This window comes from Sprattus sprattus (assembly GCF_963457725.1).
Source record: "Sprattus sprattus genome assembly, chromosome: 1".
In the NCBI taxonomy this organism is placed as follows: domain Eukaryota; kingdom Metazoa; phylum Chordata; class Actinopteri; order Clupeiformes; family Clupeidae; genus Sprattus; species Sprattus sprattus.
In genome coordinates this window covers 65,431,524-65,503,612 of record NC_137920.1, presented here as the reverse complement: position 1 = coordinate 65,503,612, position 72,089 = coordinate 65,431,524, and the positions used below count along the sequence as shown (strand labels likewise).

The window sequence follows — 72,089 nt, the reverse complement described above, 5'->3', positions numbered from 1 at the left end:
AGATTTATATTTCCTTTGGAGGATTTGTTGGAGGAATATTAGAAGTAGTAATTAGTATAAGTAAGCGTAGTTTGTCATTGTGTATTTTAATTGCTTGCTATAACAAAATGCTTTAGATTATCATACTTCTAGACTGTGGGCTGTAGAGGTTTTTAGTGGTCTCAGCATTTCCATAGTCATACACCACAGGAATAGATGGTCCATTGTTGGTGTTGCACACTCCAGCATTATACCTCACTGGGTAGCGCTAAAAGTCATACAGGATTAAAGACACTTTAAGTTAAATACTTGTGTGTGACTAATTGTGTGTCTGTAATCATCTTTGATGTTCCATGTACCTTGAAAAGCTGGTATAGGTTTCCTCCATGGGATGTAAGAAACCCTGTCTTTGTGTGGTATCGTAGGATGGAAGCAGTGGTCCAGTGTTTTAGTGGAACGTTGTTACGTACATGCCAGACAGACACATCTTCGCCGACAATATCATAATAGCCAGGATTCTGTGGAAGAGAATTGAGGACATCATATTCAATCTCCCATGTGAAGGATTCTGTCCAATCAAGGTATATTTACATATTTTTGAATATAATCTCATTAACTCTTAGATATAATCAGTCATTACTTATGTTGTTATTCCCCTCACTCAGTTGCTCGTTAAGCTTGATGTACTGCAAGTTAATAAGATTTTACCTTGTTACAGCACCCTAGTTTTGTTCCTCATGGTCAAATTAGCCAGAAACTGTTGAGAAATGTCATGCCGCTCATACTTCATACTCAACCTATGGGCTGCTACTGGAGTATTATTATGTTGTCATTCCCCTCACTCAGTTCCTCGTTGAGCTTGATGTACTGAAAGTTAATAAGATTTTACCTTGTAGTCATCAGAGGTTGCACCTTCTGGAGTCCCGAAGGTGGCTGTGTTGGCCCATGTCCCCTCTCCATCAGGGCGGTTGGGATTGCTTCCCTGCTCGCTTGACCACCGGTCCCCCACAGTGCATTTCCCATACATGTTGTTCTCATGCACACTGGCTACCAGTGTCCATCCACCACCAGCTGTGGTCATGTCACAGTAGGTCTGGTACACTACCCCATTGGAAGTGGTGAGGTAATACAGACCATCTGAAATTAAATCATGCATGATCAATGACAAAAATGGATTGGATACATATCTAGTTTAGATATCACTTGTAGTCAAACCAGTTCTAAAAGGGTCAATTAAATGTAAATTGTCAGAACAAAAGGGTTCACCTCCATGAGCACCATATTTCTGTTGAATTTCTCTGCAGCTACGTCCAGCAAAACTTAACCTGCCCAGCATTTTCAAAAGGTTGTCCATTTTCTCCTTGTTGCCATTGAGAATATTGAAAAGACGAGTGTCGAGAGCATTAGAAGCACCTTAAAGATATATAAAGAAATATAAACCTTTCAAAAATGGTTTGATTAACATTGTCAATCAGTCACTTCATTGTATGACCACTCAAGACTTTATATATAAATATACTAGTTCTGTCTAGGGAGATATATGTGGCTCTCTTCCATGAAGCTTTAATTGGTGAAGAACCCAGCCAAAAGTTGTTGTATGCAGAGTTTCTCCAATACCAGCTGCTGAAGCTTAAAACTTCTTCAGAGTAGTCATAGGTGTCTTGGTGGCCTCTCTTACTATTCTCCTTCTTGCATGGTCACTCAGTTTGTAAGGACGGCCTGATCTAGGCAGATTTATACATTCCTTCCATTTCTTGATGATGGATTGAACAGAATTTCTGGGGACGTTAAGTGCCTTGGACATTTTTTTGTATCCTTCCCCTGACCTATACTTTTCAATAACCTTTTCTCTGAGTTTCTTAGAGTGATCTTTGGTCTTCATGGCGTAACAGTAGCCAGGAATACTGATTACTGAATACTGACCAGTGAATGGACCTTCCAGACACAGGTGTCGTTATACTACAATCACTTGAGACACATTCACTGCACACTGATCCCCATTTCACTAATTGTGAGACTTCTAGCACCAATTGGCTGGACCTCTGTTTAATTAGGTCAGTCTATTTAAAGGGGGTGAATACTTATGCAATTACTTATTGTCATTACATATGTTTTATTTAATTTACATAACTGTGTAGAAATCTGTTTTCACTTTGACATTAAAGAGGGCTATTTTATGAATGTTTTTGTCCAAAAAGCCAACTTATATTGACCATGACTGATTTATAAAAGCAATAAAAGGGTAAAACATCCAAGGGGGTGAATACTTATGCAAGGCACTGTACATGCATGTGTTTGAATGCACTGTTGTTGATGAAGCATAGCTGAGAATATTTCATCCTATGCCATACTTTGTATTTCAAAACAGTACTTGGTTTCAGAATACAGTGGGGTACTAACTTGTAAACAGAAACAAGGTGCTAAGCATAAATAACTCCATGAATGAATGCAGACAGGCGTTTGACATTGTGTGTGTGTGTGTGTGTGTGTGTGTGTGTTTATCAACACCTGCAAAAAGATTTTGGACACAGCTTTTATGTTGGAGAGTGCACTAAACTGGAGCATAAAAGCACAGCAACTGAAATAAACATGGCAAGACCTTAATCAGCAAGCTGGGTCTGTCATTTGCACCAATAGACCCAGTGAACACGACAGGCCCACCTTCAATTAAATCATTCTTGTTTCTTTGAATTCATTGGACCTCATTCTCGAACATTTTCTCAATCTGCCTAGCAACCCGTGACCAAGTAAAAATGAATCATACATATCGTACTCAGACCAATCTACGCCACTTACATTACTGCTCGTTAGATATCGCTATTTTTCTACTGTTTTGGAACCAGCCTCCGTGTTTCAAGTGTGTGCATTGAAATGTGTTCTTGAACCACCAAAGTGTCGGTAGCTGTGAACTGATTCTTAAATTGAACACACGTTCTCGTGAACCTGATTTTTTCATACAGGAACGCCCCGCCAGCTCCTTAAAAGGGCATGCAACTGAAAAGACTTGTGCACAATCCACAGGCAACTTGAAAAATCTAAATCATGTCAAAGCGGAAAGCGAGAACCGGTGAGTAAACGCAGACCGGTGCAGAGGTGTAGGTACTGTTGCAGAATGGAGATGTGTCCATTCTATTCTACTATGGCTATATCCACGCAATTGAGTTTAGCGCTTATTTATTTATTCACTGCCATTTGCAGTGTTAGCGTAGTACTTTTATTTATTGAAGGACACTACGATGCATCTGTCTCAGAATCATGACTATAAATGTGTAACAAAATTGTTAATGATATAGTTATTTAAATCCAAGGATGTCTGTAGATTTGATGTGAACGTAATCACCAACGATTTCTCACAAATTCAGGCCTTCTGACAATCTGGCCAATTTACGTCTGCTAACTAGCGTTCTTAAATTCTGCTTCAAGTTAAGAACGAATCCAAGATAAAACAAACTTTCATGAATGCCAGAATTGTCCCGGGAACTTTATAAGTGTAGTTAAGTCTTCTTAGCCTTTCTTAAATGTGTTCGAGAATGAGGTCCATTGTGAATGCATGTTAGGGGTATGCTACATGTTAGAACTGATGTTTGTGAAATTAAATATTAATTTCTTCTTTTTTTATAGATTTCAAAATACTTTTACAAACTTTATCTCATACATGTTTTTTTCCTTCTACGTTCTCCATTCTCATTTTATGAATAACGACAGTAGAAAAAATGGTTGTTAATTTTTACGAATCTATACAATTGGCTAGAAAATAGTTGTTCATTTCCACAAGTTTATACAATTGGCCAGAATATTGTTGTTCATGTTTACAAGTCTATAAAGTTGCCCATATTATGGTTGTTCATATTTACAAAGCTATACAAATTGATGTTTTTACCTTGCTCACTAGGTGTGAATTAAGCTCTGGTGCACATATCTTCAAATCAACCATGTGACCTTTTTGAAGAAAGTCATGAATGTGTATTTATCAGAATTATTTGGTAACACCTAGCAGCACCTCATCATTCTGGGTAAGTCTTCAATATGTAAAGCCAGGATGCACTGACTACTCTAGGTCAAGCCTCACTTGTTCTTCACTTATTAGGGTCATCTTAATTTTGCTTTTATAAAGAAGCACTTATGATCTGTGAATCTGCACTTAGCACATGATATCTGTAGGAGCCAGATCATACTATTGGATAATGTAGATCCTTTGCTGCAAATGTGACGTAAGTGATATGAGGATGTAAGACTAGATCAGATTTTTAAGATACAGCTTTTTGACCATCATCCGTCAGCGAATGTTGAAGTTTTGCAATTATTATTTTAGTTTGTGATTGTGTTTATTTACAAATACTGCACGTGAGGAGATTCTTTTCTTTTCATGATTTGCTTCCAGTTTGTATTGTGTTATTTTTAAGGAAAACAAGTCAATCACCACTGAGTTTCATTATGCTCTGATTGTGAGAGAGGTGGTTTAAAGAGAGGTAATGGAATGGTGGGGTGTTTGGGGCGAGTGCGTGGTGCTGGAGGGGTTTTATCTCAAAATGAGTTGATTCTGTTGACAGATTAAAATCATAGTTACATATTTAGAGTTGGGGTATGAGTGGTGAGAGTAGGATAAGCTTCAAGTTAGTTATAGTTTAGTAGACAGTAAGTTGACAGGTAGTTAAGAGTTAGAGCTAGTATTTGATTTTTGACTGTATTTTTGTACAGTTTTCCATTTTCAATCTTGATTAAATATCTCCAGATGTGTGACTTTTTACCTTTAAAGTTAGCCTCCAAAGTCCTTATCATTGCAGTGGCTTTATCATTCTCCTCCTGCAGCATTCCCATCTTCTGTGTAATGTCTTGGGTAAACAAATAAAATAATTGGTGACAGCTATCCATATAAAATGTAAATGTAACTTTCAGCTAAGAATCCGTGACACACGTCTATTGAAATGCAGTGCTTGTGCAATTCTCCCCACCTGACAAATCGCCTCGCAAAGCCAGAGTAACACTGGCGTGCTCCACCCTCAGTACATCTAACTGTTCTTTAACACCTGTTGGAAAGTACATAAATGGATAATGTAGTCTTTACAAGATACGACTGGATTTTTATACAGAAAATGAAACACATGGTTAAGTTTCTGTAGTCATTACATAGACAGAGAAAGTATTACAAATAAGTCTCTCTGTCTTTTATTTTGATTATTTTCTCACAAATTCTCACCCGCATTCTCCACCCTCAGTAAGTCTAATTGGTCTTTAACACCTGTTGGGAAGTAAATAACATGTGGCAGATATTCTATAGTTAAGGACAAACGTCATGAATAAGCAAACAGGACACTTGGTCATTAAAACAGAAATGATAGAAAAGGTTAGATTAGGGGTTAGTGTCATGGTCAGTTGACAGTAAGTTATTTTGATTATTTGCTCACAAATTCTCATTCCTCATGCATACTAACTCACCCGCATTCACCACCTTCATGAAATCTGTAAAGACAATAAGGGTGCTATAATTACCTCCGCCAAGGAGGTTATGTTTTCACCCCTGTATGTTTGTTTGTTTGTTTGTCTGTTTGTTTGTCAGCAGGATTACGCAGAAACGCATGGACCGATTTCCATCGAACTTTGTGGGGAGATTTGGTAATATAATGGCAATAATTGATTAGATTTTCAGATGTCAAGGTCAAAGGTCAAGGTCACAAGGCGGAGGTTTGCATTCTCTGAATGCTCCCATTCTTGTTTAATTATATTTATCCGTAATAATAATTGTCTGAAATGTATCTACGTCTATATAATTAATTAAGTTTTGATTTTTCAATCGATTAATTGAAATATTTCATAACAAGGAATCACAGGAATACTAACATGGTATATGATTGTAATGGTTGTATATTGTTGACACATTCTTGGGTAAGCAAATAAATAATTGGTGACAGCTATCCATATAAAATATAAATGTAACTTTCAGCTAAGAATCCGTGATACACGTCTATTGAAATACAGTGCTTGTGCATTTCTCCCCACCTGACAAATCAGCTTGCAAAGCCAGAGTAACATTGGCGTGCTCCACCCTCAGTAAGTCTAACTGTTCCTTAACACCTGTTGGAGAGTAAATAACATGTGGCCGATCTTCTTTAGTTATATTAGCAAACATGTCACTTGGTCATAAAAACAGAAATGGTAGAAAAGGTAAGATTTGGGGATAGTGTCATGGTCAGTTGACAGTAAGTTATTTTGATTATTTGCTCACAAATTCTCATTCATACAAACATTTTCACTCATTCATTGTCAGATTGACTTATTATTTGATGGTATATCGCGGTCTTTCATCCTCTCACACCATGACTCACTCACTCACTCTCATACATGCTAACCCACCCGCATTGTCCACCTTCATGAAATCTGTAAAGACAATAAGGGTGCTATCATTTTATTATATTTATCAGTAATAATAATTGTCTGAAATGTATCTATGTCTATATAATTAATTACGTTTTGATTTTTCAATCTATTCATTTAAATATTTCATAAAAAGACAATTACATGTTTTTATCCTATCATTTTCAGAATTACATGAAAAATGTTAACACAGAAATACTAACATGGTTAATGATTGTAATGGTTGTATATTGTTGACACATTGTTGAGATTTTAAAACCTAGAATGGACTATAAAATACAAACTTTCTCGCTTGCTAGCACACTAATTAACATGGTGGACCCTCACTTTTTAAAAACACACTCACAAAGAACTTGAAAAGCCACAAGAAAAGATCCAAGGATGACACAGAGGACGGCCAGGATGGCTAACTTCAGTTTCAGGAGACCCATCTCATCCACGGTTAACTGGCAACAATTTGCTTCTTTAGAACTCTGAGCTGGGGAACAATAAAGTTTTTAAATGAGTCTGCAGTTACCCCCGTGGTGCCTAACATATGTATTAAAAATGTTAACATCATCTACGTCAGTTACACTTGATTAACTTTTCTCTATAATCATATAATCAAGGATGGATAGACAAGCATTATAGAGGATTAGGGATTCAATGTGCACTTGAGGTGTATTTCCAAGGTGTGCTGGTAAAACTACTAGAATAGTTCTCCCTCGTCCTCAGAGATGGACTCTGAACTATTTTATAATTGTTATCCATTCGAAGTGGCATTAAAGCAGCACCAAGGAGTTTTGGTGAGATAACCGCCTACAATGAATGCAAAATCCTAGGAAACAATATTAACAGCACAGCTTGATAGAGACATGCTAGCATCCATATTCACAGTGTGGTTTACATAGCGCGGAAGGTTTACACCAGTGGTGGTCCGTCAGGGCCTTCAAGGCCTTCTCTGCTGGCCTAAACATCATCAGAAAATAAATGTAATAAATACATTTCATTTTAATATTTTCTTTTCATAAATATGTATTCAATTATTCCCCATAGTCCATTATCTTCATTTCATAGCTTCCAGCGTTGTTAATTTATGTTAGAGCTTTCATCCAATCATATTTCAGCTATCATGTGTTGCCACGCTCCGAGAAACCTTCCCCGAGAACAGAATTCTTCCCTGAGGCCTTCAGAATTCACATTGAAGGCCCGTGTACATCTGATTGGTTTTCACAACTGGCTGTTTCAGTTCATTTAAGTTGAATGAACTGAAACAGACAGTTGTGACAACCAATCAGATTTCGAGTTGGCGACACTGGGCCTTCTAGAAGGCCCGGAAGATTTCTTTCCTCGCGTTGAACCTGACACGTAAACGTCCTTTGATTGGATACTGAGGCAGACCGGTGCAGTGCTTCAGTGCTCAGTTTAGCTGGCTAATGCGAAAACGACGTACATCGGTTTCAATGCTTATTATGCTAGTTGTTTCAATTGGTAAGACTAAATATAATTACATTAACCAACTCAAATAAACTAGTTTACACCAACTTGATAATTCCAGTTTTTGATACAATTACAACGCCATTTTCAAGACGGAACTTTCAAGAAAAACTGGATATCGTGAGGATGGGAAGTTTAATGAAACTGCTTTGCAGGTGGGACAATGCGATGTTTAGTGGACAAACTTGTTTAAGCTCTCATAGGCTACTTTCGGTGGACTTAATAAAACTTTGTAGACTAATCCCTGAAAATCGCCTTTTATTTTTAAGTTGTGACAGTAATATCCAAGCGATCATATAACTGAGAGTTTACTACTCTGTTGTACTCGACTATGTTAAGGTGATGCAATGCTCACTTATACTGCCTTTCTGTATAAATATAATGGTTCGAGAGCCATGGCGTCATAATGATAGTATTAGGAGGTGGATTCACTCAGTTTAACATCGTGTACATCGTGTACATAGGACATCGCTGAAGGCCCAGTCGTGAAATGCACGGACCGCCACTGGTTTACACAGAACTGCATTGCGCATAACCTGGGCAGCTAGCCAGGACAATAGCTGTGTTTATCTGTCCTTCACAAGACCATATACCTTCAAAATACATTTGAAGATGATACTAGGTAGTTGTTTACAAAAGTATAAAAGTGTTAAATTCTTGCATAGTGTTGTTTTAAAGAGTTTCTGTCATTAAACATTGAGCTGGCATCTCTGTCTGAAGCCTTGAAAACTGGCACTAGTGAAAAAACAACAAATCAATTCTAAAACTATGTGGAACTAACCTTTCCCTTTTGCCTGATCTTCACCGGACATCTTTACTGACATGTTTATACCTGTAGAGGGCAACAGAGAGAGGGTGATTCAGAGTTGACAATTGCAGGAGATAAGCAGAAAGAACAAATACAAAATTTGCAAATAAATGATTAATTGCAAAATAAAATTTTGCCACATGAATGTAAGGACCACAGACTTTTGAAGCTGCCAACTTGACCAAGGCTAACCCAAGGCACCACCACTAGATGGAGCTTCAAAACTGAGCTGTGTTCATTTATGTACAAATATAGGGGGAATTTCTTTACACATGTATGCACAAACCTAGGAAACAACACTAACAGCACAGCAGGCATTGATAGAGACATGCTGGCATCCATATTCACAGGGTGGTTTACATAACAGACGGTTTACACAGAACTGCATAGCGCATAACCTGGGCAGCTAGCTGTGTTTATCTGTCCTTCACAAGACCATATACCTTCAAAATAAATTTGAAGATGATACTTAAGGTAGTTGTTTATAAAAGTATAAAAGTGTTACATTCTTGCAGAGTGTTGTTTTAAAGAGTTTCTGATATTAAATATCGAGCTGGAATCTCTGCCTGAAGCCTTGAAACCTGGCACTAGTGAAAAAACAACAAATCAATTCTAAAACTATGTGGAACTAACCTTTCCCTTTTGCCTGATCTTCACCGGACATCTTTACTGACATGTTTATACCTGTAGAGGGCAGCAGAGAAAGGGGGTGATTCAGAGTTGACAATTGCAGGAGATACAGAAGGATAGCAGAAAGAACAAATACAAATTAGCAAATAAATTATTAATTACAAAATAAAACCAAATTATAATGTTCAATTTCCAGCCTTTAAAATCGGTGTCCTGTATTACTGTATGACTGTACAGGTTCTTTAAGAGCCACATGAGATTCCGGCAGTTTACCATAAGGGCTGATACATGACCCTTTTAGGTTTTGTTCAATTCAAAAACTAGGGTAGGGTTTATTCAAAAACTAGGGTGCTGTCGTTTACTGTAACCCAAGCGAACATCCAAATGCACGTTAAATCTTGATGTTCTCTTCTTCGATCTCGAGATTTTGCCAGGCCCTTTTAACGTGCATTTGGTCTCCTTATGACCGGAATACGCATGTTTATGTATGCTCTATGAAGGTTTCTAAACTCTAAAACCTTAACTTTTCGAGTTAGGCTATTTAAGAAATTCAAGATTTGAAGCTTTTTGTGCCCCACTTGAATTTCAAAAATTACATACAAATTTATAAAAACAAATGTATTCCAGTAATTTTGCGACCAAATTCAAGTCTCTACGACCTTCAGAAGGCCAGATACAGATGCGCAGGATGGACGTGCACACACACTAAAAGGGCACTTCAAAATCTCGATGTTTGCTCGGGTTATGTACAAATTAGCCAGAAACCGTTCAGAAAACTTGTGCCGCTCATAATGCATACTCAACTTGAGCCTGCTAATCCAGTATAGCTAACAAACAATATGATGTGCAATATGAAAAAATCTGTTGCTCACAACATCTTACAGGGCTGTTCAAAACCATTGAATGTACATAAAGTTAAAGCTCACTTGCTTTTCAGTTACCTGTGGTCCTTTGATGTGTGCTTCCGTTGATGTTACATTCAAGTAGTTTTGTCTTCTGACTTGTGACCTCTCAGAATCAGTCAAGAGGTGATTGTGAGCTATAAGACAGACATCTATCTCCTAAAGTTCAGCTGTCAAATAGGGTTATTTGCATTTGTTCCCCTGCAAGTCCTCTTTTATACCCTCACAGGACGTAGGCACTATTCTTGCCAGTTCCTCAAATTGGACCAGGGTTTTGCACTGTGGAGCATGATGTAGTCATATCTAAGGACATTTAATGTAGAAATGACTCACTGTAACTGTTATCCGCTGTTTATATATTGATTTTGAAAAACTTTCTGCAGCCCTGCTCACGTGTGACCTATTGTATAACCTTAATTCAAATAAGTTTGCAGTCAAATCTTTATTCTCACGTCCTTATAGCCACAGCTAAAGCCATAATGGGTGCATATAAAATACAAAAGTGGGGAATTGTGTGTTTCTGTGTTTTGTGCATGTAGTATACTGTCCTAAACTCTCCATGGGAAAGTAAAGATTTGAGTGAAAACTTACACTGCAATTTGAAAAGCAACATATACCCTCCCAGGATGAGGCAGAGAATGGCCATGACAACCAGCTTCATTCTCAGGACAGGAGACTTGTCTCATTCAGTGGTGATCTGAAGCACTTTGCATGCTGGGTACCTCCGGTACAGATACACATTTTTCCATGGTGTGTGTGAGTGTGAGTGTGTGTGTTTTTTTGCTACTTGGGGCTAACCCTCTCACATATACACCTCACCTTGTTGCGGCATCTCCACAGTGTCCTCCTGCAGTTTTGCTGTAGGAGGTGACAGACTGACATCTTTACAAGAGTTAATGACAAACTAGAAAGAAACAACATCAACATCAAACATAAATCAACAAAGATACAGAGAGACAGAGAGTAGAGAGAGATAGCAGAGAGATAGAGAGAGAGCAGAGAGAGAAAGAGAGCAGAGAGAGAGAGCAGAGAGAGATAGAGAGAGAGAGCAGAGAGAGATAGAGAGAGAGAGCAGAGAGAGACATAAAGAGATGCTGATGTATTAACCACATCAGCCACATCCATGTGTGACACATTTTATCACCATCTCTCTTGAGTTTATCATGATGTAGTTAGGCGAAAACATGCATGGACATAAAAATAAAAAAAAGACTGTATTTAATTCCAGTAGCACTAACAACAAAACAACAAAAAGGAAGTATTGTGAGTGAAATACCTGCAATGAAAAACAGTGAATTACCCTTTTATACTTCTCAATATATGAAACAATACATTGACATTTAATCGTGTGTTCCATGTTGGAGATACACCAGCCAAAACGTTCCTTATTTGGCATTAAACTGCAGGATGAGCTAAGAGACGAGGCATATTTGGCTATCAGTGTATTTCTGGGAAACTGAAACCCCTTCGAGGGCCCAGGCAGAGGTTGGGTTACTAGGATGAAAGACTGTATTAACTTCCAGTAGCACTAACCACAAAACAACAAAAAGGAAGTATTGTGTGTGAAATACCTGCAATGAAAAACAATTTGACAGTGAATTAACCTTTTATACTTCTCAATATATGAAACAATACATTGACATTTACAGTTTTTTAGGATTGCTAAAACACTATAACCCATTGGCTGAACAAAGTTCTCAGTTGCCTGAACTCATGAAGCTAATTATGAAGTCTGTTGTCAATACCTTAAACTATTTCATACGGTAAAACACAGTTTGCAGATTGTTTTAGCAAAACTCTTAACACATTCTCAGTCTCAAAACACATTCATATTCATATTCAATAACACAAAAAACCTGAAATGTCAGTCACGCTCTTCACCGTTGGCTTAGATTGGCTGAAATGTCACGCTCTTCACCGTTGTCTTAGAAACCGTCACTCTTTGTTCCAGCCTTCCGGTTTAAATGCCGACCTTGACCTTGGAATTTCATGCACACATACCTATGAAAACTCTTACCTTCTCTATTGAAACGCTCTCACCGTCACTACTGAAATTACTGGTATGAATACATGTGAAACGCTTGCACATCCTCATGTAAGAGCATACATACATATAACTGAAAAACGTATTCATACATTTGAAACATTTATGTGTTTCAGATAGATACATATAAATGTTTCACTTGTATGAATATAAGCATTTCATATGTATGTGTAAGTGTTTCAGACGAGTATGTATGTATGTGTGAGTGTTTCAGTAGTGAGTGTGTGAGCGTTTCAGTAGTGAGTGTAAGAGTGTTTCATAGGTATGTGTGTGAGAGTGTCTCAATTAGTTATGTCCTAAACGGCCCCTCATATCATTCTCAGGACAGGAGACTTGTCTCATTCAGTGGTGATCTCATGGACGATTTATGAAACTATTGGCCCCTGGGCCTGGACATGTAAAAGGCCCCCTCCCATTTGTGCGCGCACGCAGCCGCAAACATTTTGCATGCGCGCGCACACAACCACACACACCATTAGGCGTATATATACATTACCAACAATGTGTTGGATTTTACGGTCAAATTAGTTACTTTGGCTATTGTATTGGGAAAGTGACAGGTCAAAGAGAGAGCTTTCAGAAACATGGATAGCATTCTGCCACACGGTAACGTAAACAGACAGTCATAGTGCTGAAGCGTTCCAAAAAAAACTGATGAAAGGCACGATTTGGTGCGGCGGCACACACAGCAGCTTTAACCACATCTGTAAAACACATACACAATCAACCAGGCGCTCGGCCGCGGCCTGACTCCGAAATGATAACAACCTGTTAAATAGGGGAAGCTTGAATGATAGTAGCTGTGCAGGAGACGTTATTGCTATGTCCCTGTTGTAGTGGTCATCAGCTCGTAGGCGATGATGAGCTATATGACAAAGCAAAACGTCTGTCTGACCACTACAACAGGGACATAGCAATAACGTTTCCTGCACAACTCCTATCATGCAGGGCCTGTTTTAGAGCTGAGTTTGCTCAACAGTCCTTAGTCTCCCGATTTGCCAAGATGCCAAGATTGTTGATTATCACTCAGCAACATCCACCTTCGGTGTGCACTGCCCTGCTATTGTTTCTGACATCTGTGACAGTGGCACAGCCAAGTGATCCTTTTCCAAATTTAAAGTCATTCACGGTAGACCTAACTGAGGGGCAGCATGGAGCAGGAGAGGCTGAATGGGCTGGCTTTCCTGTCCATTGAAAAAGCATATCATGCATCACCACTTTTGTGTTTGAAAGCCATCGTTCGGCTTGCAGGTGTGCTGTGCCTCTGGTTGCGCTCAGGCAACCGGTTGGTCTTGACGTTCAGATTTTGCGCCTAAACTAGGTATATCGTATCGTATTGTCACATGATCAAATAGAGACTCGACATTGGAAAACAAGATTTATATTACCCAACAATCATTATTGCATTATTGCATATACGTAACGTAGGTCTATGACAAACATACCAAATTGATCAACCATCATTTAATAATTTTTATAATTTCCATAGTTAGTGTTATAGATTGCTATTGACTATTTCCCTCACCCAAAAATCTGATAACCATTAGAGAGATAGGTTTGCCATTTCAAGGAAATACATATCATAAGGTACTCTTACAAATGTATTAAGTAATCTTTGATCACAGACATGTTTACATAACCATGTTGGAACCATTATAATACCCAACCCACATAACATCTCTTCCTAATAAGTTTGTAGAACATGTTTTTGTCCTGTTTCAGACTCTTCAAAAAAAGCTATGGGTTATGTGTATGACTCTGCTTTTAGATGTCTCTTTCTTCTGACAACCTCACTGTTCTGGGCATGTCATTTTCTGATTACTGCTTTGCAGGCACCAGTCACACAAAACAAAACAAAAAAATCTTTGGTTTTCTTGCCACCTTTAATGTAAGCTTTGCTGTGTTTGGCGCAACCAAAAATGCAAAAACATTTTCTAAATCTATGTTTACTGTTTTTCTTCGTCATTTCTCTCACAACTGTATACCATAGTGGGCAGGTTCGGGACCAGTGTCCAGCTTTCCCACAAACAAACAAACAAAAAGCAAATGTATCAATTTCATTTTTCTTATTACCACAGCATGTTGCTTTAACTCGCAAAAGCTCTAGTAGCCCATGTTATCAACGTATCCTCTAATCTCTGTTATAAATGTATTATTTATTTTTAACTGCATGGCATACATGGCCATAGGGCTGGTAACTGCATGGCCATAGAGCTGGTTCTAGCAGTTCACTGTGATCCTTGAATACTTTCCTCAGTCATTCTAGGTATTCAAGGACTGTTTCCCCATGTTTTTCTTTTTTACACAGTCTGATATTTTAGAGAAGTCTCTTATGTCTGTATTGTAGACATTTTAAACCACCACTCGTTGCCATTATCATGTACGTCTTCTGATTTGGGCACACTTTTACCAATTCTTAGCAATTTAATTAATATATCTTAATACCTTGAACTGATCTTGAAACATTTTAAATTACCTTTATCTATAACCTTTGTCTGATGACCACACTAGGGTTAGTTGTATGTTTACTTTCAGACTCTCAGAGTTTGTTCTTGAGATCGCAATGCTGAGTCAACCCGAGCCGACCAGAGGTCCCCCGTCTCACTCGTTTTGTGAGGATGTTGGGGCCAGGAAATTTCCCTGGGCTGATCAGTCCCCTACTGGTTACGGGTCAAGGCACCTCAGTAATGCGAGCTCAGTCTTAAAATTAGATAAATTATGATTACAAGTATCTGTGCTTTACCCATTGTAAACCACCTTTCATGACCATTAATTTCACATCCCCATTTAAGTGATGTGTATCTTCAATTAAGATACCTTTTTCCATTTTTAACCCTGTGTTTCTACCAACTAGGGAGTCAGGAATATATCTCTCAACCAATTTGGTAAATTCTTTCAGCACACGAGACAAAACAGAAATAGACCCTTAAGAGACTTCACCAGCACACCAAGGCTAGACAGGCATATTTCTCAAGTATCCTTAAGAGTTTGTCAGCACACCAAGGCTAGACAGGGTATAACTCTCATTTATCCCTAAGAGTTTGTCAGCATACCAAGGCTAGACCAGGGTATATCTCTCATTTATCCCTAAGAGTTTGTCAGCACACCAAGGCTTGATAGGGTGTATCTCTCATTTATCCCTAAGAGTTTGTCAGCACTCCAAGGCTTGATAGGGTATATTTCTCATTTATCCCTAGCGCTATCGACGAACAAACAAAAACCATATACTATCAACCCTTAGTATACACACAAAGACAAACAATATACTTACACACAGCTCGGAGTCCAACTCCCCAGTCCTGTTCGGTTCTTTTACCTGTGCTCTCCTCACTAGCAGGCCCTGGTCTCCTTCTAATTCAAGTTGGAGGTCTTTAGAAAAAGGAGTGTAGTACTCCCCCGTATGGTTCGGATCCAGATGATTAGCCCAGTGCGAAGAGTCGATCAGGTTGTTGAAATCCCAGACACGAGCCCCCAATTATGTTAGGTCAAATTTCACTCAAGTTACCTCAGGATTCCGGAGTTGCATATAAGTATATTTATTAGACAACAACAACAAGCTTGTTGGGCTCACCAATGTCTTGGCAGGTCAGAGAAAAGCACAGGCCCTCTCTTTTACAGAGAGGGAGCCCGGGCTAACTCCCAGCCTGCAGCAGACGAGAAAGAAGCAATATTAAACAAATCACACAAGGTTTATATAGATGGAATTTTTATATATTATCTCCATCAAAGATGTTTAGGCTACATATGCATAGAAGGCAAATCTTCCACTCGTGTTACGTCCAAACGCGCACTCTGCTGTGTGTAGGCAACATTTTGGCGAAACTGTTTTCATAAAATGTTACAAGTAACGACACAAATTGTAGAAATGTAGTGGAGTAGAAAGTATAGATAATAGTTGCAACATGTAATGGAGTAAAACTCAAAAGTATGCAAAAAAAAAAATTACTTTAGGAATGTACACATTTACTTAATTACAGTAACGAGGTACAAAGACTTTATTACCCTCCACCACTGGAACTGAGGAACGGCAAGGTTTTCACTTGCATTCAGAGACACGGTTAATCGCACATCCATGCAAATCCCATATAATCCCTTACACACACTGCCTGTATTAACTTTCAGTAGCACTAACCACAAAACAAGGAAGTTGTGTGAGTGAAATACATGCAATAGAAAAAAAAATTGACAGTGAATTAACCTTTTCAATATATGAAACAATACATTGACATTTAAACGTGTTCCATGTTGGAGGTACACCAGCCTCAAATAAACATCACTTTAGTTCTCGCCTTGCCTCTTTACCTGGTATTGATCAAATAACCCCAAACTAGGCAGTTTCTAAATTATATAGTTAGAAAGTATAAAAATGATATAAACTCTTGTTCCTAACATTCAAAACGTGGCTGAAGACACAACTCTTCCGCGATGTCATGCACTTACAACCAAAAAAAATAATAAAAAACCTCTCTTTCCTTATTTGGCATTAAACTGAAAAACATTCTTTGGGTTTTAATGATCTGTTCTTGGTTTAGCTCTATTTGATAACATTGTACCTCACAATACTGTAACCCACCTCTGAATGAGACAACTGTCAAATAACTAAATGTAAATGGTGCTATCCAGATGGCGCTGTCCTCACACATTCCTGGTGTCAAGCTTCATTAAACTGTTTTGTAGACTTTTATTGACGTCCATGTGTGACACATTTTATCACCATCTCTCTTGAGTTTATTATGATGAAAACGCACATGGACATAAAAATGAGAAACAGATATACATATTCTAATCTAATTCTGATTCATGTGATTTTGAATTATATCAAAATAGGTTGTTAAAACATAATTTGGCTTCCTGTTATCGGTGCTGATCTAAGACAGTATAATTATCCAAAAGCCTGTGCTGAAAGCTACAACATCATGAGCTACAATTAAGAAGTGACAACATTTAACATTTCTCCCGCCCTGCTGTCTCTGCTCTGCATGCCGTTGTATTGGAGTTTGACTTAGCGTGTAATAAAAAAAAGGGGAAACCCTTGACAGAGATAGAACTAAGGAACTGTAAGGTTATCACTTGCATTCAGAGATACCGACAATCATAGCTGCTTCCTCTGTGTTGGATGTGGCCTTAATCTGGTTCAGAAGCAGATAACCATATAGAACAAGATCCTTTTTATAGGAGAAATAAACCATTGCGATTTTCTTTTCCTGTTTTACTCCATTTCAATGCACTTGAATAAAAAAAAATCTATTGATGCAACATTGATACACACACAATGATAAATAAATAAACGATTTAATTAATAAATACATACGTACCTATGTACATATGTTCGACTAGAGTTCTGGTGCTTTTGGCTGACGTGGTACTAGAATACACATACATACATATTATACAATATGTATGTATCCATACATATAATGCTGCAAACTCAGACAACAGCAGCTGAGTGCTTTTCCAACTGGCTTATTCACACAGTTGATTTGGAAATCTGCCATGAGGTTGACCAAATAACTGTACGGTACACTCACAGTTGGGTGAGTATTTAGCTACAAGTAAGCGAGTGCACAGGCAATGGGAAAGCAGGAGCAATGTCTGGTCCAACTATAGAGGAAGTTCATGTTTTAGTTTGTCTCACGACCAGACATTGCTCCTGCTTTCCCATTGCCTGTGCACTCGCTTACTTGTAGCTAAATACTCACCCAACGGTGTAAACAGAAAAACAAATACATGAACTTCCTCTAGGTTGGACCAGACATTGCTCCTGCTTTCCCATTGCCTGTGCACTCGCTTACTTGTTGTGCAGCACACAGCAGTGAAGGATATTTGGACTTTTATGACACTGCAAAATGCTGAGCTGACTAACGCACTGAACTGTACCCTACTGTTAAGTGCAGGATTGAACTTTGAGTCTTTGAACGCCTGTGCAGGTTTCACCCTGAGGTACGCACTGGTACATCTAGGGTCAGCTGCTATGTGAGCAGAGTCTCTTTAGAGGTGATTGTTTATACATGACAGTCTTTGATTTAGCTATATTTGATAGCATTGTACCTCACATTAAGCCAGATGGCGCTGTCCTCACATATTCCTGGTGACAAACTTCATTAAACAGTTGTATGTAAACTTTCATTGACCAGTTCCAACTGCAGGATGAGCTAAGAGACAAAGCATATTTGGCCAAAGTAGGGTTATAAAAGGGGTGAAAAATGTCCGGTAAATTTCCAGAAACTTTCCATGGGAAGTTAAGCTCGGGAATTTTGGAAATTTAGATAATTTTTCTGTTGCGAGAGTTAGCCTTTAACAGGGAACTTAAATGAAGTTGAAAACGAGACTAGGCAAGCCTAGCTCAGCTGGACCCTGGATGCAGCTAGTTGGGAACATTGGACCTCATTCTCGAACGCAGTTAAGAAGACATTTCTTAATTGTATTAAAATAATAATGAAGTAATTTTATAATAATTAAAAAATATGTTTCACATTTATAGTCATGATTCTATGAGGCATCGGGATGTCCTTAAATAAATAAAAGCACTACAAGAACACTGCAAATGGCAGTGGATGAATAAATAAGGACTAAACTCAATTGCCTGTATATAGCCATAGTGGAATAGAACGGCGACATCTATATTCTGCAACAGTACCTCCACCTCTGCGCGGGTGAAGTTAGGTCTGCACTTACTGGACTGTGTGTTGTTATTTGCATGTGATGTGATGGTTACATGTTGAAAGTTGCTCCAGTAAAGTTTACACCACCTCGCTGGGCCCTATCATCCGCTCACATGGTTTTTCCTATCACTGTTATGCCGATGATACTCAACTGTTTCTGTCTTTCCCTCCTGAGGACACCACTGTCTCAGCGCGGATCTCGGACTGTCTTGCTGATATATCTACAGTACATGGATGAAAAATCACCACTTTCAGCTGAACCTGGCCAAAACAGAACTGATGGTCTTTCCAGCCAAACAGGTCATCCACCACAACATCAGTATCAATATTGACTCCTTATCTCTTGTTCCTTCCATCCAAAACAGCAAGAAACATCAGGGTCATTATTGATGACCAACTGACTTTCACGGACCACATTGCCTCTGTCTCTAGATCCTGCCGCTTTGCGCTATTCAACATCCGCAAAATCAGGCCGTACCTATCCCAGTATGCCACCCAGCTGCTGGTGCAAACCTTGGTGAGTTCAGTAGTATTTTAAAATGCACTTCACGGCACGCCATTTTCATCAGTCTCAAGTTGCTTTCGCGTCACACCAAGCAGGTTTAAGCACTATAGAAATGCAGCAGATGAGTTCATCTGTCTTCAACCAAAATGGAAGGAGTCAGAAGAAGAAGAGTGAGGGTGAGAGTGGGAATTCACAGAGGAGAAGAAGGAGGAAGAGGCGGAGGCCATGCCAGAGGCCGAGATGGAGGTAGAGGAAGAGGAAGGTCTGAAGCAGGAGGTAAATTCAATTAAAGAAGAAAAATACCAAATTTATCAAATAAACTTGAAAAGAGGACGGGGGCCCATATTGATGCAAGAACATGAGAGAGAGATCATAAACATGGTTTTGCCCAATAATGCTATCAGGCTAAGAGAAATTCAAGCCAACATTATCAGTGATCGTGCCATTTTCCACAAAGTCTTATTATGATGGTAGAAATACAAAAGAGAAGAACAAGAAAAAAAGATTCCATACATATTTATTTTCATGCATGTAGATTCATTTTATTATAGTTGTTGACTATAGGTGCTACGACAGGATCATTACAGTTGAAGGCAAATCTCTGATGCACAACCCAAAAGCTATACAGAACAACAGGAGAGTTGACAAACCCTTCATCCTCAAGAAGACATTAGCAAGAAAATATACCAGTAATACAAGGTAGGGAGTAAAGGTAGAATATCTATCAACCAACAATATATGTAGTTTTACCCTTTGTGCGACGGCATTTAATTCAGGATAAGCAGAAATCCAAAACAGTAAAAGTCTCCACAGTATGAGCACAAATTAATTCCCAAAATATTGCATCTACCACCATTAATCTTTGGACCCTCATTCTTGACTCAGCGGTAGAAGATCATAACAGCAGCTTCAGTAATCTCTCTGGATGCACTCCAATGCAAATTGATTCCATAACCATTCCAGTCAAAGCTTGTGAAGTCACCACACTGACGAGGATTACCTTCAGGGAAGTATCCCCCACCACCAATGCAATACTGTCAGAAAAAAGGAAGGACATGAAATGCACAAATGTTATAATGTTATACATTCTAGATATGCACAAGACTAAAACTACCATCATGAAGCCAAATGTGTATTACAGATTTAGAGGGTAATTCAGCCTACAAAAGCCAGCAATGTAGAATCAGCTGTCAATGTATTTCAGCACCAGAACTTTGCCATCAATCAGTTTAAAAATAGAAGTCTGTTAGTATGAATAAAAGAGTCATCGGTCCATAAGGTTAAGCAGACAGATAACAGTGTTTTCTTTGACAATTAATTCCCATATCTACGCAACTCAAATATACAGAAGCTCCTCCATAGTATAATATACTATTATACTACACTTATTTTTTTAAGTGTACAATGTGTAGTTTTTTAGTGACATCTAGTGGTTAAGTTCTAAATTGCAACAAGCTGCATACCCTTCCCATTACAAGTGCTAGTCCCTATGGTGGCGGGGAAAAGCAATAAACCCCCGAAAAGCTCTATCTCGAGCAAGTGTTTTGTTTCTCAGTTCTAAAAACTAAATAGCGGACTCCGTGGAAGAGTAGGCATACACGCTCCCTTTAGAAAAAAACCCAACGAATCCTAGTTACAGGTAGTCATACACAAATGAAACATGATTATGAATACTACTATATTTCTTTCTACTTCTAGATGCCACAAAAAACTACACACTGGACCTTTACAAATTATTGAACAAGGCTAACATTATCCAGATATTATTGACATTGTGTTGAGGTCATTCTTACATGTTCAGTGTTGCACCCAGTAGGTCTGACTCCAGAACACATGGCCATGGCTGCTCTCTCATGGTTGAACACTCTGAAGGTGACGAAGCCAGGAATGAATTCGTCTGTGAAAGTAAAACAAATTAACAACTCAATCCAGTGTGTATAGCCTACGTTCATTTGAGTATTTTCTATCGTTACATGGGTACGTCAGATTTATATTTACTTTGGAGGATTTGTTGGAGGAATATTAGAAGTAGTAATTAGTATTAGTAAGCGTAGTTTGTCATTGTGTATTTTAAACTTTTGCTATAACAAAATGCTTTAGATTTTCATACTTCTAGGATTTGGGCCGTAGAGGTTTTTAGTGGTCTCAGCATTTCCATAGTCATACACCACAGGAATAGATGGTCCATGATTGTTGGTGTTGCACACTCCAGCATTATACCTCACTGGGTAGCGCTAAAAGTCATACAGGATGAAAGAGACTAAGTCAAATACTTGTGTGTGACTTATTGTGTGTCTGTAATAATTTTTGATGTTTCATGTACCTTGAAGAGCTGGTAGAGGTTTCCTCCATTGAGTGTTAGAAACCTTGTCTCTGTGTGGTATCGTAGGATGGAAGCAACGGTCCAGTGTTTTAGTTGAACGTTGTTACGTACATGCCAAACAGACACATCTTCCCCTACAATATCATAATAGCCAGGATTCTGTGGAAGAGAAGGATCGTATATTCAAACCTCCATTCGAAGCATTCTGTCTAATCAAGGTATATACAGTATACACATATTCTTGAAACCTCAATGTTCGCTCGGGTGACAGTAAACGACAGAACCCTAGTTTTGTTCCTCAGGGTCAAATTCGCCAGCAATCGTTGATAAACGTTGTGCCCCTCATAATGCATACTCAACTCAAGCTTTCTTCTGGAGTACTTTTTTCGCCCAAATTATTAATTTATTAATTTTCAAGCCAATTTAAAGTGTCTATGACCTTCAGAAGGTGAGCTACAGATGCGCTGGACGCGCCCTAAAAGGGCGTGGCAAAATCTCAATGTTCGCGAGGGTTACAGCACCCTAGTTTTGTTCCTCATGGTCAAATTAGCCAGAAACTGTTGAGAAATGTCATACCGCTCATATTTCATACTCAACCTATGGGCTGCTACTGGAGTATTATTATGTTGTCATTCCCCTCACTCAGTTCCTCGTTGAGCTTGATGTACTGAAAGTTAATAAGATTTTACCTTGTAGTCATCAGAGGTTGCACCTTCTGGAGTCCCGAAGGTGGCTGTGTTGGCCCATGTCCCATCTCCATCAGGGCGGTTGGGATTGTTTCCCTGCTCGCTTGACCACCGGTCCCCCACAGTGCATTTCCCATATAGGTTGTTCTCATGCACACTGGCTACCAGTGTCCATCCACCACCAGCTGTGGTCATGTCACAGTAGGTCTGGTACACTCCCCCATTGGAGGTGGTGATGTAATACAGACCATCTGAAATGAAATCATGCATGATCAATGAAAAAAAAAAATTGAATACATTTCTATCCTAAAAGGGTAAATTAAATCTAAATTGTCGGAACGAAGGGGCTCACCCTCACGAGCACCATATTTCTGCTGAATTTCTTTGCAGCTACGTCCAACAAAACTAAATCTGTCCAGAGTTTTCTCCAGTTCGTAATTGCCATTGGTAGTATTGATACGACGGGTGTCAAGAGCAGGAGAAGCACCTTATGTAGAAATGGAAAGAAAATATGAAAGTTGATGCACACAATTGTAACTTTAGTCACTTCATTGTAAGCATAACTAATCAAGACTGTTGATTTTCTGTTGATTGTTATATATCTGAATGTGATGCATCAGCATAGAAACTGGAGTGGTCCCTTGCCTACCCATACAATCAGTATAATTTATCACAAAGCCATCCTTAAGGCTTCCGGAAAGCTTACCAGGTCGACACTCGATGGGCTGTGATGACAGAGCAAGCCATGTCAGCAGGAGAATACCTCGTAACATGTTTGATTGAAAAAAAGACAGAAACTGGTTGTTACTGCAGTACTGGTGTTTGTAGAGAGCGAAATGATGACTGAGCTAATCCTAACCAGTGGGCAGTATATATAGTGCCTTGGTGATCCAGTTGGTTTGCTTTTAGAAGGACGTCATCTTTTTAAAATGAAGATGGAATCTCAGCACCAAGAAAACTTTTTTCCTCTTCCTTGTTTCATGCAAATTCTCACATTCTTAAATTCTCTCAACTGTTTATTTTTCATTCAAACCAAACCCTCTCTTCCCACATTCCCCAGTCCACCACATTCATTCTCACTGAGCTGAGGTAAAACCTTTCAGCTGCAGATGGGCTTGTTGACTATAGGAAATCTGTAAAGCTGCCATTTAAATGCATGTGTTTGAATGTCCTGTAGAGGATGAAACATCGTTGAGAATATTTCTCCCAATTTCCGTGTCCTGCTATGCCATACTTTGTGTTTCAAAACACAGTACTTGGTTTCAGAATACAGTGGGGTACTAACTTGTAATCAGAAACAAGGTGCTAAGCACCAATACATCTTCTTCATGAATTAATGCAGACAGTCGTTTGACATTGTGTCTGTCTCTGTGTGTGTTTATCAACAGCTGCAATAAGATTTTGGACACAGCTTGAATGTTGGAGAGTGCACTGAACTGGAGCATAAAAGCACAGCAACTGAAATAAACATGGCAAGACCTTAATCAGCAAGCTGGGTCTGTCATTTGCACCAATAGACCCAGTCAACAAGACAGGCCCACCTTCAATTAAATCATTCTTGTTTCTTTGAATACATTGTGAAATTACATTGTGAGTCCTTTTTTCTTCTTCAGAACACTTTTACAAACTAAACCTCATACATGTTTTTTCCCTCCTTCTTTCTCCCTTCTGCTTTTATGAACAAAAACAGTAGAAAAAAACAATAAACCATGAAGATTTATTACACGGAAATATATGTGGCATTTCCTTCTTAGATAAGCTACATTAATAACCCATGATAACTCTCCCCTGTAAATAAAAGCAAAAAACTAACATGCCTTCCGTAGAATTTGGTTGTATCTTATGTCTTACACAAAATAATTGTATCATGATTTAGCCATGTCCTCTAACACACATGTGGTTTAGCCATGTCCTCTAACACACATGTGCTTTAGCCATATCCCCTGACACACATGTGGTTTAGCCATGTCCTCTAACACATGTGGTTTAGCCATGTCCTCCAACACATGTGGTTTAGCCATGTCCTCTCATTTGCCAAACTGCTCCGCTCTGTCTGTATCAGTATCACAGTATTATGTAGGTCTCTTCACAAGGCTTACTATACGTGTCACACAGAACGCTCCTGCTTTGTTGTAATGCTTGCTCATTTGTTCATCTGGATTGACTAATTTGCCAACAGTCAAACAGCGCATTGCCCAAATTGTCTTTCTCTGTCGGACGAGTCAGGCTCACTGGGTCAGGATGCTCTGCTTCACGACTGGACACAGTCCTGTATGCCTTCCCTCCCCTGTTGTGGAGGACGCTGTGCTGCATGAGGGATTGCGGCCAATACTTGTTGCTGATATCCCCTCACTGGCTTGCAAGACCTGCTACCAGCTCTTGCTCTCACTAGTGGAGCTTCCAATTCGAGATTTACACGTGGTTGGAGTTTTCTCAACATTGCAACAGTAGCTTTTGTTCATTCTTTGTTTTGACATTGTGTGTGTGTGTGTGTGTGTGTGTGTGTGTGTGTGTGTGTGTGTGTGTGTGTGTGTGTGTGTCTGTGCGTGTGCTTTACAACTTTAACCTCATACATGTTTTCTCATTTCTTCTTTCAACAACAACAACAACAGTAGAAAAACAGTAATCCAGATTTATTACATGTAGGTCATACTCACCTAAAACCTAGAAGGAAAGATCTGTGGCTCATCTAACATTTCCTTCTCAGATAAGCTTTATGGCACCAGGCCAGTGCTGGTTGTTTTTAAAGATTTCAGTGGCTACATTAATAACCCATGATAACTCTTCCCTGTAAATAAAAGCAAAAAACTTCATTAACATGCCCTCTGTAGAATTTGGTTACATTTCATGTCTAGCACAAAATAATTGTATCATGATAAGCCATATCCCCTAACACACATGTGGTTAAGCCATGTCCTCTAACACACATGTGCTTAAGCCATATCCCCTAACACACATGTGCTTCAGCCATGTCCCCTAACACACATGTAGTTTAACCATGTCCTCTAACACACATATGGTTTAGCCATGTCCTCTCCTTTGCCTAACATGCATAGGTCCAAAACCGATATCATGCTCTGCTCTGTCTGTATCAGTATTCACAGTATTATGTTGGTCTCTTCACAAGGCTTACTATACGTGTCACACAGAACACTCCTGCTTTGTTGTAATGCTTGCTCATTTGTTCATCTGGATTGACCAGTTTGCCAACAGTCGAACAGTGCACTGGCCCAAAGTGTCTTTCTCTGACGGAGGAGTCAGGCTCACTGGGTCAGGATGCTCTGCTTCACGACTGGACACAGTCCTGTATGCCTTCCCTCCCGTGTTGTGGAGGACGCTGTGCTGCATGAGGGATTGCGGCCAATACTTGTTGCTGATATCCCCTCGCTGGCTTGCAAGACCGTGCTACCAGCTCTTGCTCTCACAAGTGGAGCTTCCTATTCGAGATTTACACTGGGTTGGAGTTGTCTCAACATTGCAACAGTAGCTTTTGTTCATTCTTTGTTTGACATTGTGTGTGTGTGTGTCTGTGTGTGTGCTTATCAACAGCTGCAATAAGATTTTGGACACAGCTTTTATGTCGGAGAGCGCACTAAACTAGAGCATAAAAGCACAGCAACTGAAATTCTTTGTGTATATATAAATATATAGGCTATTATTTTTTTTAATACCGTTTTTAGTTCCTTAGTTCCCAGTTTCACTCCATTCTTGCTCATTCTCTCACTTTATGCAGTGGTCATATTACACACTGTTATTATACTTCAGTTCTGTGAGAATGAATGTAGAGAATGTGGGCTGCCTGGTAAGGGAGCTTCCCCAGCTGCAAGTAAAGGCAAAACACTTCCTCCTATTTGTATTGCAATATTTTCCCATTCGTATTCATGTCAAATGATGTACATTCCTAAAGTCCTAACTCTTCACTACAAGACACTTGATTATGATGATAGAAAAACAATAATAAAAGATTCCATACATATTATTCTTCATGCGTTTTAATATAGTTGCTTCTTATCGGTGCTACGACAGGATAATGACAGTTGAAGGCAAAAGCGCTGATGCACAACCCAAAGCTATACAGAAAAACAGGTCAGGGGACAAACACTTCACCCTCAAGCTGACCTCAGCAAGAAAAGTAGGGGGTAAAGGTAGAATATCTTAACAGTGAATGTATGTATTTTCACCCTTTGTGTGATTTGATTGTGCATTTAATTCAGGATAAGCAGAAATCCAAAACAGTAAAAGTCTCCACTGTATTCCGAAATATCATTCATCTGTGGACCCATATTATTTACTTAAGACTGGATTAACTACATTGGCTCCACTGACTACTGTGAACCCTCAAATACATTTTTTATTAAATCAGTTTTTCTCATCCATCATGCATTATTACATTTCAGATGGTCTGTGTGAGAAGGTGAATTCTCCCCATCCTCACCGTGGCAAAAAGGGATGGTGCCCTTTAAGACTCTTGGACTCCTCCCCCATAATGGTTGGGTCCTGGTTCACCTGATTTAAATGTGGTTCCTAATAAAGCCCAAGTGGCTGTGTCCTATTGGAAGGGTGCCTCATTTCTATGGAGAGAGATAGAGAGAGAGAGAGAGAGAGAGAGAGAGATAGAGAGAGAGAGAGTCTGTGAGAGGTATGAGAGCACTGTCAGAGGTATGAAGTTAGAACACTTTGATACTGTGTCTTTGTACCTTGTCTTTGTGTCTTGTATATTGTGCCTGTTTTGTTTGTTTGTTTTGGTTGGTACCGCTTGCTATGTACTTAGTTTCAGGCTGAGTGCCTGGGCCTAGTTTGGGCCTGGCTTGGGCCTTGAGAGGGTGCCGATATTTGGGCCTATTCGACCAAGCAGGTGCCTAAGGTGCCAGGTTACTTCAGTCCCGGGTGAGATCGGACTTTACCTGTTATTTGTTTGATTTCTATGTGTTTATGTGGTGTGCATTGTGTTGGGGTTGACAGTCCCCCCTGTAAATTAATATATATATATGTTTATACCGAAAACCACCATCTCCTGCACTGTATTTCCCCTACACCACTAATTCCAGTCGCCACATCCCTAAAACAACGTGGGGTGACGTCCGGTCACTCACAGTTTGTATTACCCTTAACTCCAATGGGGTAGTGTACCAGACCTACTGTGACATGACCACAGCTGGTGGTGGATGGACACTTGGAGCCAGCGTGCATGAGAACAACATGTATGGGAAATGCACACTTTTACAAACTAAACCTCATACATGTTTTTCCCTCCTTCTTTCTCCCTTCTGCTTTTATGAACAACAACAGTAGAAAAACAATAAACCATGAAGATTCATTACACGGAAATATATGTGGCATTTCCTTCTCAGATAAGCTACATTAATAACCCATGATAACCCAACTGCCCTGATAGAGAGGGGACATGGGTGAACACAGCCACAAGTTTCAGGAAATTCAGCTGTTATCCCCTATTCCTGTAAACATTTATAAAATCATCCTTATCTGAGGAGGAAATGGCCTCTGCTTTTATGTAGGAGAGTCCTAAGCTTGCTGATTTAAGGTCTTGACATGTTTATTTCAGTCACAGTCATTGGCACTAATAGGTCCAGTCAACAAGACAGGCCCAGCTTCTAACACTTTTACAAACTTAACCTCAAACATGTTTTCTCCTTTCTGCTTTCTCCATTCTGCTTTTATGAACAACAACAACAGTAGAAAAACAGTAATCCAGATTTATTACACGTAGGTCATACTCACCTAAAACCTAGAAGGAAACATTTGTGGCTCATCTAACATTTCCTTCTCAGATAAGCTTTATGGCAACAGGCCAGTACTGGTTGTTTTTAAAGATTTCAGTGGCTACATTAATAACCCATGATAACTCTTTCCTGTAAATAAAAGCAAAAAACTTCATTAACATGCCTGCTGTAGAATTTGTTTATATTTAATGTCTAGCACAAAATAATTGTATCATGGTTTAGCCATGTCCTCTAGCACACATATGGTTTAGCCATGTCCTCTTACACACATGTGGTTTAGCCATGTCCTCTAATACAGTGGTCCCCAACCACCGGGCGAGGGATTTGTTACCGGGCCGCACAGAAAGAATAAATAATTCATATAATTTCTGCTGTATTAATTATTGGAGTCTGAAAGGTGTTTTATTTTGAAAAACTACCGGATTTTCCCGGACGTAACATTGGCCTGTGCCTCTAGTCACGTCAAGACGCTTGTCTCGTTCACGTGATATGTCACTCAAAAAAAAGCCCCCAAACTAGCGAAAATTAGAAATAAAACTAACATCTTTGGAGAGCTTCTTTGCAAAGGTGAAAAGGTCAACTAAGGAGTCAGAAGAGGAGCCTACGACCTCAAAAAAAAGAAAGCTTCTTTTAACAGACAATACCAGGATAGGCTACTTAAAATACGGGTTTATCGTAACAGGTGATTCTCACGCACCAAGTCCGCTCTGTTTAATATGTGGCGACAAGCTAACAAACGAGCCAATGAAGCCTTCAAAACTGCTTCGGCACATGGAGACCAAGCACTGATTCAGAGTTATGGTGAGTTGTATTTTTCATGCACTTAACGTTCGTAATACAATGGTGATAGAGAGTATTTCCAAACACTGTTAATGACTTAAGAATATAATAATCAAGTGCCTTCTATTAATATATTCCTGTGAATTATGTGCTTATGAAAGCAGGAGCATGGCTTTTCTCTCTGTGTGTGTAACTAGAATATTAGGTGCCACTAAGTCTGCATATGAACAAGAGCATGTTTAGACCAGAGGAGATAAGAAAGGAACTGTGCTTCTTCCGACCTTGTGCAAAACTGCCATCCTTGCAAGACAGGGGAGCCTCGGACGTGCGAAATCCACCACGTGATCATCCCTGCTCAAAGCTAAACTTCTGACTATATAAACTTTGTGCGAAGAGTTTATCAGGGCTTCACTGTGCCCAATTGCAATTGTTGTTGTTTGTCTGTCTAATAAATATACTTTCATGCAGCTCCGGAGTCCTGAACTAACTAGGGTGATTTTTCACCTATCAAATGGTGTTGGTCAACCTAACGTTAATGTTAGCTTTTGTGTATATGAGCATACCGGGCTTCATTGTATCAAACTCGCGCTTGCCTCACATCAATATGAATGGATGACGTGACTAATAAGTGGTGTAAAATGACACCTTGAAGCCGGTCCGTGAAAAAATTCCCTACATTAAACCGGTCCGTTGTGCAAAAAAGGTTGGGGACCCCTGCTCTAACACACATGTGGTTTAGCCATGTCCTCTAACAGACATGTGGTTTAGCCATGTCCTCTCCTTTGCCCAACATGCATAGGTCCAAAAACCATATCATGCTCTGCTCTGTCTGTATACAGTATTCACAGTATTATGTATGTCTCTTCCCAAGTCTTACTTTATGTGTCACACAGAACACTCCTGTTTGTTGTAATGCTTGAAGAGTGGCATGGTGGCTCAGGAGCTTGCACTGCCGCCTCACAGCAAGAAGGTTATTGGTTTGATTCCCGCATGGGGCGCTGTTGGCTCTGGTGGGCAGGTCCTCCCCAGACGTTCAGTTCTCAGGTGGGCTGTCTCGCTGGCCTTTCTGTGTGGAGTTTGCATGTTCTCCCCGTGTTCACAAGAACCCCAACAGAAAAAAAACATGCAAAAGAACTGAAAACTCTTCGTCCGTCCCTGACCAAGACAGAGGGTTCACCTCACTTGGTCCCCGGGCGCTTAAAAGCTGCCTTATGCTCCTGGGGTCCTGGAGGAAGCACAGTTCGGGATGGGGAAAAAGCATAAACTAAATTCACACACGACCTCAAGCCTGCGTGTATGTGTGTCCTGTATCGCCTCCATGTATCCACGTGTGTGTTGCAGTGTGTCTCTTGTGCAGTAAATAAAGTCGGACAATTGAAGTAGAGACAAATGGACACCCAAGGTCATCCTTGTTTTTCAGCTAGCAGAAAGTCACTGCAACCAAAGACACAACCGAAACACATAAATGTTTATCTTGGTGCCAGTGAGTGTTGTGTTAGTAAAATTCTGCATGTGGAATGAAGTGAAGTTGCCCGAGTCTATGGGGTATTAAACCTGTATCCTGATCGCAGTGTGAAAGAGCTAGGCTTGTTCATCTGGATCTACTGGGGACGCAGCAGGCACACTTTCAATGGCCTGGGCAAGACATCCCACTCCAGACACACATGAGAAAGAGTCAGACTCTCAGAGCTCTGGCGCTCAGAGCACATACTCAACTCTAGTTAGGGCACTCCATCACGTGTACTAAGAATCAAATTTAACAAAGGAGACATGTGCACATGTGCAGCGGTTGCATATGCACATGTGCAAAGGCTTCAATAAGGTAACCTTTGCACATTTATTGATTTGTGTTGTTGTGCACATGTTGTGCTTTTGTTTGTGTGTGTGTGGTGTGTGTGTGTGTGTGTTGTGTTTATTACTTCCTTATGATTACTTAGTTGTTTTGAGTCATTTATGGCTAATCACAGAGTATAAAACCAGCTTTAAGTCAAAATCTTACTTCATAGTTCTTCTTTGTGCTTTTGCTCTGCTAACCTTTGAAACATTTCAGCACACAACACTGCTGTGAATCTTACTGTAGGTAGTTCTTAGTGTCTGAGACCATTTTGAGTGTCGAACATGTTGCGAGGTCTTCTCCTGCTGACATGGCTCACACTGTCATTACAACCCATTGAGTGTCGACCAGGTAAGTTTCCTATAAATCACATTGTAGCAATATTTCCAATAAATGGCAGATGGACAGTTTTTGATATTTCCAATACAAAACAGCTTGTTGGGCTCACTGTATTTGGAACTGGGACATACTATCTATTTTTGTGCCGATGTGTCATTCTGTTTCAAATAACAGCTGGGTTTTGGTTTGTTCCACCTAATTTAAATAATCCTGCACACACATTGGTGAAAATATAACATCATTACTGAACTCAGAATGCTAACTTTCAAGGATCTTGTCCTTTTTTATTTTGGCAGAAGGTGCTTTCCCTGTTCTTCAGAATTCAAATTCCAGTGGTATCAGTGTTAGCAATAGGAACACAAATCAGCGCAAGTGTGGTTTTGTTGGACGTAGCTGCAGAGAAATTCAACAGAAATATGGTGCTCATGAAGGTGAACCCCTTTGTTCTGACAATTTACATTTAAGTGACCCTTTTAGAACTGGTTTAACTACATTTGATATCTAAACTAGATATGTATCCAATCAGTTTTTCTCATCGATCATGCATGATTTAATTTCAGATGGTCTGTATTACCTCACCACCTCCAATGGTCTAGTGTACCAGACCTACTGTGACATGACAACAGCTGGTGGTGGATGGACACTGGTAGCCAGTGTGCATGAGAACAACATGTATGGGAAATGCACTGTGCGGGACAGGTGGTCAAGCGAGCACGGAAACAATCACAACCGTCCTGATGGAGAGGGGACATGGGCCAACCTGAACACCTTTGGGACTCCAGAAGGTGCGACCTCTGATGACTACAAGGTAAAATGAATGGGAACCTCTAGTCACTTGCAGTCAGTATATCTGAGGCTTACTGAGAATTTAAGAGATTAAATAGCAATGATGAGTTTCAATGGGTTTATGAGAAGTTATTGTAAAAACACAGTACACAAGAAGCAATGGTATACAAATGATCTTGACACAGAGTGTGGAGTGGCTTAATAATTCTTAGCATAGATATAATATACATAAACACTTAACATTGAATGTAACATTGCTTTTAAAAGCAATGGTTGACAGCAGGTAGTACGAGTTATCCGCAATATAGAACAATGTCCATGCCATGCAGAAACTTGTCTAAAACAGCTAATTCCAAGATCAAAACAGTTGGTCATGGAGACTGGTGACGTCACAAACCTAATGGCCGCTTAAAAGAGGAGCTCCCGTGTCCCAAATCTATATCCACATAAAATTAACATTCAGTCCCCTTCTTTTCGCTTAACTCGACGATATTACCATCATGTCTCATACTCAACGCAAAGTGAGAACAACAAAAACAACAGACGGTGGAGAAAAATCCAAGTATTTTGAAGAAGAATCCAGTGCCATGAGGGGGCTAGCCACGGCGGATGCTAATGCCAGCGCCTTAGCTGAGCCTACACCTGATGTGACCCCTACCATCATCACCGAATTAAGGAAGTTTCGTCAAGAGGTAAATGAATCACTCGACAAACTCTCTGAAAAAGTGACCAGCATAGACTTGACTGTTCGTGGACTAGTGGGCAGAATATCAGAAGCAGAGGGTCGTGTGAGCTCACTAGAGGATGGGCACAACCAGAATACACAGCTTCTCTCGTATCTACTACACCGCGATCGACAAGTGGAGTCTAGGTGCGAGGCATTGGAAAATGCCCAAAGAAGAGAGAACCTGAGAATATACGGGATTAAAGAACACACAGAAAGTGGAGATACAGTTCAATGGATGGAACAGTTTCTCCGTAGAATTTTAAACCTGCCCACCGATTTTGAGTTAAGGCTTGAACGCGCGCACAGATCCCTTCAACAGAAACCCACTGACCCATCTGCAAGTCCGAGATCGTTTGTTATAAAGTTCCACAGTTTCAAGACCAAGCAGTTTATATTGCAAAAGGCATGGCAGGACAAGAACATAACCTACAATGGAGAGAGAATCACACTGAACCACGATTACTCACCAACGCTGCAGAGGAGGAGAAGGGAGTATGCCGGCATTAAGAAGCAGCTGATGGCCAAGCAGATCAAATTCCAGAGTCCCTATCCTGCGAAGCTGAAAGTTTTTGTCCGCGGAGAAACTCGTCTCTTCCACTCCGCATGGGAAGCAGCCGACGGCCTACGAGACCTGGGCATCGACGCGGTGCTTTCCGAGCAGGAGCGCCTTGAGAGAGATCTACATCGCGTGGGGTGGACATCAGCCAACGGGAAGGTCAACAGACGTGCGGAGGTGAATCGTAACTTGTTTGGCGTCATGAAGGGATTTCTTAATGAACTTGGTGAGACCGTTTCAACAGCAGACTAAGTATAAGGCGAGCCTACACATGAGTTAACGCGATTCGTTTTTGTATGTTTTAATAACCTACTTTACGTTGTTCGGGGACTTGTATATGAATTGTATTGTAGTTGTATTCTTTAATGAACTTGGTGAGACCGTTTCAACAGTAGAGTCAAGTATAAGGCTAGCCTAGTCATGAGTTAACACAAATTGTTTTTGTATGTTTAATAACCTACTTTATGTAGTTCGGGGACTCGTATTTGTATTTGTGTTCGATTTGAATTTCGTAATGAACTTGGTGAGACCTTTTCAACAGTAGATTTAAGTATAAGCCTACTCATGAGTTAACACAATTCGTTCTTGTATGTTTAATAACCTACTTTGCGTAGCTCAGGGACGTGTATGTGTATTCATATTGTTTTCTGGTGGATGTGGATATGGGACAGGGGTCATTTGCACCTCACGCTAGTGGCAAACGCGGGATATCTACCCGTCCAGCGAACGACACCTAACGCTGAAGGCCCAGGTAGTGCTTAGGCTACCTGGAAACTCCTTTCATCTCTTTTGAGATGATATTCGTTTTTTTTGTTATTATTGCTACCTCATTGTTCTTTGAGGTATTTGTGTGTTTTGTCATTGGATTTAAACAATCGAAATATCTAATCGTACAGTCAGACATTTTGTTTTTATCCCCCTCCCTTTTATGTTTTCACTTGCTCTCCAACCATGCCTATAGAGGTTTGCCTAAATCTAATATCTCAATGAGTTTCACCCAGATTTTCATGCATTTTGATGGGGGTTACGTTAATCAGTTATAACGTAAATGGCCTTCATAGCCCAGTAAAGAAAAAGAAAATTCTCTGCCAATTAAAACAGCTTGGCTGTGGCATTGCTTTTTTGCAGGAAACCCATCTTTCAGATGCCGAGCATGATAAACTTGGTAGAACTTGGGCTGACAAAGTTTATTTCTCATCCCACAAATCTGGGGAAAAAAAGAGGTGTAGCAATATTAATACATAGGATTTTAAATTTTACACATATCTCCCACTATAAAGATTCAGAGGGAAGATATATATTGCTAAATGGTGTAATTGATGGTATTCATATTTCTCTGTGTAACATATATGCTCCCAATGATGATGACCCACTTTTTATCAGAAAAGTGTTTAGCTCTATCTTAGACAGATGTACTGGGGTTCTCATTGCGGGGGGTGACATGAACTGTGTAATGTCGCAGCTAAAAGATAAAGCCCCAACACCTAAATCTGCATCAGGTGTCAAAATGAGCAGAGCATTAAACCATAACTGTCAAGAAATGGGATTAGTTGATATTTGGCGATACAAATACCCAAACACACAGGATTATACATTTTACTCCAATAGGCACTCATCATATTCACGGATTGACCTCTTGTTTACACAGAGAGAAGAAACACACAGGATAATAGACTGTAAAATACTTCCAATCACCCTCTCAGACCACTCCCCGGTGTTGGTTGAATGGGATTTAGGCCAAAAAAAAATCCTTTAAAAGCTGGAGACTGAATACATCTCTCCTCAATGACCCCACTTTTGTTCAGTTTGTAAGAACGGAACTAAATTACTATCTGGAATTCAACACCAATCCAGAAACATCACCATTAATACTCTGGGACTGTGCTAAGGCTTACTTGAGGGGCCGCATTATAGCTTTCTCTAGTGCTAAAAGGAAGGAAAAAGAAGCTGAACGTAAAGAGCTAGAAATCAAAATAAAGGCTCTTGAACAACAACACAAAATTACACACTGTCAAGACACACTGAGTTCCCTGATAAAGAAGCGTAGGACACTAGACACCTTACTTTCAGAAAAAGCAGAGGGATGTTTGCGATATACCAGCCAAAGATATTATGAACACGGAGCGAGGGCGAGCCGGTTACTTGCATTTCAGCTAAGGAAACAGCAGTCCTCTCGAGTGGTCATGAAAGTTAAAACTGATGATCCAAGAAAATTTGTGACAGATCCAGAACAAATTTCAAAAGCCTTTGCAGATTTTTACAAGACGCTTTACACCAACGTGGGGGTGTCCACATGTGACGATGAGATAAAAAAATCTTTAGACCAAATCAATTTAAAACAACTATCTGATGATGCAAAAGGAAATTTGGATCTGCCTATAGCACCCACTGAACTTCAGGAAGTAATTTCAAACCTTAAAAATAATTCCAGCCCAGGACCAGATGGCTATATTAATGAGTTTTATAAAACATTTAGTGATGTATTATCCCCTCTACTATTACAAGCTTATAACTGTATGCTAGAAACAAGGAAGCTTGCCCCATCATGGAGAGACGCTACTATCGTTGTAATACCCAAAGAGGGCAGAGACCCCACTGATTGTGGTGGATATAGGCCCATCTCCCTCCTTAATGGGGATTTACGTATACTCACATCTATTCTCTCTCGCAGATTAAATAAATATCTCCCAGACATAATACATCCAGACCAAACAGGGTTCATCCCAGGCCGCTATTCAGGTAACAACATCCGCAGACTTCTGAATGTCATGAGCTATGCAGCCTCCCAGGGCTCAGAAGCTATGCTGCTGTCATTAGACGCTGAAAAAGCTTTTGACCGTGTGTCATGGAAATATTTATTCCAAGCCTTGGCACGATTTGGACTGGGTGATAATTTCATTTCATGGATCCGTATTCTATACTCAGAGCCCAGGGCTGCAATAAGAGTCAACGGTCACTTATCTGCACCTTTTAATCTTGAAAGGGGTACGCGCCAGGGCTGCCCCTTATCACCAGCGCTTTTTGCCATTTGCATTGAGCCACTCGCCCAAATGATCAGAGATAATTTGAACATAGCTGGAGTGACAATAGGAGAAAATGAACACAAAATTTCATTGTATGCAGATGATGTACTCTTGTACTTGTCAAATCCTTCAGGTTCCATACCAGCGTTAAAAACAAGCGTAAAACAATTTGGGTACTACTCAGGCTATAAAATAAATATTAATAAAACAGAGGCACTGGATATTAACAGTCTTATTTCAAAACAAATAAAAGATCACAGTGAATTTCGCTGGCCGTCGGAGGGCATTAAATACCTTGGTATTTTTATAACACCAGTGTTGGATAAATTGTTTAGTGCAAATTATGACAAATTAATTAATAAAATCACACAGGATCTGGCCCGTTGGTCCTCCCTTCCCTTGTCCCTGTTAGGTCGAATAGAATCTATCCGTATGAATGTTCTTCCTAGACTACTGTACCCATTTCAGATGCTCCCTATTCCCATACCAAAAGAAATATTTTGTATGCTGGATCGCTTGATATCCCGGTTTATTTGGCAAGGTAGGAGGCCCAGAATACGACTCAAAACTCTACAGCTCCCTAAATCTGATGGTGGGCTTGCTTTACCTAACCTCAAACTATACTTCTGGGCTTCACAACTTAAGCCTATGGTTGCCTGGATCACTAATGATACCTCAACTAGATGGTTAGATATAGAAAAAACACAATGTGAACATATTCTTGAACAGTTACCATTCTCAAACATATCTCTGAAATCATGTGAGGCAAGCATATGGACAAAAAGTACAGCTAATATTTGGAAAGAAATACAGAAAAGGCACAAACTACCTAACCCCTTATCAACCCTAACTACAATCAATTCCATTCCCAATTTTACACCGCTGCATCTAGATGCTGGCTTTAAAAACTGGGCTAGATATGGTCTTATTTATACTCACCAGCTAGTCCATTCAAATAACATTAAGTCATTCACCCAGATTAAAGAAGAATTTGGACTTCCAAATACTGATTTTTTCAGGTTTCTCCAAATTAGGCATTTCTTTGTTCAGCATGGGGAAATTAATAAAATTAGATCACCATCTCCAATAGAACAGTATTTTATTAGAGTACAACGCGGTATTTTGTGTGAAAAAACTATTTCTTGTCTTTACAATAATCTGATTACTATGGACGCACATAACACACTATATATCAAAACGAAATGGGAAAGTGAGCTTCAACAGGATATCCCACAAGAAACATGGGAGGAAATTTGTTCTGAGGCGCATAGGGTTTCTTCCTCCAACAGTTGGAGAGAATTTAAATGGAAAATGGTAGTTAGATTCTTTAGGACACCACACATAACAGGGAGAAGTGGAACATCAGCCACCAGTGGCTGTTGGAGGAATTGTGGGGAAACAGACTCAAATTTCATACACACCTTCTGGTCCTGTAAGAAACTGAAGAAATATTGGGATGATATCTACCTAGCTCTGTACGATATTTTTAAAGTACGTATACCACAGGATCCATTAACTGCTTTACTGGGTGTTATCCCTGAGGGTTTTGAACGCAGAGACATTATCTACCTTTTGCAAATCCTCCTGGCAGCAGCAACTAAAGAAATCACTGTCAATTGGCTGAAGCCTACCGTCCCAACATGTCAGTCTTGGATAAAGCGTGTATGGCAACTCTATAGAATGGAGGAAATAACATTTAACTTGAGGCTCCAGAGAGATACATTTTTGAAGAGATGGAGCCCTGCCATGTTCATAATGTTTTGAGAGAGAGCAAGTGTTCCCCCCCCCCCCCATCTTGTTTTCCCACTGAATTTGTATTTATTTTAAAGAAACAAATGTTTTGTCTTTCTTTTTCTTTTGTGTCATATGTGTTTTTCTTTTGTGTTATATGTTAGGATATATTTTCTGAGGAGTTTTCCATTTGCTGTGTATGAAATGGATGTTAATGTAACAGTAACTCTTCTCTTTTGATTGTCTTGTGATGACTGTCTTGGATCAATAAACAATAAGTTCAAAAAAAAAAAAAAAAAAAACAGTTGGTCATACAATGGTAAAACTGGACCAACATTTAACTTGATCTCATTATCTTGATTGTATTAACTTGATGTCGGTATGCAACAATTTGGGACTTTTAGAGGAATGTTTTTATAGGCAACTAGATTTGGTCTAGTCAAAGTCAAAGTCATATTAGTAAAGTATATGGTCATGTGAAGGACAGATAGACACACCTGTCGTTCCCAGTCGTGACCCTGTCTAGGCACTTTGTAGTTCTGTTGTACCGCCCCACCTAGAGCCACAAACCTTACGGCATCAGCTATGCCGGGCTTCATCAGCCTAAGTTTCATGTGGATCAGATAAGTTTAAGTATATGAAAACAGGAATAATCTAGACAGGCTGAGTGATTTCGGTGTTGAGCAACAACAGGCACTTTTGTTCATGGAGCTCCGGGGCACATTCACACGCACTGTGTTAATTTTGGGCAGCAGTATTAGGTAGTGAAATATTTTGAGATTAGATACGCAGATGTTGTTGATTATGACATTAGGCAATACTTTCATCATAGGCTAACTTTAAATGCAGTCATCTGTGTTTGTGAGTTTGTGCCCCTTCTCCAGTATTTTTGTACCAGGACAGTTTGTCAACCTTCATCCCTGAAAACCACTAAATTAAAACCACACCACAATTAGCAAATTCAAAAAAAAAATACAATGTCTTCTTTTTTAAACGGTTATTCAGAGCTTTTTTGTTGCTAAGCACGCTAGCTATAGGCCTCCATACATTGATGAGTTTGCAACAATGGCACTCAATGCTGGAAGGTGTACTCATTTCATCACCTTGGATGTTGGGGGTGGGATGAGCAGTGGCTCATTCTCATTTAAAGGAACAGGCAATCACAAGTTTTAGACAGGGTGCGAAGGGTGCGGTGGTAGTTGACCCTTATGGTACCTTGACCAAAAGCATGACAGAAATGTTGTTCAGACCCCAAGGAACCGTGCCCACTTGTGGAAAAGGGGAATAAGGTGTCTCTTTTAAGCCCCACACATTCTTCTAGCTCCCTTTCACCTGCACTCATTGCCAAGCAAAATTCTCAGCGACCTAGAGTAGCAATATGCCAACTTCCTTTTGCAGAAACAGCATACACAGCATACATAAGGTTCAACAGTGGTTGAGTGGAGTCTAAATCCTTATCTCATCTCAGCACTTCTGAGTGTGTGCTCTACCATTTCCAGATATGTGCTATCATGCTGTAGCGTTGCAGCGCTGGTGAGTGAGTTCTGTGTTTGGATGTTGGAGGTAGTTGTTGTCACCCCATAATTTACCACCCTTACCCAAAATGACTTTGAGATACGACTGAGGTATACTGAGATTTGAGCCAGTTTGGACGAAGGATTCTCACCTTCAGCTTCAGTGACTCTAATCCGAAACACTTTTGTAAAATTCATTAATGGAAAAAGCAGGGTGGTGTGTAATTTGATTGGCTGTTGGGTCCAAATATCAACAAACCTTACATCTGAATCACAGACACCACCTTTAATCTTTCAAAAACTGAAATCCTGGTATTTCCATTCTTGTTGCTTCACTCTACAATATTCAGAAGAACTGACTCTCTTACCCAAGTTTTTTTTTTCAAATATATGTTCTGTATGTTGCTTTTGGAAGTGTTAGCTAAATACTTTAAGTTATACTCAAATGTCTGAATGACCCCATTTACTCACAGAATAGAATGATTGATGATTTTCTAACTTATCTTTCGCAGAATCCTGGCTACTATGACATCGTAGCGAAAGATGTGTCTGTTTGGCATGTTCCTAACAACCGTCCACTGCATCACTGGACCATTGCTCCCATCCTGCGATACCACACAGAGACCAGCTTTCTTAGAGTCCATGGAGGAAACCTCTACCACCTCTTCAGGGTACATAAAACTCCAAAGATGATATGTTCACATACAGTCATGTGCTTACAGACAAACAGATGCTTTATCTTAATGCTTAAACTCTCTTTCATCAATTGTGATTAATAGCGTTACCCGGTGAGGTATAACATTGGAGCATGTGGCACTAACAATGGACCATCTTCTCCTGTGGTGTATGATTATGGAAATGCCTATACCACAAGAAACCTTTATGGGCCAAATTCAAGAAGTAAGAAAATGGAAAATATTTGAAGTGATTAAATTCAGAATGGAAAAATATAGTCTCTAGTAGTTTTACAACAAAGTAGAAAATAACTTGAAATACAGTATACTCATGTGTACTTATTTATCTATAAAGACATATACACGGGACCCAAATGGTTTATTTAGATGCTTGTTTTCACAGACGAATTCATTCCTGGCTTCGTCACCTTCCGAGTGTTCAACCATGAGAGAGCAGCCATGGCCATGTGTTCTGGAGTCAGACCCACTGGGTGCAACACTGAACACGTAAGAATGACCACAACACAACCTCCTTGTTGATTTAAAAGCAATTCACGTCTCCTAAAAAAACATTTACTTCCAAGATCATGGTCTCACTTAATCTGACCATTGGAAATCAGACAACCACAAACATTAACATGACATGGTGGCTTCACTTTTACCTTTTACATTCAATTCTCAGTTTTCTTAAACCAGATTAACAGTGGCAGTACTATAAATAGGAATCTGTGTTACATGATGCAAATAATCAACAATGCGAGGGTAGAAGTTCTCAGTTAGAAGACCTCACCTCACTAACGATATATCACAGCTATATTAAGGTGCTTCTTTTTATGTATCTGTATATACAATTGAATATGGCAGCAATCCTGATGCAAAACTTCTGTTGTCTTTGAACCGATTAAGGTCTCTTACAAAGATGTTTACTGACTTTACTCACTCACAAATAAAGACTGCTGAATATCACCAGTGTGAGATGACCAAAGATGCTTACGAGGCTGGCGTCCCCTCTATAACCTGCAACAACCCTAATATGCTTCTGGATTTCTAACCTACCAAGTTTCAGTTTAATATAAGTAGCTTCTGTTTTATTTTACAGTATTGCATTGGTGGTGGGGGACACTTCCCTGAAGGTAATCCTCGCCAGTGTGGTGACTTCACAAGCTTTGACTGGGATGGTTATGGAACACATCGGGGGTGGAGTGCATCCAGAGACATAACTGAAGCTGCTGTTATGATCTTCTACCGCTGAGTCAAGAATGAGGGTCCACAGATGAACTGGCAGGTGCAATATTTGTAAATGCTTATAATGGAAATAGAAATTTTGGTTTCCTAATTGTTCTGCATTAAATGGTATCACACAGATAGTGGAAATACACACATACTCTGCTGAATGTTGATATTTGCTATTTGGTTGATATTTACCCCTTTCCTTCAGAGCATTTTCTTTTTTAGGTCTACTTTACGGTTAAGGGTATTCATCTGCTGTAAAATGTGTAACACTTGCCATTAATTAGGTTAATCTGCTGTCAGTGCTATACTGAAAGGATCAAAAATATGATGTAAGAGAAAATGTAAGAGGAAAACGTCAGGAGCAAGTTATTAATTTGTCTTCATAGAAACACTTATATATTTACATTGACATAAACATACCTTCTACTTTTATGAGAATACCAGCAACTATTACATGTATCAGAAAAGAGGGGATGGTGGTGGGCAGGGCAGGGCACATTACAATGCCGTGGTTGAAGAATGTGGCTTAGAGATTTCATCAGATTCTGTCAGGATTGTACTCTGTCTTTGTTTTGTGCTTCCTGCCATGTGCTTTCCCTTGTTTGTTTGTTTTAAGCCATGTGGTTCTTTGTTGTTATCTTGAGCTCAGCCCCCACGTGCCTTCTGCCACATCCTTTTTTCCCCCTGTCACCTTCTACCACACCTGCTTTGTTAATTACCCTGGTTGTTTGCCTGAATAGTTTATCCTGCGTCTTGTTTATTCCCCGTGTTTAGTTCAACTGTGTCTTATTATCTGTTTCCCCTTTGGTATTTAAGTTATTTTTGTCTTGTGTTTTTTTTTGTTGGTTCGTAAGTCTAAAGTCTGGTGAGAGATTCTGAGTCCTGTTATTCTGTGAATGCCCGTACCCCTTCTCTGCCTTGCTCTGTCCGGGTTTGATTCCTAGTTGGGATCTGATGTGTTTTTGTGTCTTTTTTGGATCTCTTAGTTTTGATCTTCTGTGCTCTACCCTATTGTAAATAAATCCTGAATTGTCTTTGCATCTGGTCTGCGATTGAGTCCTTTCCTCCCATACCCTAACCATATTCTGTATGAGGTAAGTTCTCTTTCTTATTTGTGTTCTTAGGCTGGGTGTCTGTGTCTATCTCATTGCCCATTACTGGAACCCAGTCAACATTGTGTATGTAGGGGAGTTACTAGAATCAGAAGAAATTTGGGTAACACTTTACTTTAGGGAACAGATATTAGCTTTTAACACATAACTAATTGGTGTCTGTATTAGTGCCTAATAAAGTCTGCATTAAGCACCATTAATAATTGATTAGGCCAGTATTCATCAGTTTCTTTTTCTCAATGAGTAGGTAATTTATTCTTGGTACATCCTTAAGAACCAATTAGGTTGGTCTTAACAAATGCTTATTGATATATAGCAAGCCTCAAAATAGAAGGTTTATAGCTGTTTAATATACTGTCTGAATATGCCACTTATAGAGGCAGGATACGTCCAGTCAACAAGACAGGCCCAGTTTCTTACACTTTTACAAACTTAACCTCATACATGTTTTCTCCTTTCTTCTGTCTCCATTCTGCTTTTATGAACAACAACAGTAGAAAAACAGTAATCCAGATTTATTACACGTAGGTCATACTCACCTAAAACCTAAAAGGAAACATTTGTGGCTCATCTAACATTTCCTTCTCAGATAAGCTTTATGGCACCAGGCCAGTGCTGGTTGTTTTTAAAGATTTCAGTGGCTACATTAATAACCCATGATAACCCTCCCCTGTAAATACAAGCAAAAAACTTCATTAACATGCCTTCTGTAGAATTTGGTTATATTTTATGTCAAGCACAAAATAATTGTATCATGATTTAGCCATGTCCTCTAACACACATATGGTTTAGCCATGTCCTCTCCTTTGCCTAACATGCATAGGTCCAAAAACCATATCATGCTCTGCTCTGTCTGTATACAGTATTCACAGTATTATGTATGTCTCTTCCCAAGTCTTACTATACGTGTCACACAGAACAATCCTGTTTGTTGTAATGCTTGAAGAGTGGCATGGTGGCTCAGGAGCTTGCACTGCCGCCTCACAGCAAGAAGGTTATTGGTTTGATTCCTGCATGGGGCGCTGTTGGCTCTGGGGGGCAGGTCCTCCCAAGACGTTCAGTTCTCAGGTGGGCTGTCTCGCTGGCCTTTCTGTGTGGAGTTTGCATGTTCTCCCCGTGTTCACAAGAACCCCAACAGAAAAAACATGCAAAAGAAAAGAACACTCTTCGTCCGTCCCTGACCAAGACAGATGGTTCACCTCACTTGGTCCCCGGGCGCTTAAAAGCTTCCTTATGCTCCTGGGGTCCTGGAGGAAGCACAGTTCGGGATGGGTAAAAGCATAGACTTAATAAACTTCCCAGACCTTAATCCCATTGAGAAATTGTGGTCACTCCTCAATAGGCGGGTGAACAAACAAAAACCCCACAAATTCTGACAAAGTCCAAGCATTGATTATGCAAGAATGGGCTTCCATCAGTCAGGATGTGGCCCAGAAGTTAAATGACAGCATGCCAGGGTTGATTGCAGAGGTCTTGAAAAAAGAAGGGACAACACCGCAAATATTTACTTTTTAGATCCACTTCATGTAATTGTCAATAAAAGCCTTTGACACTTATTAAATGCTTCAGTCTTCAATATTATCATCTGACAAAAATATCTTTGTGAAAATGTATATTTGTGTCATTCTCAAAACTTTTGGCCACGACTGTATGTGTGTCCTGTATCGCCTCCATGTATCCACGTGTGTGTTGCAGTGTGTCGCTTGTGCGGAAAAAAAAGTCGGACAATTGAAGTAGAGGCAAATGGACACCCAAGGTTACCCTTGTTTTTCAGCTAGCAGAAAGTCACTGCAACCAAAGACACAACCGAAACACATTAATGTTTATCTTGGTGCCAGTGAGTGTTGTTTTAGTAAAATTCTGCATGCGGAATGAAGTGAAGTTGCCAGAGTCTATAGGGTAATAAACCTGTATCCTGATCGCAGTGCGAAAGAGCCAGGCTTGTTCATCTGGATCTACCGGGGACGCAGCAGGCACACTTTCAATGGCCTGGGCAAGACATCCCACTCCTGACACACATGACAAAGAGTCAGGCTCTCAGAGCTCTGGCAGTCAGAACACATATTCAACTCTAGTTAGGGCACTCCATCACGTGTACTAAGAATCAAATTTAACAAAGGAGACATGTGCAACGGTTGCATGTGCACATGTGCAAAGGCTGCAATAAGGTAACCTTTGCACATTAATTGATTTGTGTGTTGTGCACATGCTGTGCTTGTGTTTGTGTGTGCGTGGTGTGTGTGTGTGTGGGTGTGTTTATTACTTCCTTATGATTACTTTGTTGTTTTGAGTCATTTATGTCTAACCACAGAGTATAAAACCAGCTTTAAGTCAAAATCTTACTTCATAGTTCTTCTTTGTGCTTTTGCTCTGCTAACCTTTGAAACATTTCAGCACACAACACTGCTGTGAATCTTACAGTAGGTAGTTCTTAGTGTCTGAGACCATTTTGAGTGGCAAACATGTTGCGAGGTCTTCTCCTGCTGATATGGCTTACACTGTCATTACAACCCGTTGAGTGTCGACCAGGTAAGATTCCTATAAATCGTATTGTAGCAATATTTCCAATAAATGGCAGATGGACAGTTTTTGATATTTCCAATAAAAAAACAGCTTGTTGGGCTCACTGAATTAGGAACTGGGACATACTATCTATTTTTGTGCCGATGTGTCATTCTGTTTCAAATAACAGCTGGGTTTTGGTTTGTTCCACCTTATTTAAATAATCCTGCACACAGATTGGTGAAAATATAACATCATTACTGAACTCAGAATGCTAACTCTCAAGGATCTTGTCCTTTCTATTTTGGCAGAAGGTGCTTTCCCTGTTTTTCAGAATTCAAATTCCAGTGGTATCAGTATCAGCAATAGGAACACAAATCACGAACTGCAGAAAATTCAGCGCAAGTTTGGTTTTGTTGGACGTAGCTGCAGAGATATTCAACAGAAATATGATGTTCAAGAAGGTGAGCCCTTGATTAATGTGTTATCAATAAGAAATATCCTTCCTGCATTATTCAGTGACAACCTGCATATGGCATGAGGTATATAGATGTGAAAGGTCATTTGGTGTTTTTTTTATCGAGCATTTGTTTATTTGTTTCAGATGGTCTGTATTACCTCACCACCTCCAATGGGGTTGTGTACCAGACCTACTGTGACATGACCACAGCTGGTGGTGGATGGACACTGGTAGCCAGTGTGCATGAGAACAACATGTATGGGAAATGCACTGTGGGGGACCGGTGGTCAAGCGAGCAGGGAAGCAATCCCAACCGCCCTGATGGAGAGGGGACATGGGCCAACCTGAACACCTTTGGGACTCCAGAAGGTGCAACCTCTGATGACTACAAGGTAAAATGAACGGGAACTTGGAGTCAGTATATCTGAGGCTTACTGAGAATTTAAGAGATTAAATAGCAATGATGAGTTTCAATGGGTTTTTGAGAAGTTTTTGTAAAAACACAGTACACAAGAAGCAATGATATATAAATGATCTTCACCAGGGGGCCTAATTTACTAATATGCGAGCGCTGCTTAATCTGCGTTCGCAAATTAACGCACGGTGTTTTTGCGCATTTTCCGTGGTATTTATCAAACCACATCTGCGCTGGGCACTGTGTGCTTACTCCGCCCTTTGAAGGGCCTGATTTACTAACATTGATTTGCGAACGCAGCTTAATCTGCGCCTTTGCCAGGCCTTTTCCGTGATATTTATCAAGCCAGATCTGTGCTGGGCAATCAATTATTTAGCGCACCGTTAAAAGACGGGAGAAATTGCCTGCAAGTTACTGCCCACCATGGAGATTCGAGGAAGAACAAACTAAGGTTCAGCGGAGAGGAGATAGATATATTTATTCACGTTCGCTCAATCATTGAACCTGATTCAATGGGTTGTATTGTTGTTTTGCCCGCCATCACCTACAGCGAGATGTTTAAAAAAACACGATTATAAATAATATGCTATTGGTGGCATTAATGCATAAACTGTCTATTATAACAATATAGGTGTGTACATGGCGAGATTAATACGTTCTGGGACATGGGTTCACTACAATATATCCCCACTGAAACAAATACATTTACCAAGTAGCCAGGCCTCTCCAAAATCACCTTTGCTCAATCATGAATAGATGGCACTATTCCGGAAGATAAAACTGTCATGGACAGACCACTACCACGTAAGTAATGGTCATGTTGGCATCACATATGACCTGGACATTCATTGAATATGTGTGCTTTCTGTTTCGGTAAACGTGTTCTGGATTGAAGGTGGGACTGTTTGCATGTGGGTGCAAGCAATGGTTCCAATTACGTTCGGAAAGTTTGCGATTTCAAAAAAAGTCCTGTTTGTCTCTAATTCTCTAATTTCAGCTATGGCAGTGGGGAAATGTATTGAGCAGCGCACCGTAGCAATGCGTCGAGTACCTGGGTGAATATTTGGCTGAGTGAAGGCTGAGATATACCAACTGCTGGTGATATAACTGTTTGAAATGATCCGATGCCAATATTTGTAATGTTGTCCTGAGTTTAACAACTGATGGAATGGAATGTGATCTCCGGTTGGAGGCTTCGATGTCTCTGATCTGGTTCAGACGTATTGCGTGGCTGGTTAACCTCTAGGCCTACCGTCTAATGATTTGTGGATGCTTAACTGAAAAAGTGTTATACGAGTTGAAAAAATATTTCTGTGCGATGTCTCTGTCTATAACTTCGCCTTGCTCTTGTAACTGGTGCAATATCAACGTTTTCAGACTCAATGAAAATGCGCTTCCTGGTTAAGACGTGCTTTTAGGAGGCGGAGAATTATCCCGCAAATTGAGACGTGCGCTCGACAGGCAGTTTTATTAAATACCACGCAATACATCATTAGGCGCACTTACCTCCTCTCCTCCCATTAAATTGCGCTCAATGCCCACCGTTCCACCCAGGTTTCCACCCACGTTTCCGTGCCCTCCCCTGTTCACACCCACAGGCGTTAATATGCGCTGCGCCCCCTCAGTAAATACCGTTTTATGTTTACGACCGCTATTTTACGCCTGAAATGGGCGCAATCCTGTAAGTAAATCAGGCCCAGAGTGTGGAGTGGCTTAATAATTCTTAGCAGAGATATAATATACATAAACACTTAACATTTAATGGAACATTGCTTTTAAAAGCGGTTGGTTAACAGCAGGTAGTATGAGTTAACCGCAATATACAACAATGTCCATGCCATGCAGAAACTTGTCTAAAACAGCTAATTCCAAGACAATGGCATAACTGGACCAACATTTAACTTGATCTCATTATCTTTATCGTATTAACTTGATGTTAGTATGCAACAATTTGGGACTTTTTGAGAAATGTTTTTATAGGCAACTAGATTTGGTGTAGTCAAAGTCACATTAGTAAAGTATATGGTCATGTCGTGTAAAAAAGTGTAAGCTAAATACTTTAAGTTATACCCAAAGGTCTAAGTGACCCCATTTACCCACAGAATAGAATGATTGATGATTTTCTAATTTCTCCTTCACAGAATCCTGGCTACTATGACATCGTAGCGGAAGATGTGTCTGTTTGGCATGTTCCTAACAACGTTCCACTGAATCACTGGACCATTGCTCCTATCCTGCGATACCACACAGAGACCAGCTTTCTAACACTCAATGGAGGAAACCTCTACCACCTCTTCAGGGTGCATAAAACTCCAAAGATAATATGTTCACATACATTCATCTGCTTACAGGCAAACAGATGCTTCATCTTAATGCTTAAACTCTCTTTCATCAATTGTGATTAATAGCGTTACCCGGTGAGGTATAACATTGGAGCATGTGGCACCAACAATGGACCGTCTACTCCTGTGGTGTATGATTATGGAAATGCTGAGACCACCAGAAACCTTTATGGGCCAAATCCGAGAAGTAAGAAAATGGAAAATATTTGAAGTGATTCAATTCAGAATGCAAAAATATAGGCTCTAGTAGTTTCACAACAAAGTAGAAAATACCTTGAAATACAGTATTCTCATGTGTACTTATTTATCTATAAAGACATATACACTGGACCCAAATGGTTAATTTAGATGCTTGTTTTCACAGACGAATTCATCCCTGGCTTCGTCACATTCAGAGTGTTCAATACTGAGAGGGCAGCAATGGCCATGTGTTCTGGAGTCAGACCCACTGGGTGCCACACTGAACACGTAAGAATGACCACAACACATCTTCCCTGTTGATTTAAAAACAAGTCACGTCTCCTAAAAAAAACATTTACTTCCAAGATCAGGGTCTCACTTAATCTGACCATTGGAAATCAGACAACCACAAACATTATTATGACATGGTGGCTTTACTTTTACCTTTTACATTCAAAACTCAGTTTTCTTAAACCAGATTAACAGTGGCAGTACTATAAATAGGAATCTGTGTTACATGATGCAAATCATCAACACTGTAAGGGTAGGAGACTCACTCACAAATAAAGACTGCTGAATATCACCAGTGTGAGATGACCAAAGATGCTTACGAGGCTGGCGTCCCCTCTATAACCTGCAACAACCCTAATATGCTTCTGGATTTCTAACCTACCAAGTTTCAGTTTAATATAAGTAGCTTCTGTTTTATTTTACAGTATTGCATTGGTGGTGGGGGACACTTCCCTGAAGGTAATCCTCACCAGTGTGGTGACTTCACAAGCTTTGACTGGAGTGGTTATGGAACACATCGGGGGTGGAGTGCATCCAGAGAGATTACTGAAGCTGCTGTTATGATCTTCTACCGCTGAGTCAATAATGAGGGTCCACAGATGAACTGGCAGGTGCAATATTTGTAAATGCTTATAATGGAAATAGAAATTTTGATTTCCTAACTGTTCTACATTAAATGGTATCACACAGATAGTGGAAATACATACATACTCTGCTGAATGTTGATATTTGCTATTTATCCCTTTCCTTCTGAGCATGTTTAGGTCTACTTTAAGGTTAAGGGTTGGCCCCTGCCAAATAACCCCCTGTTGAGCATCCGTGCTTTCATTTGTTTTTCATCTGCTGTAAAATGTGTGCTTAACTAGGTTAATCTGTTGTCAGTGCTATACTGAAAGGATCAAAAATATGATGTCAGAGAAAATGTTAGAGGAAAAATTCGGTAGCAAGTTATTAATTTGTCTTCATAGAAACACTTGTATATTTACATAGACATACACATACCTCCTACTTATATGTGAATACCAGCAACTATGACATGTATCAGACGAGAGGGGATGGTGGTGGGCAGGGCAGGGCACATTACAATACCGTGGTTGTAGAATGTGACTTAGAGATTTCATCAGATTCTGTCAGGATTGTGCTCTGTCTTTGTTTTGTGCTTCCTTGTTCGCGCCATGTGCTTTCCCGTGTTTGTTTGTTTTATGGCATGTGCTTCTTTGTTGTTATCCTGAGCTCCGCCCCCACGTGCCTTCTGCCATGTCCTGTTTTTTTCCGTCACCTTCTACCACACCTGCTTTGTTAATTACCCTGGTTGTTTGCCTGAATAGTTTATCCTGCATCTTGTTTATTCCCCATGTTTAGTTTAACTTTGTCTTATTATCTGTTTCCCCTTTGGTATTGAAGTTCAGTTTGTCTTGTGTTTTTTTTATTGGTTCGTAAGTCTAAAGTCTGGTGAGAGATTCCGAGTCCTGTTATTCTGTGAATGCCTGTACTCCTTCTCTGCCTTGCTGCTGTGTTTTGGTGTGTTTTTTGCTCTGTTCGGGTTTGATTCCTAGTTGGGATCTGATGTGTTTTTGTGTCTTTTTTGGATCTCTTAGTTTTGATCTTCTGTGCTCTACCCTTTTTGTAAATAAATCCTGAATTGTCTTTGTATCTCGTCTGCGATGGGTCCTTTCCTCCCATACCCTTACCATATTCTGTATGAGGTAAGTACTCTTTCTTCTTTGTGTTCTTAGGCTGGGTGTCTGTGTCTATCTCATTGCCCATTACTGGAACCCAGTCAACATTGTGTATGTAGGGGGAGTTACTAGAATCAGAAGAAATTTGGGTAACACTAAGCTTGTTGATTGAAGGTCTTGACATGTTTATTTTAGTCACTGTCATTGGCACTTATAGGTCCAGTCAACAAGACAGGCCCAGCTTCTAACACTTTTACAACTTTAGCCTCATACATGTTTTCTCCTTTCTTCTTTCTCCATTCTGCTTTTATGAACAACAACAACAGTAGAAAAACAGTAATCCAGATTTATTACACGTAGGTCATACTCACCTAAAACCTAGAAGGAAACATTTGTGGCTCATCAAACATTTCCATCTCAGATAAGCTTTATGGCAACAGGCCAGTACTGGTTGTTTTTAAAGATTTCAGTGGCTACATTAATAACCCATGATAACTCTTCCCTGTAAATAAAAGCAAAAAACTTCATTAACATGCCTTCCATAGAATTTGGTTATATTTCATGTCTAGCACAAAATAATTGTATCATGGTTTAGCCATGTCCCCTTACACACATGTGGTTTAGCCATGTCCTCTAACACACATGTGGTTTAGCCATGTCCTCTCCTTTGCCTAACATTCATAGGTCCAAAACCCATATCATGCTCTGGTCATGGGTTTGATTCCTTCATGGGGCGCTGTTGGCTCTGGGGGGCAGGTCCTCCCCAGACCTTCAGTTCTCAGGTGGGCTATCTCACTGGCCTTTCTGTGTGGAGTTTGCATGTTCTCCCCGTGTTCACAAGAACCCCAACAGAAAAAATCATGCAAAAGAACAGAACACTCTTCGTCCGTCCCTGACCAAGACAGAGGGTTCACCTCACTTGGTCCCCGGGCACTTAAAAGCTGCCTTATGTTCCTGGGGTCCTGGAGGTATGACAGTCCGGGATGGGACTTAATTTGCACAAGACCTTGAGCCTGCGTGTACAGTCGTGGCCAATAGTTTTGACAATGACACAAATATACATTTTCACAAAGTTTGCTGCTTCAGTGTCTTTAGATATTTTTGTCAGATGTTACTATGGAAGACTGAAGTATAATTACAAGCATTTATTAAGTTTCAAAGGCTTTTATTGACAATTACATGAAGTGGATACAAAAAGTCAATATTTGCAGTGTTGACCCTTCTTTTTCAAGACCTTTGCATTCCGCCTTGGCATGCTGTCATTTAACTTCTGGGCCACATCCTGACTGATAGAAGCCCATTCTTGCATAATTAATGCTTGGAGTTTGTCAGAATTTGTGGGGTTTTGTTTGTCCACCCGCCTCTTGAGGATTGACCACAATTTCTCAATTGGATCAAGGTCTGGGGAGTTTCCTGTACAAGGACCCAAAATATCGATGTTTTGTTCCCCGAGCCACTTAGTTATCACTTTTGCCTTATGGCAAGGTGCTCCATCATGCTGGAAAAGGCAGTGTTCCTGGATGGTTGGGAGAAGTTGCTCTTGGAGGATGTTTTGGTACCATTCTTTATTCATGGCTTTGTTCTTAGGCAAAATTGTGAGTGAGCCCACTCCCTTGGCTGAGAAGCAACCCCACACATGAATGGTCTCAGGATTCTTAACTGTTGGCTTGACACAGGACTGATGGTAGAGCTCACCTTGTCTTCTCCGGACAAGCTTATTTGCGGATGCCCAAAACAATCGGTAAGGGGGTTCATCAGAGAAAATTACTTAACCCCAGTCCTCAGCAGTCCAATCCCTGTACCTTTTGCAGAATATCAGTCTGTCCCTGATATTTTTCCTGGAGGGAGTGGCTTCTTTGATGCCCTTCATGACACCAGGCCATCCTCCAAAAGTCTTCACCCTCCCTGTGTGTGCAGATGCATTCACATCTGCCTGCTGCCATTCCTGAGCAACTCTTTACTGGTGGTTCCCCGTTCCCGCAGCTGAATCAACTTTAGGAGATGGTCCTGGTGCTTGCTGGACCAAAAATCCTCTGAGAGCAACTTCTCCCAACCATCCAGGAACAGTTTGGTGATGAACAATGCCGTTTCCAGCAAGATGGAGCATATTTTTTGGGTCCATGGCCTGGAAACTTCCCAGACCTTAATCCCATTGAGAAATTGTGGTCAATCCTCAATAGGCGGGTGAACAAACAAAAACCCACAAATTCTGACAAAGTCCAAGCATTGATTATGCAAGAATGGGCTTCCATCAGTCAGGATGTGGTCCAGAAGTTAAATGACAGCATGCCAGGGTTGATTGCAGAGGTCTTGAAAAAAGAAGGGTCAACACTGCAAATATTGACTTTTTGCATCCACTTCATGTAATTGTCAATAAAAGCCTTTGACACTTATTAAATGCTTCAGTCTTCTATAGTATCATCTGACAAAAATATCTTCAGACACCGAAGCATCAAACTTTGTGAAAATGTATATTTGTGTCATTCTCAAAACTTTTGGCCACGACTGTATGAGTGTCCTGTATCGCCTCCATGTATCCACGTGTGTGTTGCAGTGTATCGCTTGTGCGGAAAAAAAAGTCGGACAATTGAAGTAGAGGCAAATGGACACCCAAAGTCAACCTTGTTTTTCAGCTAGCAGAAAATCACCGCAACCAAAGACACAACAGAAACACATACATGTTTATCTTGGTGCCAGTGAGTGTTGTGTTAGTACATTTCTGCTTGTTGAATGAAGTGAAGTTGCCCGAGTCTATGGGGTAATAAACCTGTATCCTGATCGCAGTGCAAAGAGCCAGGGTTGTTCATCTGGATCTACCGGGAACCTGAAGGCACACTTTCAATGGCCTGGGCAAGACATCCCCTCTAGTTAGGGCTCTCCATCACGTGTACTAAGAATCAAATTTAACAAAGGAGCACATGTGCACATGCAACGGTTGCATGTGAACATGTGCAAAGGCTGCAATAAGGTAACCTTTGCACATTAATTGATTTGTGTGTTGTGCACATGCTGTGCTTGTGTGTGTGTGTGTGTGTGTGTGTGTGTGTGTGTGTGTGTGTGTGTGTGTGTGTGTGTGTGTTTGTGTGTGTGTGGTGTGTGTGTGTGTGTGTGGGTGGGTGGGTGTGTTTATTACTTCCTTATGATTACTTAGTTGTTTTGAGTCATTTATGGCTAACCACAGAGTATAAAACCAGCTTCAAGTCAAAATCTTACTTCATAGTTCTTCTTTGTGCTTTTGCTCTGCTATCCTTTGAAACATTTCAGCACACAACACTGCCGTAAATCTTACAGTAGGTAGTTCTTAGTGTCTGAGACCATTTTATCTGTCAAACATGTTGCGAGGTCTTCTCCTGCTGACATGGCTTACACTGTCATTACAACCCATTGAGTGTCGACCAGGTAAGATTCCTATAAATCGTATTGTAGCAATATTTCCAATAAATGGCAGATGGACAGTTTTTGATATTTTCAATAAAAAACAGCTTGTTGGGCTCACTGTATTAGGAAATGGGACGTACTATCTATTTTTTTGCCGATTCTGATTCAAATAACAGCTGGGTTTTGGTTTGTTCCACCTTATTTAAATAATCCTGCACACAGATTGGTGAAAATATAACATCATTACTGAACTCAGAATGCTAACTCTCAAGGATCTTGTCCTTTCTATTTTGGCAGAAGGTGCTTTCCCTGTTCTTCAGAATTCAAATTCCAGTGGTATCAGTGTCAGCAATAGGAACACAAATCACGAACTGCAGAAAATTCAGCGCAAGTTTGGTTTTGTTGGACGTAGCTGCAGAGATATTCAACAGAAATATGATGTTCAAGAAGGTGAGCCCTTGATTAATGTGTTATGAATAAAAAATATCTTCCTGCATCATTCAGTGTGCACCTGCATATGGCATGAGGTATATAAATGTGAAAGGTCATTTGGTGTTTTTTTATCGAGCATGTGTTTATTTGTTTCAGATGGTCTGTATTACCTCACCACCTCCAATGGGGTAGTGTACCAGACCTACTGTGACATGACCACAGCTGGTGGTGGATGGACACTGGTAGCCAGTGTGCATGAGAACAACATGTATGGGAAATGCACTGTGGGGGACCGGTGGTCAAGCGAGCAGGGAAGCAATCCCAATCGTCCTGATGGAGAGGGGACATGGGCCAACCTAAACACCTTTGGGACTCCAGAAGGTGCAACCTCTGATGACTACAAGGTAAAATGAACGGGAACCTCTAGTCACTTGCAGTCAGTATATCTGAGGCTTACTGAGAATTTAAGAGATTAAATAGCAATGATGAGTTTCAATGGGTTTATGAGATGTTATTGTAAAAACACAGTACACAAGAAGCAATGGTATACAAATGATCTTGACACAGAGTGTGGAGTGGCTTAATAATTCTTAGCAGAGATATAATATACATAAACACTTAACATTGAATGGAACATTTCTTTTAAAAGCAATGGTTGACAGCAGGTAGTACGAGGTAACCGCAATATAGAACAATGTCCATGCCATGCAGGAAAGCTAATTCCAAGATCAAAACAGTTGGTCATACAATGGTAAAACTGGACCAACATTTAACTTGATCTCATTATCTTGATCGTATTAACTTGATGTTAGTATGCAACAATTTGGGACTTTTTGAGGAATGTTTTTATAGGCAACTAGATTTGGTCTAGTCAAAGTCAAAGTCATATTAGTAAAGTATATGGTCATGTAAAGGACAGATAGACACACCTGTCGTGTCCAGTCGCGATGCTGTCTTAGCACTATGTAGTTCTGTCGGACCACCCCACCTAGAGCCGCAAACCTTACCGCGTCAGCTATGCCACGCTTCATCAGCCCAAGTTTCATGTGGATCAGTGAAGTTTAAGTATATGAAAACACTAGGAATAATCTAGACAGGCTAAGTGAGTTCAGTGTTGAGCAACAATAGGCACTTTTATTCATTGAGCTCAGGGGCACATTCATACACACTGTGTTAATTTTTGAAATATGTTGAGATTAGATCCGCAAATGTTGTTGATCATGACATTAGGCAATACTTTCATCATAGGCTAACTTTAAATGCACAGTGATCTGTGTTTGTGTGTTTGTGCACCTTCTCGAGTATTTTCGTACCAGGACAGTTTGTCAACCTTCATCCCTGAAAACAACTAAATTAAAACAACCACAACAACAATTAGCCAACTTAAAAAAAAAATACAATATCTACTTTTTTTAAAGGTTATTCAGAGCTTGTTTGTTGCTAAGCATGCTAGCTATAGGCCTCCATACATTGATGAGTTTGCAACAACGCCACTCAATGCTGGATGGTGTACTCATGTCATCGCCTGCAGATGTTGGGGGTGGGATGAGCAGTGGCTCATTTTCATTTAAAGGAACAAGCACTCAAACCAACCGCTTTGAACAAGGCTGTTGTAGACAGGGTGCGTAGGGTGCTGTGGTGCTTGACCCTTATGGTACCTTGACCAAAAACATGTCAGACATTTCATTAAGACCCAAAGGAACCATGCCAACCTGTGGAAAAGGGAAATAAGGTGTCTCTTTTAAGCCCCACAAATTCTTCGAGTTCCTTTCCCTTTCATCTGCACTCGTTGCTAAGCAAAATTCTCAGCGACCTAGACTAGCAATAAGCCAACTTCCTGTTGCAGGCAAACATACACAGACTCATCATATTTGAAGCAGTTTGAAGGCTCAGTGGTTGAGTGGAGTCTATATCCTTGTCTCATCTCAGCACTTCTGAGTGTGTGATGTTGGAGGTAGTGGTCGCCCCATTATTTACCCCCCTTACCCAAAATTACTTTGAGATATGACTGAGGTTTACTGAAATTTGAGCCAGTTTGGATGAAGGACTCTCACCTTTAGCTTCAGTGACTCTAATCCCAAACACTTTCAGTAACGGTAAAAAGTAAGGAGGGTTATAATTTGATTGGCTGTTGAGCCCAAATATCAACAACCTTACACAAGAATCAAACACTTTACCTTTAATATTTCATTGACTGAGATCCTGGTATTCCCAGCCAATCCGGCAATGTGCCGAAATAAAATTTGCATCCACCTTGGCTAAACATCATTGACCCCCATTGACCCCATCATTGATGTCCATCTTAGTTTCTGTGAGCATGTGGCTTACGTCTAGAGGTCTTGTTGCTTCACTATACACTATTCAGCAGAACAGACTATTTTACCCAATATACCATCCAAATTCATTTTTCAAATATGTTCTGTATATTGCTTTGGAAAGTGTAAGCTAAATACTTTAAGTTCTACCCAAAGGTCTAAATTACCCCAGTCACCCACAAAATAGAATGATTTATGATTTTCTAATTTCTCCTTCACAGAATCCTGGCTACTATGACATCGTAGCGGAAGATGTGTCTGTTTGGCATGTTCCTAACAACGTTCCACTGAATCACTGGACCATTGCTCCCATCCTGCGATACCACACAGAGACCAGCTTTCTAACACTCAATGGAGGAAACCTCTTCCACCTCTTCAGGGTGCGTAAAACTCCAAAGATAATATGTTCACATACATTCATGTGCTTACAGACAAACAGATGCTTCATCTTAATGCTTAAACTCTCTTTCATCAATTGTGATTAATAGCGTTACCCGGTGAGGTATAACATTGGAGCATGTCGCACCAACAATGGACCATCTACTCCTGTGGTGTATGATTATGGAAATGCTGAGACCACAAGAAACCTTTATGGACCAAATCCGAGAAGTAAGAAACTAGTTTTACAACAAAGTAGAAAAAATAACTTGAAATACAGTATATTCATGTGTACTTATTTATCTATAGACACATTACGACGTATACACTAGACCCAAATGATTCATTTAGATGCTTGTTTTCACAGACGAATTCATTCCTGGCTTCGTCACATTCAGAGTGTTTAATAATGAGAGGGCAGCAATGGCCATGTGTTCTGGAATCAGACCTACTGGTTGCAACACTGAACACGTAAGAATGAACACAACACATCTTCCCTGTTGATTTAAAAACAATTCACCTCTCCTAAAAAGGTCCTTTGTAAATCATGATCTCACTTAATCTCACCATTGTAAATCAGTTAACCACAACCATGAACATGACATGGTGGCTTTACTTTTACCGTTTACATTAAATGTGTGCTTACAAGACTGGCTACCCCTCTACAGCCTGCAACAGCTATAATATTCATCTGGCTTTGTAACCTACCCAATTTCAGTTTAATATAAGTAGCCTTTGTTTTATTTTACAGTATTGCATTGGTGGCGGGGGACACTTCCCTTCACATGACGGCCGGATCTGTGGAGACTTCACTGGCTTTGACTGGGATGGTTATGGAACACATGTGGGGTGGAGTGCATCCAGAGACTTAACTGAAGGTGCTGTTATGATCTTCTACCGATGAGTCAATAATGAGGGTCCACAGATGAACTGGCAGGTGCAATATTTGTAAATGCTTAAAATGGAAATTAAAATTTTGATTTCCTAACTGTTCTGCATTAAATGGTAACACACAGATGGTGGAAATACACACATACTCTGCTGAATGTTGCCATTTGCTATTTCGCTATTTGGTTGATATTACTTTCCTTCTGAGCATGTTCTTGTTTAGGTCTACTTTAAGGTTAAGGGTTGGTCCCCTGCCAAATAACCCCCTGTTGAGCATCAGTGCTTTCATTTGTTATTCACCTGCTGTAAAATGTGTAACACTTGCGCTTAACTAGGTTAATCTGCTGTCAGTGCTATACTGAAAAGATCCCAAATATGATCCCCTATATGTAAGAGGAAAAAGTCAGGAGCAAGTTATTCATTTGTCTTCATAGAAACACTTTACATAGACATAAACATGCCTCCTACTTTTTTGAGAATACCAGCAACTATGACATGTATCAGACGAGAGGGGATGGTGGTTGGCAGGGCAGGGCACATTACAATACCGTGGTTGTAGAATGTGGCTTAGAGATTTCATCAGATTCTGTCAGGATTGTGCTCTGTCTTTGTTTTGTGCTTCCTTGTTCCTGCCATGTGCTTTCCCTTGTTTGTTTGTTTTATGGCATGTGCTTCTTTGTTGTTATCCTGAGCTCCGCCCCCACGTGCCTTCTGCCGCGTCCTGTTTTTTTTCTGTCACCTTCTACAACACCTGCTTTGTGAATTACCCTGAATTCTCCTGCGTCTTGTTTATTCCCCATGTTTAGTTCAACTGGGTCTTATTATCTGTTTCCCCTTTGGTATTGAAGTTCAGTTTGTCTTGTGTTTTTTTTATTGGTTCGTAAGTCTAAAGTCTGGTGAGAGATTCCGAGTCCTGTTATTCTGTGAATGCCTGTACTCCTTCTCTGCCTTGCTGCTGTGTTTTGGTGTGTTTTTTGCTCTGTTCGGGTTTGATTCCAAGTTGGGATCTGATGTGTTTATGTGTCTTTTTTGGATCTCTTAGTTTTGATCTTCTGTGCTCTACCCTTTTTGTAAATAAATCCTGAATTGTCTTTGCATCTTGTCTGCGTTTGGGTCCTTTCCTCCCATACCCTTACCATATTCTGTATGTTCCTGAAAAACATAAGACACCTCGTACGTATTGTAATATAAAATACAGGAAATATGAAATTCAGACTACTCTCAAAAGTGTGCAAACACTTTTCTTTCCCAGTAGAGTAAGTGAAACAACAATACATGAGACTACTATCTAAATAATCTATTACATTTCAAGGGTATAATTTAATTTGTCTGTCAAAATACAATATCTTTCCATCTACAGTTATCTAAAATGTGTCAGATTTTGAACTGAAAATGTACTGTTTTGAAAAGAGTATCTTAATGTCTGGAAAAATTGCTATATACACAAAATGTTGCTGGTGTTGAACATTGACTGAGTCAGGTATCCATGAATTTCAAGCCATTTAATGTATTTTGTATTTAAGCAATGAAAAAGTATCAAAGGTTGAGTACACATAGTATACTGAGATGCTGAATGTGTTAAGTGTTTTGAAAAACTGTACATGGTATTGAAACAAGTGTGAAAATTATTGGAAAACACTGTGATTATTGGAAAATGCATTAGACTTTTTCATTCAAAAATCACATTTTAGCGCACCTGTCACATCCCTGGGATAATTATAGTTCCACCCATATAACACTAGAGGGCGGACTCATCTAACGATGGCCACAAGATGCTTCCAGAATAGATTGTGAGTGCAACCAGGACAACAGAATCCAAGAGAGGCTCTACCAGGCTTAATGAATCAACTGCATCTGCAGATCATTTTGATTTCTGATCACAGGTCACAAAGCCCTGTAGCTAAAGGATTTTAAAGAGGGATGGCACAACTAGATATAAGAGCTAGAAGCAGCTGTAACTAATGTATCTCCCTCTCTCTCTCTCTTGCACACTCACTCAGTAAAACACAGACACAGACACGCACACGCACACGCACACGCACACGCACACGCACACGCACACACACACACACACACACACACACACACACACACACACACACACACACACACACACACACACACACACACACACACACACACACACACACACACACACACACACACACAGAGTGTAGGATGGCCAGAAAATAAATCTCTTGAAAGTCAGCAAAGAATTTCTTTTGGTTTACACTTTACTTTAGGAAACAAATGTTAGCCATTAACAACTAATAAGTGTCTGTATTAGTGCCCAATAAAGTCTGCATTTATCACCACTAATCATTTCTCAGACCAGTATTCATGAATTTCTTATTCTCAATGAGTAGTACATCCTTAAGAACCAATAAGTTGGTCTTAACAAATGCTTACTGAAATATAGCAAGGATCAAAATAGCAGGTTTATAGCTTTTTAATATAGTAACCCACACCGCAAAATTTCCTCCAGGTGGATGGATACCTGTGGATAATTGAATTATGCCATTGTATGGATATGTTCATTTGACTCCTATGTATCCTACGTATTTCTGTAAGACTTTCCTTGTGACATTCGACAATGCTTTCAGAGGTTACTGTGCTACGTGTCTGAATAAGCTGTCTTCACATGATTTAGTAGTACTAGTTGCCCGAGTCTACAGGGTAATAAACCTCTCCCCTGATCGCAACGCAAAAGAGCCAGGCTTGTTCATCTGGATCGACTAGTTTGCCAACAGTCGAACATCGCACTGCCCCAAGTGGCTTTCTCTGTCGGACGAGTCGTGCACACTGGGTCAGGATGCCCTGGCCCACGAGTGGACACAGTCCTGTATGCCTTCCATCCCCTGTTGTGGAGGACGCTTTGCTGCATGAGTGATTGCGGCCATCACTTGTTGCTGATATCCCCTCACTGGCCTGCAAAAACAGCTTTGGTTTGGTCTTTGTGTGTATATATATAAAATCCTTAAAAAGAGTTTGGAAACATTATTTATATACAGTATATAGGGGATTTTGGCACATTTTTATTAGGCCGCTACCCACACATTTTGCTGTGTTGCTCATTCCGCAAATGCACAATCCTTACAAGTTGTACCTCTTTGTAAAGGTGACTAATCAGGCTTTCCAACGATATCAAATACAATACCAATTGGCATTATTGAAGGGAAAAACGTTTCCGAACTTTTTTTGAGGGGTTTATATACATATATGCTATTATTATTTATCAATACCATTTTAAGTTCCTAGTTTCACTCCATTCTTGCTCATTCTCTTACTTTATGCAGTGATCATATTACACACTGCTATGTGGTATATTAAGTTTTGTAAACCTAATGGTAGCCTCTGATGTAGCTCTAAAGGCTGGATACAGAAAACACAGAATGTACCATCACTACCACTACCACTTAATTATGGATTACCTAGTTATAAGGTCATTATAAGAGTAAATATATATTAGGAGAGAGTCCAGTGTAACCCTCTTGTTGGTTAGGTTCTTCTCTTCTTGCTCTTGCCCAAATATTTATCCCATCTGAGGACATTACAGACAGTCGGAAAGACAAAGGCTTACACTTCCTCCTCAGATAAGGCTGATACCCCCAGTTCAGCAATCGCTCATTTGAAAGATGTTAGTTAAAATAACTGAAAACTGTACATCCTTGTAACTAATACCTAATTTTAATCATGTATATCAAACAGTCGAGAATTTTTCTTAGGGTTTTTTAAGAAAAGCAAAAAATATCACAATATTATAGATCAGAGATTGTAGTTTTTAACACTTTAACATTCTAATTCTAAATGTTAACATTTATTTCTATTGGTACAAAAACTGGGGCCCCAAGTATGATTGCTGGCGTGTGTGCAGTGCACACGGTGTGATTTGACATGGAAGTAAAGCTCTTGGCTGCTGCACCAGGTTGCTAGGGCAGGAAGTGAGTGATGCAAGTTATAAATGCTGAGATTGATCATTCTCTCTGCATCCTGCTGCCCTGGACTTCTCAACACAAACAAAGGACACGAGAATGAAGACTAAGCAAACACATAAAACCAGTTTCTCTTCTTTGCCCCAATATTGATGGCTGACCAAAGAAGAATACAACGATAGAGCATGTACTTAAACCACTATAAAAAAAATGAACACAATGGGAGACCTAACAATGTTTATATTTATTTAAATCATACAGAAAAGTGGTCAGACATTAATTCTCCGTATTTGGCTAATCAAATCTGCACTGTAAGTTCTCATTGGCACTCATTCAGAACAACATAGCCTTTTATGAATAGCCTAAGCCATTGTTTTTCTACAGTTTGCCTTGGGTCATTACCTTGTCAGAGCAAGGACAAGGGCAAGTATGATATTCAAAGTCAAAGTCAGTTTTATCCTGGTCAGGGACAGAGGAGATCGATCTTTCTGTTCTTTTGCATGTTTGGGTTCTATACGGAGGAAACCCTTGTGAACACGGGGAGAACATGCAAACTCCACACAGAAAGGGCCCGGGAGATAGCCCATCTGACCACTGAAGGTCTGGGGAGGACCTGCCCCCCAGAGCCAACAGCACCCCATGTGGGAATCGAACCCATGACCTTCTTGCCGTGAGGCGGAAGTGCAAGCACCTGAGCCACCGTGCCACATATTGACAGCAGGTCATGTGGTCTGTTAACATGTACTGTATGTTTTTCCTCGGCCCATGGGACTCTGAACAAAACTCATCTGCTGATGACCTTAAGACCTGGCTAACACGGCTCATCACAAAGGCCTCAGCGTGCTTCAGCTGGGCAGGAAGCTCATATTTACCTCCCTGTTGGTCTGGTCTCTGGGGACTATTCCCTGGCACTGTATCTCTACGGCATTCCGCGAAGGACAGATGGAAGATTACAGCCTGGTTACAGAGATTTATCATATGTGCATTGCAGCCCTGACTCCTTGTTTCCAAGGTAATGATATGATATTACCTCTGATATACAACCAGTGTAAAACAGCAACGTTCAACAGTGACATAAGCTGGTTTTCGCTGGAGTGTCCGATTTAAAATAACTAATAAATGATAAATGATTTGCCTCAATTAGACCATGAAAAACTACATGTTTGAGTATGGAAAAAACCCTATGCTTGACTGACTCAGAACAATGAGTCACAGGCACTAAACTGCCTAGGGTGACCAACCACACAGGTAGGCTAGATCATATCTCTAGGAATAGTTAAGCAGACTATGCCAAATAAAATAAAGTAAATGTTAAAATTTATATTCAAAATGAGACATTAGACATTTTCACATCAACAGCCATCGGAAGCAGGCATTAAAGATCAAATCTCTCCTCTGAAGCCACCTGTTGTTCAGTGCGGTATATTTGCAAAATAGAACAAGTTCACCAAATCACCCCACTCAATGTCAACAGCACAGCCTCTAACATACTTCATAGATATTATAATGTCCATCCAGCCAGGAAGCTGTCTGAAAAGAATCACATAAGCTAAACAGAGATTCAGAACATAGACAAGTACATAGTCTCCTACTGTCACCATTATGATCAGTCACAAATACATTAGATCAGGCTCACACATTGGGCAGATGAAACATAATTGATGATAACCTATAATATCTATAGTGTTTAAATTATGTTGATCTGGCAGAGGAAGATTGTATCACTGATGTTTATGCCGGTAACCCCATATAAGACAGATGGAGTTTTGCAAAAGGCAACAAACAAACAAATAACACCTGTCCCAGGAACATTGTGTTATCTCCGTCCTTTACATAATATGATATTATCCTTCTGCCTGTGTCCCTCCGTGAGACTAGAGACTAATAGGCAATTACTTGTTGGAGGGAACACTGAAGCAAAGACCACATACAGTGATAAGATTTTCTTCTAGAATGTGAATGACCGGCAAGACGATTATGTTTGGATGTGAAATTATTATTTTTGAGCCGTTATTCACTCTGCAGTTTTAATTCTTTATATATAAATAGCTTTCCTCCTGTCAAACACTGAAATAAAACTACAATTTAAATAAAACACAGAAAGAAACAGCTGAATGTTTGTTTTCATGTAGCCAATATGTAATACACAACAACATTTCATTTCATTAATTGAATACATGAGAGGGTGATATGAGGGGACCTGGCATATGATTAGCTATACAGGTTAAATGGATTATTCATCTACAGTAAAAACATGTTAATAATAGATTGCATCAAGTGTTAAAACCTTTGACACTTTTACACTCTTGTTCGCTGTTGGATGTCAAGATGGTGGGTTACAAAAATCACCTCCTTGTTTCAGGTTTTCAGTGGACCGTCTCAGCTACTGTTACAGCTACCGTTTACTCTGATTAGGTTCTACGATCGAAATGAGAATTTTATAAGGATAATTCACTCCTATAATATATAAAGAATACTGTTGCTACTGGGATGAATTTTTATAATCGAAATTAGAATTTTAAAAGGATAATTCACATAGGGTCGTAAAACAGATGAAATTTGATGGAAATTGTTATTATCCCACCCTGATATTGTCCTGTGCTTGGAAACCGTTCAACGCGTCAAGTGCTCTGGTAATAATTGATAGATTTTCTAAGACTATAAAAGAGGGCTCGCATTGGGGCAGCCGGCTTATATGACAGGCAGAAGAGTGTGGAAATGATAAATAATGAGAATGTTACCATCCGCCACATTTGCTTTTATTTCAGTGCATTGCGAAATTACTGGACAGGCTAATACGCAATGACAAACATCGGAGTTCTGTTTGCGCTTCTTACTTTTTGCGAAATAAAATGCGCAATGGCCAGTGCAGGAGACGGGCTCCAGACCTGGAAGAGATTCAACAAACTCTCTTTCCCCGGCGACAAAGCGTTTTTGTACGATACTTTTCCAGAACATTTCATGTGGTCTGTTGGCACTGCCGCCTACCAGATCGAAGGAGCTCATGATAAGGACGGCAAAGGGCTGTCCATTTGGGACACCTTCAACCGCGGCGGCACTCGGATAGTGAAGGGAGATGTGGGAAGCGACAGTTATCACAACATGCCTGGCGATATCCATGCTTTAAAACTTCTTGGTGTGAATCACTATCGCTTTTCTATCTCTTGGTCGCGCATTTTCCCAAATGGAAGTGTGAGCAGCTACAATGAAAAAGGGGCAAACTACTACAAAAAGCTGATAAACAGGTTAAAAGAAATTAAAGTGCAGCCTGTAGTCACTCTCTACCACTGGGATTTGCCCGACAACCTACAGAGTCGCTATGGCGGATGGGGTAATCCTATTCTCATTGATTTATTTAAAGAGTATGCAGACTTTTGTTTCAAAACATACGGAGATGATGTGAAATACTGGATCACAATCGACAACCCATTTGTGATCGCCTGGCATGGCTATGGCACAGGAAAGGTGGCTCCAGGAATAAAAACCGACTCAGACTTGCCATACAGAGTGGGGCACAATCTCCTTAAGGTAAAAACATGTCAACACAGACAGCAAATAAAATGTATCCTACTGAAATTAAGTCTTCTTATTGAGGGAATCTACTGGTTAAAAATACTCGAATTATTTTAAGTTATTTTTATTAATAAGTATTAGAATAAGTATTTGGAAGAGGAAGCTGTATTAGTTCACCTGGAAATGTGCTTAAATCTTGCATCATTATCTCCTGGCTGTGTCTGACGAGAATAATTGTACTCATCTCTTTGTAGTAGAATGTGGTCATCCATGTTGTTTCTGTTTTCTCTTAGGCCCATGCAGCAGCTTGGCACACATATGACAAACATTACCGGGCCAAACAAGGTGGAAAGGTCTCAATGGCCTTGGCCTCCCACTGGGTACAGCCCATCAATGCCCGGCACGAGAACCAGCGGGCTTGCCAGTGCTCTCTGGACTTTGTTCTTGGGTGGTTTGCGCGACCACTCTTTGTGGATGGTGACTATCCACCGTGCATGAAGCAGAAACTGTCTCACAGACTCCCCGTCTTCACAGAGATGGAGAGGCTTCACATCAGCGGCACGGCGGATTTCTTCGCCCTGTCTCATAGCCCCTCGCTTAGTTTTCAGCTCAACACGAGCTTTCTGTTCGGGCAGGATGAAGAGCTGGACCTGCGGAGGCTGATGTACTGGATCCACGCTGAATACAACAACCCGCCCATTTTTGTGGTGGAAAATGGATGGTTTGAGACCACCACCAAAACCAAGGATCCTACATACATCACTTATCTGAAGAGATTCATAATCGACACATTGAAATGTGAGAGCTGTTATGTTCAGATATATAGTATATGTACAAGATGTTACCAAATGCAATCTAATGTTTAACTTCTGTTTTATGCCTAGCTATCAGGTATGACAATGTGACTGTGATTGGCTACACGGCCTGGTCTTTGGTGGATGGGTTCGAATGGCACCGGGAGTACACAATCCGGCGTGGGCTGTACTACGTTGACTTCAACACCCCTGACCTGAGGAGGATACCCAAGACGTCTGCAACCTTCTACAGCAAACTCATAGAAAAGAATGGCTTCCCACTGCTGCCGGAGCACCAGCCCGTCCAGGGGGTCTTCCCCTGCAACTTTGCCTGGGGGGTAGGAGCCAACTCCATACAGGTACACAGTGGAAAAATACAGTGTGAAATTAAAGGTACAGCCCTTGATCCAGGAGGAAGGCAGAAGAACGTTAGGGATATTTTGCTGAATTCAAACAAAAAGAAAACTAGATTAAAGCAAAGGACTGCACATTTAACTGTAATAGACATTTCACCTAACACCAATAATATCCCATGTGACCCAAGCCAAGTATTATAAAATGGCTGTGCTCAAATACAGGGTTCAAATTCAAACTAAAATGTGTAAGCGCATTTAACTCTTCTGTGTTATTCAATTACTCTTCTAAACACACTGCTTTAAAACGGGCCCTGGACTTGTCTGCAAACACTGGCTGGAGGGCCATCATTGGAGCAGATATGGCCAGTAAAAGCTTGTGTTGATGGTGCACCGGCCCATAGATGTGGATTGGTCACTGTATGCCCAATGGCCAGTGCACCACTGGCGTACTGTAGACCTGTTACTGTGGAGACAATATGGGATGAGTAAGCCTTCTTAGAAAGGCAACTTGACAAAATATTAACTCCTACATCCGTCTTTACTGAACTCTTGGACTACAGTTTAAAGTTGATTTCTAATAGAACAGGGCCTGAGGCACAGCTACAGTTTTTGCTGGCATTTTACCATATCCCCATGATGGTGATTCCAAGCACATTATTATTATAGTAGGTAAATACAGTATATGTCAGGAGGATAGGATTTATAATGAGCCATAGAATAATAAATGTTTTGGATTTATAATGAGCCATAGATTAATGAGTCTTTTGGATTTATAATGAGCCATAGATTAATGACTGATTTGGATTTAGAATGAGCCATAGATTAATGACTGATTTGGATTCATAATGAGCCATAGATTAATGACTGATTTGGATTCATAATGAGCCATAGATTAATGACTGTTTTGGATTTAGAATGAGCCATGTAATAATGACTGTTTTGCAGCATCACACCCCAAACAACAAGGTGCTTCGAGTCCCCTAAAATAGTTGAGTGTTTGTAACCTTCACAAACTCATCTGTCCTACTTAGCCTGGCAAATATGGATGATGACCTCCGTCAGTCCGACAACTCGTGCACATCAAAGTGCATTTAGTATAGCCCAGAGTGCACAAGCACAGACTCCCACTGTCAGCCAGTGGCTACTCTAAAGGTCATTTGCTTTGTTTTTGCCCTGGTTGCATCAGATCAGGTTTGTAGTAAGACAAACCTTCACCTTATTAAGATGAGCCTAAAGTAGCACGTGAGCTTGAGTGTGTGAGTTCACGTGAGCCATATAAGGGAACCTATCCTCTCTTCTGCGTCTGTGCTTCAGATTGAGACCACCCCCACCCAGTTCGCCGACACTAGCGTGTACGTCTGGAACATCTCGGGGAATGGCGAGCTGCAGCGCCTGGAGGGCGTCCATGCCCCGCCCGTCCACCGGGTCCCCCACTGCCTTGACTACGCCACCATCCGCCAGCAGGTGTCCGACGTGCAGCGCCTGCACGTCTCCCACTTCCACTTCTCCCTCAACTGGTCATCCATTATGCCCACTGGCACCGTGGAGGAGGCCAACGCCACGCTGCTGGGCTACTACCTCTGCTTCGTCGGCGAGCTCAGCCGTGCCAACATTACCCCGGTGGTCACCCTGTGGCACTACACCGGCAAGCTCTCCAGCATCCCCTCGCCCCTGGAGGGCGGCTGGCAGAACAAGGAGACCGTGTGGGTGTTCGCCGACTATGCCAGGCTCTGCTTCCGGTGGCTCGGCGCTCACGTGAAGATGTGGATCACCTTGGACGAGCCCAACGACAAGTCTCTGGGCTACGCGGCGGGGCACCACCTGCTGCTCGCCCACGCCATGGCCTGGCGCGTGTACGACCGCGAGTTCCGGCCCACGCACGGGGGCAAGGTTTCCCTGGTGCTGCACGTGGACTGGTTTGAGCCGGCCGTCTCGTTCAGCCGGAAGGACGTGGAGCCCGTCAAACGCGTCCAGGCCTTCTACATCGGCTGGTTTGCCGAGCCCATCTTCGGCAGCGGCGACTACCCGGCGCTGATGAGGAGCTGGCTGCAGCATCGCAACTCCTTGGACCTGTTCAACTACCAGCTGCCCACCTTCAGTGAGGAGGAGAGGCAGCTGGTGAAGGGGACCTACGACTTCTTCGCCATCAGTCACTTCACCACGCACACGGTGCAAGACAGCACGGAGAACAAGTTCACCTACACCGGGTTCCTGGAGGTGGAGTTTGGGAACGACGCCACCTGGATTAAGGCCCAAGACACCGGGGTGGTGCCCTATGGCCTGCGCAAAGCTCTGAACTGGGTTAATTCCCATTATAAGGACGTGCCCATCTACATCATGGCTAATGGTGTGAAAGAGGACCCCACCCAATTCAAAGATAACCTGCGAGTTTACTATTTGTACAACTACATCAATGAGGCTTTGAAAGGTCAGCCACACATATCACCATAAAAACAACAGGAGCACTTCACTTGCACAATAACATGGCATAAATACATCATGGCACATTGACATAAATACATAATTAATCACAACATTCAGTGTCCAATGTGTGTGTTAGTGAGGTGTATCAGCGTCATATTACCACCATCAGTAATTTTCATGACAGTTCTCAAAATGTTTGTTGCTATAGCAGCTTGTTTGCAGGTGACATAAGCATTAAAACTGAGCCATTATGACCATTGATACTAACATTTATAATGGTTAATTGACATGACACTTTCAAGTCATAGGACAGCTACCGTCATGATTAACGACAGGACACGTAGTCTGCCAGAACACATTTATGGCACGCTTATGTTGGAGGCTTATGATGCAGGCGTCCTAGAAAGTCTTACCAAAGCAATTCCCTTCATAGCCAATGTCATCAGTGGGGGTGAATAAACAAAAAAAAACTGCATGGTCAATGTGGAGGTACAACAGAAATGGCTTTGTTTATGAGAAGTGTTGGTTAGAAATGTGATGAGTGTCGCCTTTGTGGAGCTCCCTCCCCCACCCAAGCTCTTGACCCTGGGCTCAGACACACAAACGACCACGCAAAACTGCTTAATCATTGACAGGAAAGCAGACACAGCTCGCTGAGTGAGGCTGCCAGTATGCTTATCATTCAGGACTCCCGTGTGATAACACAAATACATGTGAAGCATAGGCCCAAGTATACACACAGCCTACACACACACATGCACATAAAATATATAAATATTGTAAAAAGTTCTACAAGGAAATTCATTTTGCACCGATACACACATTCATAAATCTGTGTCCTGATATGACATGTGCATATTTGTTGTGCAAATGTATCTCTGGTGTGGCTTTAAAGCAATCTTGCTGGCAGTACAGTAATACATGGGACATCCTCCTACCAGGCACAACTTAAAACATGTTAATAATTTGTCCTCAAACCGTTTATTCTCCCTTTTTCACTTGTACAGCTCGTATACTGGACGGGGTGAACCTTCAGGGCTACTTCGCGTACAGCCTGAACGACCTGCTTGATCCCGGCTTTGGTATGTACGGGTCTGTGCAGGATGAAGTCTTCGAGAAATCTTCTCTGAGCCACTACCGCAACATCATAGACCACAACGGGTTCCCTGCCTCAGAGTCGCCTCATCAGCAGTGCCCTCGGCCTGCCGAGCCCTGCAGCGGCTGCCACATCTTAGCCAAGCACTCTGTGGTCGGCTTCCTGACGTTGCTGGGCTCTGCGCTGGTTATAACAATGGGCCTTACGCTATACTATGCGACCAGAAAGCACAGTTAGATACCTCCTCCTTCTCTTTGTCTGTGCTGTTTGTGATGCTGGTAGAACTGACAGTGATGTTGAGTCACACAGTGGATGAAGACTGGCGAGGCTTGTAGCGAAATGGGGAATGAGTGTACATCAGCGAAAAGAATATAATCTTATAATATCCCTTTGTTATCACCAACATTTTGATTAGTAACTTTTTAATTGAATTCAATATTTAGAAATTGTATTTATAAATATAATTATCTAACTCCGTCACATGTCTATGGAAGCCCATTTCCGCCAGTAAAAGAAAAAAAAGGTGGTCACAAAAAGTCATAATTATGAGATAAAAAGTCATAATTATGAGATAGAAAGTCAAAATTATGAGATAAAAAGTCATAATTATGAGATAAAAAGTCATAATTATGAGATAGAAAGTCAAAATTATGAGATAAAAAGTCATAATTATGAGATAGAAAGTCATAATTATGAGATAGAAAGTCAAAATTATGAGATAAAAAGTCATAATTATGAGATAAAAAGTCATAATTATGAGATAGGAAAGTCATAATTATGAGATAAAAAGTCAAAATTATGAGATAGAAAGTCATAATAATGAGAAACAAAGTAAGCAAGCCTAGATAAGACCAGTCAAAATCACTTTGGCTTGAGTCTGATACAAAAATGGAGTACATTGAGGACTACTTTAAACGTGGCTTTACCACAAATGAAATGCTTGATTTGCTTGCTGTTTCGCATGGAGTTGTATTAAGCAAGCGTACTCTTGAGAGGTTTTTAAGCAAGAAGAAGTTATGGCGACGGAAAAATAAAACCGATGTGGCTGAGGTGGCAGCATTCATTGAACAGCAGCTGCAAACATCTGGTCAGTGTCATGGGTACCGATGGATGCACCAAAAGTGTTGGTTAAATGGAATTGTGACGGACAGAGAGACTGTTCGAATATTGTTACGATTACTAGATGGTGAAGGTGTTGATCTGAGATCAAGAAACAGACTACGACGGCGTGTTTACCACAGCTGTGGTCCAAACTACGTCTGGCACATTGATGGCTACGATAAGCTTAAACCATTTGGAATTGCAATCAGCGGATGCATAGACAGATTTTCAAGAAAGATGATATGGGTTGAAGCCTATAAAACAAACAATGATCCGAAGGTCATCGCTGAATACTTTATGGATGCTGTGATCCACGCTGGTGGATGCCCTTCCAGAATTAGACTTGATTTGGGGACAGAAAATGGGCATGTAGCTGATATGCAGAGCTTCCTCTCAGATACAGACAGCGTAACCTTAGGTCCTAGTACTGCAAACCAGCGAATTGAACGCTGGTGGCTGATCAATGAATGCTGCCACCTCAGCCACATCGGTTTTATTTTTCCGTCGCCATAACTTCTTCTTGCTTAAAAACCTCTCAAGAGTACGCTTGCTTAGTAATACAACTCCATGCGAAATAGCAAGCAAATCAAGCATTTCATTTGTGGTAAAGCCACGTTTAAAGTAGTCCTCAATGTACTCCATTTTTGTATCAGACTCAAGCCAAAGTGAAGCATGCTTACTTTGTTTCTCATTATTATGACTTTCTATCTCATAATTATGACTTTTTATCTCATAATTATGACTTTCTATCTCATAATTATGACTTTCTATCTCATAATTATGACTTTTTATCTCATAATTATGACTTTCTATCTCATAATTTTGACTTTTTATCTCATAATTATGACTTTTTATCTCATAATTATGACTTTTTATCTCATAATTATGACTTTCTATCTCATAATTTTGACTTTTTATCTCATAATTATGACTTTTTATCTCATAATTATGACTTTCTATCTCATAATTTTGACTTTTTATCTCATAATTATGACTTTTTATCTCATAATTTTGACTTTCTATCTCATAATTATGACTTTCTATCTCATAATTATGACTTTTTGTGACCACCTTTTTTTTCTTTTACTGGCGGAAATGGGCTTCCATACATGTCATACTCCCCACCCTTGCTGTTAGAATATATCAGATACTGTCCGATTATTTTACAGGGAACAA

The 72,089-nt window shown here is 40.4% G+C and overlaps 6 protein-coding genes across 6 annotated transcripts in view; 4 read left to right on the top strand and 2 right to left on the bottom strand.

Moving 5' to 3' along the window:
* Positions 1 to 1,135, bottom strand: part of LOC308371073 (intelectin-like) — a gene marked incomplete at both ends in the record, with an annotated part of 2,184 nt that extends 1,049 nt beyond the window's left edge. Inside the window, 3 exons of the mRNA XM_080845862.1 lie at positions 127 to 247; positions 339 to 497; positions 869 to 1,135. Coding sequence (XP_080701988.1) covers positions 127 to 247; positions 339 to 497; positions 869 to 1,135 — 547 coding nt within the window. The remainder of the gene's footprint in view (positions 1 to 126; positions 248 to 338; positions 498 to 868) is intronic.
* A 19,124-nt stretch (positions 1,136 to 20,259) lies between these two features.
* LOC308372382 (intelectin-like) lies at positions 20,260 to 23,160 on the bottom strand (the record flags this gene model as incomplete). The annotated part of the gene is made up of 7 exons (XM_080847536.1): positions 20,260 to 20,412; positions 21,172 to 21,275; positions 21,489 to 21,612; positions 21,702 to 21,860; positions 22,391 to 22,638; positions 22,740 to 22,874; positions 23,094 to 23,160. The coding sequence occupies 7 exons, from the start codon at positions 23,158 to 23,160 to the stop codon at positions 20,260 to 20,262; spliced, it is 990 nt and encodes a 329-aa protein (XP_080703662.1).
* Positions 23,161 to 31,026: 7,866 nt separating this feature from the next.
* On the top strand, positions 31,027 to 41,344 carry LOC308372349 (intelectin-like; the record flags this gene model as incomplete). Its single annotated transcript, XM_080847506.1, has 7 exons — positions 31,027 to 31,093; positions 31,381 to 31,512; positions 31,642 to 31,889; positions 39,931 to 40,089; positions 40,198 to 40,318; positions 40,496 to 40,599; positions 41,192 to 41,344. The coding sequence occupies 7 exons, from the start codon at positions 31,027 to 31,029 to the stop codon at positions 41,342 to 41,344; spliced, it is 984 nt and encodes a 327-aa protein (XP_080703632.1).
* A 3,555-nt stretch (positions 41,345 to 44,899) lies between these two features.
* On the top strand, positions 44,900 to 49,205 carry LOC308372360 (intelectin-like; the record flags this gene model as incomplete). The annotated part of the gene is made up of 7 exons (XM_080847515.1): positions 44,900 to 44,966; positions 45,254 to 45,403; positions 45,544 to 45,791; positions 47,956 to 48,114; positions 48,223 to 48,343; positions 48,521 to 48,624; positions 49,053 to 49,205. The coding sequence occupies 7 exons, from the start codon at positions 44,900 to 44,902 to the stop codon at positions 49,203 to 49,205; spliced, it is 1,002 nt and encodes a 333-aa protein (XP_080703641.1).
* A 4,433-nt stretch (positions 49,206 to 53,638) lies between these two features.
* LOC308372371 (intelectin-like) lies at positions 53,639 to 57,713 on the top strand (the record flags this gene model as incomplete). The annotated part of the gene is made up of 7 exons (XM_080847525.1): positions 53,639 to 53,705; positions 53,985 to 54,134; positions 54,273 to 54,520; positions 56,653 to 56,811; positions 56,920 to 57,040; positions 57,177 to 57,280; positions 57,561 to 57,713. 7 exons carry the CDS (start codon positions 53,639 to 53,641, stop codon positions 57,711 to 57,713), a joined length of 1,002 nt encoding a protein of 333 aa, XP_080703651.1.
* Positions 57,714 to 64,431: 6,718 nt separating this feature from the next.
* Positions 64,432 to 70,049, top strand: kl (klotho; the record flags this gene model as incomplete). Its single annotated transcript, XM_080847466.1, has 5 exons — positions 64,432 to 65,157; positions 65,436 to 65,940; positions 66,027 to 66,295; positions 67,607 to 68,720; positions 69,724 to 70,049. The coding sequence occupies 5 exons, from the start codon at positions 64,432 to 64,434 to the stop codon at positions 70,047 to 70,049; spliced, it is 2,940 nt and encodes a 979-aa protein (XP_080703592.1).
* Positions 70,050 to 72,089: the final 2,040 nt, after the last annotated feature.